The 72,089-nt window shown below is 37.3% G+C and overlaps 1 long non-coding RNA gene across 1 annotated transcript; it reads right to left on the bottom strand.

Moving 5' to 3' along the window:
* Window positions 1-62,935: 62,935 nt before the first annotated feature.
* On the bottom strand, window positions 62,936-68,703 carry LOC115423510 (uncharacterized). Its single transcript, XR_003935974.1, has 3 exons — window positions 68,690-68,703; window positions 67,674-67,681; window positions 62,936-63,137 (listed from the first exon to the last, which is right to left on the bottom strand). It is a non-coding gene; the product is annotated as an uncharacterized LOC115423510 (long non-coding RNA).
* Between the last annotated feature and the right edge of the window lie 3,386 nt (window positions 68,704-72,089).

The following is a 72,089-nucleotide window of genomic DNA, read 5'->3' as shown; positions in this document are numbered from 1 at the left end:
CAGGGGGTCACATCTACCTCTCTGTTCGCCGTGTCTAGCCCTGGGCTGAGTGTTTTTGAGCTGACGAGGAAGTATTGGCAGGCGAGGTGATAATGGTTGATAACACTTTTGTTATTGTGTGTAGTTTTTACACTCAGTCCTTTAGGCTGTTTTTAAGCTCTGAAGGTGGCCTATTTTGCATACAACAAGGTGGAAGGTTCATGCCTAGATTGTATAATGAGCTGTAATATAGCTGAAGTGGAGAATTCTAGTAAATGTGATTTTGGCTCTTTTTTTTTTTTCGACACTAAAAGGCTAATGCATTATATTGTTCCCACTATCTTATATTTAGCTATGAATGGCTCTATTGCAAAACCACTGTTGCAGAAATATATGATGAAGGATGCTTAACCAGCATAACCTGGAATTTATTGACTCTGAAACCTGATATTTCTCCAGAAAGAAAGAAAGAAAGAAAAAAAAAAAAAAAAAAGGACTGCAAGTCCCAAAGGACTCTGGGAAAAATAAGAAAAAATTCTCAGAGTTACAAAGCCTGGCACTAAAATAGCAAAAAGAGATAAAGTTCACAAAATGGGTTTCAAACTTGCTTTTTATCCACCAGTGACCCACACCCTTCCTCTCATTTCCATTCTTGCTCCATTCCATCTCCCTTTGTGTTTCACACCACTGTATCCATCGCACCTAGCAGGAATCGCCCAACTATGTCCGAAACAATAAGAATCTCTTCTTCTTTTGCTAAAAACGAGTGCAATTAGGAGTGCTGGATTTTGCTCTTTGGCAGAGCTGTGTCTGCTACAGCCTGAGGGCTTTCTTGATATGGATGGGATTATTATAGCGTTGATGTGCAGCCACTCTACTCCTGCAGACACATGAAGGAGCCCAGATGCACACTGACTATATATATATATTTTTTAAAGCAAATAAATTGATTATTGCCAAGCTACTGGTGCTACCTAATTTTGGCAAAGTGGTTCAAATGTATTTGGTGGGTTCTGTGGGGCTCAAGTAGGCCAGGGGAGAAAATGTACGTTTTATGTGCATGTATGTGTGCATGCATGTGACATCACACACAGGCTTCCGTGAATGTACCATCAAAGCAGGTTGAAGGCCCAAGGCCATGTTTAGCCATCCTATTTAATAAAATTTTCACCAAGCTCACTGCCTGATATCTGACCTGAAACAATGTAACACTGGCAGAAAGAACAAGAGAGTGAATGGAGACAATGGGAAACAGAAGAAATGAAAAATGAACCAGGTTTGCTTTTGAGCTACTGAAAAAAAAAAAAAGTTGATTTCAGAGACAAATGCCTCATAGCATGCACAAATATGGTAATTTACAGGTCAAAAGGTTGTCTACATTGTGTAAAACCTAGCTTTTTTTTTTTTAATTGTGCTTAGTTTAACAGTACATTCACATAAAGCACTAGGGAAGAAAAAAAAAATTCTGGACAAGAACCCCGATGAAAAACGTCTGGAATGTGATCAAGACAAAGATGGATGGTCACAAGCCATCAAACAAAACCCAAGCTATACTTGCTTAGTTTTAGGCCAGAAGTGGCATAAAGCATAGAACAAGCAATGTGAAAAACGGAAAAGCATGCCAAGACGCATGAAAGCTGCAACTGAAAACCAGGGTTATTCCACCAAATATTGATTTCTGGACTTTTCCTAAGTTAAACCCTCAGCGTTGTGTTGCTCACTTGAACTTGTTTTCTTGCATAGTGCTTTTTAACCAGCGTTTCTTTTCTCTGAATACATGGAAAAAATATTTTTATATAAAATTTTTAATCAAGGTTGTCTATGGTTTCAGCAATGAACAAGAACGCTGATTTAATTAAAAACACATTGTAAGTCGTAAAATCTATTGTCTCTGAGTAACTGCATCGACCGACATCTATACTATTACACATCCTCTGACACACAAACTCGGCCATTATTTGCTGAGTGTTAAATCTTTTCCATTTTTAACTATCATGTCTATGTGTCCATACGTATCAAAGTGAGAGCAGATAACAACTTTGCGGAAATCTTCAGTAATGATCAGAATAATAACTAGGTTTAGTTGGGGGTGAAATGGCAGGCCATGAAAGAAGAGGAAGTAACAAGGGGGAAAAAAAAGAACATAGCTGCCTCAAATTGTAATTCTCAGGTCCTCTCGCTTTCCCTCTTTTTCCCTCTCATGTGTCAGTCTCTTTTAAGGCGCTATCGCCACACGTCCGCTTCATCCCTCATCACTTTTATCTGCCTGTTTTACCCGCTCATCTTCACCTCTGCCTCATTTACAATTGCTCCTCTCCTCCGGGGAGCGTTAACCTCGGTCGTCCGTTCGCCAAGCCCTAAGGCCATGATTAGAGAAAGGAGAGGGAGCGGGCGAGTGAGGGAGGGAGAAAGAGAGAGAGTAGAGATGGTGGAATGGAAACGGTGCATGAGTGCTCTGTATGTCTGCCATACGCGCAAGCAAGACAGAGTCATTGACCTACCAATCAACCCCAAAACTGTGGGGATGACATGCACTCAGAGCTCTTCGCTTCTCTCCACTACACCCACAGGGCTTGCTATTTTTCAGCCGAGAAACAGTCAAATCCAAAAAGTGAATCAAAAACACCTTTTCAGCATTCCCTCTGCAGTTAACACATCTTTAAATAGCTGTGAAAGAACAATTATTGTAAAACATCTTGGGTTGTAATAGTCAATTTGGTGGTTTTCTCGCAATTTTTCTGCTTCTGCCTGACTGTTCTCTCCTTTTTTTTTTTTGTTTTCCAGCTGGACTTGAGTCAAAAAGCAAGAACCACAGACCTACTCAAATTTCAGATCATGCATAATCAGGAAATCGAATGTAGGCTGGCCCCCGTTGTATTGTGGGTGCATTGTGGTGTCAAAAATGCTCAATGTTGTGTTCGGGACTAACTGTCAAAGCTTATCCTGGTGCAAGTTCCAGAGGTGAATAAATATATATGAAAATAGAGCAAAAATAACCCAATGTAAACTGATATAAACTTTCACAGTCTCATCTCCATCTGTAGTTGCTTTTCCATTGGACATCTGCGTAAAACTTTACCAACATTTACTAAATGTCGAAAAAACTGAAGTGTATAATGTCGGTTTTTCCATTAAATCACAAATGTGATGATTTGTTTATTTATTGTCGCGAGATGACACGAGAAGTCATTCCATAAACATGGCGACGAAAGTAAATATGGTGTTGATTGACAGATATATTCATTATTATTATTATATATTACCCCTCTACCTCGAACTAAATCAAGGGTGTCAAACTCATTGTAGTTCAGGAGCCACATTCAGCTCAATTTGATGTCAAGTGGGCCACACCAGTAAAATTATGACAGCGAAAAATGTAAAATTATATTATGATCTGGTTTACATCTACAAAGTTTCCTTAAAAATCTGTATAACATGAGCAACTTGAATTGTCTTAAGAAAAACGAGTGCAATTTTAACAATATTATGCCTCCGTTTATCAGTTTATCATTTACACATGTGCATTACAATCGCACAAAACATTTAGTAACGGGCAGAATATTAGTAAAATTGCATGTACTTTTCTTAACACATTTCCGTTTGTTCATATTTGTTCAGGTTATTCACATTTTTTGTGAAAGTATTGTTTGGTAATGTAAATATTTTCATGTAATTTTACTTTTTTACACCAAAAAAACAAAGAGAACATTTGGGGTTGTCATTATTTATAGGTTATTATGATAATATTTTACTGGTCTGACCCAATTGAAATCTAATTGGACTGTATGTGTCTGTATGTGGAACCTGAATTAAAATAATTTTTACACCATTCATTGTTAATATCTTCAGTGTAATTTTTGCATTTCACAAATTCACCCCGTGGGCCAGATTGGACTCTTTGGCGGGCCGGATTTAGCCCCCGAGCCGCATGTTTGACACCTGTGTACTAAATTTAAAAAATGATTGGGTTTCCTGGTGTGTCCACACATACCGCGACATGTTTCTTCTTCTTCTTCGCTTGTTGTAACATCCGTCAACATCCGTTTTTTTTTTTAAATTCACCTGACTAGTTGTGAAAACAGGTCTTTCCATTGCAGTCCATTGCTATGCCTGAAAAACCACCTCTTGTTTATTTATTATATTTATAGCGCAAAAACTTCTAATTGAAAAATTAGACTTTTGGTGAAATTGCCATTTTTCCATTAAATAATTTTTTATGTGCAAGTTATATTTGTGCAATTTCCGGGTCAATGGAAAAGCCACTTGTGCTTTATTCGTCTTTTCCCATCATCTGCCCATTCTGAACCCTTTTGTCATTCGGGTAACTCATTTTATCTATACCTTTAAGCGTATACACATGTCAATCCTTCCTCACCATGTCTTAGTGTTGACCTTTGCCCTCTGTCCAATCTGTCTGTCCCTCTGGCCACCATACCTCTTTCTTCACCTCTGTCTTTTTTTCTTGTCTATTACATTTTCCTCCCATTCCTTCCAGAATCCTTGCAATTAGACCTCTATTTCTGTCTTTTTTTTCTATTCTTTTTGGTCTTTATCTCCTCTTTTATCACCCCTCTTGTCTGCCTGTGGACCTCTCGCCCTCCCATGTGATCATCCTTTTTTTTTTCTTCTTCTTCTTTCCAAATATCAATCCTCATTTCAAACCTCCTTGCATCTCCGTTCCTGCCGTCAGGCCCTGCTCTGATCATTCCTTCCAGATTTCGTTCACCCTCCTCCCCCTCTCTTTTCACCCTCCTCCTCCTCCTACTCTGCCGCCTCCCCTCCCTCGCTCCCTCCCTTGCTGGTTCCTGACCTCCATCCTCCCTGTGATCATCCCTCCAGAGTTGAGGCCATCTGTTCCTGCAGGAGAACCAAGTGCATCCTAGCCCCCAACGCCAGCCAGGATGTGTGTATTTATGCATGCATGTGCCAATTTATTTGTGTGTTAAAAGTGTGACCACATATTCCTCAGTGAGTGCCTATTTAAAAAAAAAAAAAAAAAAGTAACATTGCATATTCATGACACTTAAGGTGGAGTACCATTTCTACCTTTTATGGAATTATCTTTCAGGCTTACCCCATCAGTGATAGATTGCTGCATAAACAAAATCCATTTGATGTCTAATGTATGATGGATGCATATGGATTATATGGAGATGATTATAGCTAATAAAGCTGATACCTGTGCACAGCCATATCCTATGTGAGGGTCTCAGAATGCATGCATGTGTGTATGTGATCGTGCATGCGTCTGTGCATGTGATAACAGTGAGAGATCAGGCCCTCAGTGGTCTCCCTGCTCGATTAGGAAGTAAACAATGTTTATTCAGGAGCAGCTGTCTTAGGGAAATGTCTGTGTGTACATGCCCGAACACACATACACATGCAGGATGATGAAGATGAAGGCTTGGAAAAAAAGAGAGAGACTGATTAGTGGTTCTGAGGCCGAGCAGAAGAGGCCCCAGTGGAGTACACACATACACATAACATTCACATGCACATGCACACAACAAAACACACAAAGGAAGAAATGAATATAGTTACTCCACACGCAGCAACTACAACAAAGACACACTGACATTTAGTATGACCGCTGTGAATAAATTTCCGTTGTGGAGTATTGAGAATCATGTGTGCCATTGAAAAAGAGATGTGCATGACTGCGCTGACTCTTTGGTCCTTAACTGAAACAAAATGCGGAACTCAAAGTGAACTCTACCCCAAATCATAAAGAAAGACCTCACTGTTGGTTTGTGCTTCATAGCAAAACATGTGATGCTGCGGGAGTACCTTTCTTTTCTTTTTTTTTTTTTTTTTTTTTTTTTTCCAAAAAATCACATCATTGATTACGTCTGTTTGAATGGCCTTTTGTTTCTTGCTGGTTTTAACCTTTTAACATCCTCCCTTTTCCTCCAAAATGCATGTACTGAAGTTCATTTCAAAAGGAGCATCTTGTAGTTTGTGTGTTTAACCCTTTATAGTTCACTCATAGAAACACTTTGAAAGTCCAAATATCAACCATGGTGTGTTATTGGAGGACAGACCAACACTGTATTACTTTGGTGAAATTTGACAAAAGTTTATATTGTCATGTAGAAAATCAAGGTTGATGAAGTTACCATATTTGGTTCCTTACCCATAATTGGCAAAAAAACAAAAACAAAACAAGTATATATAAAAAATACAAGAAAAATGCATGTAATGCAAAAGGAACTTGAATTTGATCCCATTAGAACCTGCCCTTTGACCCATTAGACCAGTGGTTCCCTACCTTTGTTGCCTCATGGCCCTATTTTAACAGCACAAATTTCTGGCAACCCCAGACATTCAAAACGAAGAGATTTTTTTGCTAAAATTAATTTGTTTTTGATCATGTAATAGTTTGCTCTACTATGTTGCAAATAAACATTAATTTTAGACGCCATTTAGTCTATATAATGTATATTATTATGGACGGAGGCAGAAAAGCCAGGTGTAGATTACTGCACAAAGTGAGAATTTTATTTTCCTTAGTCAGGATATGTACAGTCAGTCCAGCTTGTATTTACAAGGCTGACAATTAATACTGAACAAACAAGAACTCAAACTATGAATTATGAAAGAGCTGCAGCATCTGAAACCAACCACAATGAACATTTGACAGATAAACAGAACCACAGTGCTTCAGTTTCAGCTTCAGAGTTTGTTGTGTCTTTTATGTATTATGATTGTCTCTCTCAACTCACCATATATTTTTTTATTAATAAGTTATTATTTTTATCAATTACTAGAAATTTCAGGCGACCCCATTTCATTTCTAGGTGACTCCACGTGGGGTACCGACCCCAAGGTTGAAAAACACTGCATTAGACCCCCATGCGTGCTGAGCCAGACCCCTGTCCACATCCACATTATCCCTTTGAAACATCATTCCTTACATTAGTACCATTACTTCATGGTACCTAACAAAGCAGGTACACTCACTGTTCATGCAGAGGTGGACCTTACAGACCCTGGAGACCACATTGGACCTGAGATTATTGAGTCACTCTCCTACCTTGAACTCTTGATGTCAGTGTCTTGTAATGCATTTGAAAATGACCAAAAATAGCCACTTGCCAGATAAAGGGTTAAAGGTGGTTAAAACATAGCCCAAACTATATCAGTTTCTAATGTGTAACCCTGACCCTAACATGGGTTGCCAGTTGAAAGTTTAATAAACATGTTAAAAGTTGTTGAAACTATAAAACACATCAGATTAGAAACGAGGCTATTTCCTACATCTCAAACATATTGGCGAGTGGGAATGTAAAAATACATCTGGCAATGACAACAAAATCTTTTTAAAGATAAACACATTTAACAATAAAAAAAGAAAGAAAAAGGAAAATAAAATAAATCATAAATCTGATTTTACATCCAAAATTACCACAGTTTGCCGTCCGGTCCACCCACCTCTTTCTTAGTGTTCCCGATTCTTCCCTTTCTCTCAGAAGCAGCTGTGCGTATTCCTCCTCAGGGTGAATCCTCCTCTAGCAAGAAGGCTTGCTTTACAGGAATGACCCAATTTATCAGACACAGCACCCACACTGTTGATGGATCTAATTAAAATCTGTGTACAAATCTTATAAAGGCCAGTGGTAATCATATTTACGGTGCAAGCTTTCAGTCATTCTTTCACCGCCGTAAACCAGGATAATCCTTCGCATTTACTGTAAAAGGGCCTTTTTTTCAGCAAGTTTGATCCTGTCACTTTGTCTTTGTGTTTTTATCTTTTACTTAGAAATATTCATTGCATGGTGATCACTTTCCATTTACTTAACTGCCGTGTATAAGGACAGTCTAAATGCAACACTGTAAACACAGTTCTTTGTAATACATGCTCATAAAATGCAATCATTATATATTCTTCATTAGCAGCTCTGGGAGTAATCCAGCAAAAAGGCTAATTGCACTGTGCACAAAGCAAACAATTGATTTGATTCAAAAGCCTCTATGCGGGTCTCCCTGTGAGCCTCATATTGGAAAAACAGTAGGGCAGCCACAACCAATTCCGCTCCCTGGCCTAAATGTATTTGAAAGACGTGCATTTGTTTAAACAGTGCCCACCGTGCTCACTGCACCCCACACATTTTATTGTGTTACAGAATTATTCTAATGGAGTGAGGTTCTTTCATGATAGCAAATGCTGTTACTAACTCCTACATGCACACAGGGAATGTGTGTATGTATAGTTGTGAACTCAGCCTGTTGCCTCATTTAAATGACATCTAATCTGCAGGAGAAAAAGCTGCCTATGTGCTTGACATTAAAACATCAGTGCTTTTTTATTGTTAGATTGACAATTTAGGGAATTTTTTTGGAAGATCCACAGAAAAGGAATATAATAGTCATCATTATGACTGCAGTAGTGTATAACTGTGCATAAAATGGGTAAATGAATTGTTATGTTTTTGTTAATTGTTGTCTACAAAAGGATAATTAAGTCCACCATGTTACCATGTCATGTTTCTACAGTAGGTGAGAACAGATGTCCACTTGTTTTGTTTTCATTTTATAGTTGGTGGCATCTAATATTAAGGCATATTTTTATTATCTACTATGTTTAAGTGCAGACCAAATTTAATATCCCCTTACCTCTGTAAAGCCTGAACTATTAAATAATTAACAGAAAATTCCAGTGTTTTGAAACTGGAGCCTGTATTGGTCCTTCTGAACAACCCAAACATTTTTTTTTTTTTTTTCAAATACCAATTTCCATGTATGAGTTTCAATTTTGTATCATATTTGATACATCAGGCCTCAACACTCAAATGTTATTATTTTTTTTAACAAGCAAAAACATAACATAACACAAACATGTCTAACAAATTGGTAATTCCTTTTCAAAATTGGCAAAGTTCTTCCTCCTTCCTCATTAATGACAGTCTTGTAGTGTCACTGGAAAGGCCTCTGGTGAATGAATTCCTTGCCCCTGGTGGATTATCTGTGTATTGCATGTATCTCATTGTATACATCAGGTTTTTCAAGAAAAAAAATATCACACTGATCATGTAGAGGGCTTCAAAACTCATGTATCAAATAAGATACATTTGGTGTTATAGGGTTAACCTAGTAGATCAGCATGGACAAAACAAAGTCTAGCTCTTGCGAAGGAGTTTTAGGTTGTGTGGTGGCCACTGTACTGGAGGGTTGGAGTTTTTGTTTGGTTGCAGTTACATTCATCACCAAATACCACTAAATGTCATAGAGTGGACCTTGAACACTTCCAGTTTCTAGACCAGTGATTCTCAACTGGTGGGTCACGACCCAAACGTGGGTTGCAAACCCGTTTTCAGTGGGTCATGGGCCTTTGTCTGGGCAAAAAATAATGTTAAGAAATCAATCCTGTGCTTTATTTTTCATGTAGCTGAGCACTGACCATTCACACTCCCCAATAGTAGGTGGCGGTAATGCACTGTAATGCTAATTAACACTAGACATTTCACAGCATAATAGAAGAACCAAAAGTTTCTATTCATATCATGGTGAAACTCAGGTATGATAATAACTCTATCAGATATGGTTTTACCTCCAATAAGGACAAAAAAAAACTCAGTTAAAAATTAAAAATGCGTTCAGTAAGTGCACATTTTTGGTTTTGGTTAAAATTTTCTAATTTAATGTTAAAGGGAATAATTCCATATTTAGCATTACCACCTGCTGGTCAGTTTGGTTTATTATGAAACTTGTCTTCTGTGTTTTCATACTGTGATATTCTGCATTATCTCAGGTTGTGATTTTTTTGTGATTTTGTGATTTATTCCGAACATGCAATGAAATTTTACATATATGCACTTGCAAAACATACATAATAATACAAATATCAAGAATCATAACAGTCTTAGTCAGAAGAAAAGCACAATAATTCCATTTACATGCCCGAAAAGGGGTGGGAAGAAGTATAACACACCATCGTTTTATTAAATAAATTTTTGAGAAGTTTAACTTATCAATTTGGGTCACAGCTTGTCATTGAGGGGTGATAGTGGGTCTTGAAGCCAGACCAGTTGAGAACCACTGCTCTAGACAAGGCAAGCTGTAAAGCCAGTGTGAACATGTTATCTATTATCTACCATTAAGTGTAATATTACTGAGGGCCATGAGATGCTGGCTCCTTAACGACCTGACTCCCATAGACAATGACCTTTTCTGGATAAGGCCAGTACAAAATTTTCTGTCCAGGAGTCAGTTTTATTTGGATCCTCTTAAAAGTGTGATGGCGGTATTACCTTTAGGACTAATAGAAGGGTTTGATGTCTGCCATATCTGGCTTGGATTGACAGATGTGATTGACAGTTCACTCACATGTCCTGTCAGACTGTCTCTAACATGCTGTACTTGGGGTCGACATCCCAGTGCTCTGTCTCTGCCAAATAGGTAATGAAAAATCTGATTACAATTCTAGGGTGTCATGTGGCCACTGGAAATCCCACACAATCCCTAAACTAATAGAATGGATGGATGCAATGATGTAAGGACTGTATTGAAGGGAAAAAAACAAACAAACAAAACACTTAAAAAAATAAATGGGTAGTAGGAAGAGACTAAACAGGCTTGTTATTATTCCAAATTGTTTCAGATTTGGAACAAGTTTTTGCCTTAAAGTTGAACTTTAGTGGGTTTTTGTAGCATTTTTCTGTGTGAAGCTCCCCCTACAGTTTCAGAGTACACATTCACCGTTTTAAAACCCACCATTAACCTTCCACCTCTGACCATGTGCATTCATTTTCAATGAAGCCAGTGACGAGAAGGAAAAAATAGTGATCGAATACACTACTGAATACTGAAGTTTCGGACATTTGTTTTCACTTCACGGAGGAGGTTGCAGAAATGGAGCTGCTCTTAAGCTGATGTTAGGATTTCGATGCTACCAGCTGCAGATGGAGCCTCAGACGGCCGGTTCCTGTACCCACAACTGGTGTGTAGATGTAACAATTTGAGAATCTGCAAAATCTTTTCTGAATCAGCCACTGATAAAGACACAATAAGTAATTAATTTACTTACTGTGTACTTATTTTATTTTCATCATATTATTTTTTTCTGACCTCCATCAGTTGGAGAACCACAGACAATTATAATCTTTGTTCTCAGGATCTTTTCTTTTTGTCTGTTCCTAAAGTTAGAACTGAACAGGGGGAAAAGGCCTTCAGATTTGCGGCTCCATTCACTTGGAACGAACTACAAAAAGACCTCAAACTTAAAGATCTAGTTTCACTGGACATTTTCAAGAGGATGTTGTCTGACTTAGAGACGGAGACATCTGGCTGCAGATGTTTTGTCTGACACACTTTATCTTCATCTCGTGGGCACTTTGACTTTGGAAGGTTTGACTTGATTTTGTGCTTTTATGTATTGAATGCTTGTTTTTGTTTTCATGTATGGTAGTTTGTGTCTGTAACTATTTAATATACTGTTGCCTGTCTTGGAAAGGACACTCTTGGAAAAGAGATTTTAAATCTCAATGAGGTTTTCCTGGTCAAATAAAGGTAAATAAAATAATAAAATAATTTTCTTATTAACTATGTGCTGTAGTCAATAACATTGTGAAACATGCTGTTGTTGACTACTCGCTGCTAAAAGTTCCTATGGTTGTCCAGAATCCAGCAAACCAGGAAGGAGGACTATAGAGAATACAGGCGGAAAGCAGATAAATACACCATCACACACTGGCAGGGTAACAATGACCTTACACACCTGCATATAGTCAGAAGATTGAATAAGGCCCGGTCGGTCCTGAATGACCTCAGCCACCCCCTATGGTCAGAGTTCACACTACCTCAGTCTGGTTGTAGAGATGCCCTACCACATAGCAGGACCAATAGGCATAAGAATGCTATTATTCGTGCTGCGATCAGGCACCTGAATAGTGAATAGTGTGTGATTTGTGTTTTTGTATTGCATGTCATTTGTCATTTATGTGTGTGCCGCTGGCTGTACAAAAATTATGGGATAATGTAATGTAGCAAGTCCATGACTGAATAACAGACATGCACATTATGTTTTAAAGTGTTTATTTTTTGTTGTGTTGCTCTTGGTGGTCATGTGGTCTGAAAATAGAGGAAAAAGAATAGGTAATATTGAAGATAGATGGGGTGATTGCATGAAATTAACTTGCCTGTGTCCTTGTGTCTGGTCCCAGGTGTTCCGGCAAAAAGAGTCCCCGGGGTGCCGGAGCACCTTTAAGAAGGTTCCGGGAGGGACCGTTGGGGCAGGAATAGCAGGGGTGTTTTAACTGAATGACCTATTAAAATGACCTTATGGGTATTTTAAAACTGTTTAATGATAATTTAATAAAGTATATATTTTTATATGTTGTTAATGAAGTAAAAAGTGGAACTGTTGGGAAATTTTTATCTTTAAATAGTTAATTGGGGGGATGGTAAACCTACTTGTGTATTCAGCATAGGATAGGCTAGGGGATAGGACAGCCTATAAAAGGCTGCTCTTTTTCATTGCGTGGTGTGCGTGCTGCCTGTACTGGACTTCGGTGATGCTTTGCACAGACAGTATATTTTAACTTCTTACCTGTCTCTTTTTGTAACTATTTTTCCATGCATTTTGGTGAGAACGAATAAAGGAAACTATAGTCTGCATCTGGACATGTTGCCTCAGCTCTGCTCTGTTCCTCTATACCGCTAACCAATAGGCCTACCGAGGACAGATAATAAAGTACTTTGAACCTTGAGAAGTGACGACTGGGGTGGATTATTATTGTCTACATTGTGCTTCTTGAGGACAATGTTACATGACTTCTTCCCTGGAGTCTCTGTGCTTTATGTTCTCACAGGTTTTCCCTGGATCATCTCTGGACCTGCTGCTGTGGTCCTGCTTCTCTCCTGCCTTCATCATCATTATTCATTAATCCATATGGTCATGAATGTTTATTATATAGTTCCCTAGATAGTAGAGGTTTCTATTATTGGTACAAACAGTTACAGTAGTAGTATATCCACTGTTAGTACTTGTATTTAGAATAGTAGTATTAACAGTTATGGATATTTGTTCTGGTTATTAGTAGTTCTACTAATAACAGCAGTTTTTGTTTTTAACAGTTATAGTCCAGTTTACCGTGCATCCATGTGTCTCCCCCTATTTTTTCCCTTCTCCCCCCTCCACCAATCTCTGTCTCTCTCTCTTCCTTTAACCCTCTCTCTTTAACCCCAACTGGCCAAGGCAGACAACCATCCTCCAAGAGCCTGTTAAAAGGACGTTTTTCCGTTCACTGTCTACAAGTGTTTGCTCCTGGAGAATTCTGGAAATTGGTGTCTGTAAATTGGCTTAAGAAAAGAATCTGGTCTTGACTAGGGATGCACCAATACCACTTTTTTCAGACCGAGTACAAGGACAAGTACTTACATTTGATTACTTGCCGATACCGAGTACCGATGTGAGTACTTAATTATGCCATTACAGTTCTTAGGTACTTTTGAAAATGTGATTTATTGTCGTTGTCATTAGTCTGACTGGAACAAAGTGCTGCTACTGACATTTAACGCATTGGAAAGAGCGTTTCTCAATCAATCCACCAGAGGGCGCCGCTCTTAATTAACCATACTGGCCAAATACCACGAAGAAAAGTAAAGTTTTTTGAAAAGTCAGTGGAAGAGAAGAGCTGTACAAATATTTTTCAGTTTAAGAGGTTGTATAAGGAAAGGATAGAGAAACTTTATAAAAGCATGTAATGAAGTAATTTAACTTATGGATGTTGGATTTCTTTTATTTGCATTGACTATCATGTAAACTGTTTACTGGAATAACTGTTCGTCCTGCTCCTTTCCAATCATTTAGATCGGAATGAATGAATAAAATGAAAATGAAATAAATGAAAAGAAGAAGAAAGTCAGTAATAACAAACATGGCGATGACAGAGGAGGTCATACTAAAGTGGATACTAATGTTGATATTGATGAGGGTAGTTGTCATAAATATATCAGTAGTTTTTCACTAACTCACACAGTTGCTCTTTGAAAAGATCCTCTACCTCCACAGTTTGCGGTGGTACTGCTTCTCCGTCTGGGTACGCACAGAGTCTTATCAGATAATATGATGATCTTTATATGGCTCTTGGTATGCATCCGCTACCTCCCAGAAAACAGACAGAATTATGTGTGGAATGTAGAAAGAGGACGGACAATACACTCCATCCGTATCCATCTGTGTCGTTAACGTAACTTGCAGTCACTGTTACTCTTGTCACCATTGTTTATTTTTAAAAATCTCCACACTGCTGCTGACATTACTCCTCTGCCTTGTACCTGCTACACTATGAGGTGAACGTCATGCTGCCGTCAAGTGGTATCGATGTGTTTGTATCACAGCACTTTTACGAGTACGAGTATTACTACACACACTCAGTATCAGACCGATACCTGATACTGGTATCGGTGCATCCCTAGTCCTGACCAACTTTAAATGTAAAGTGTCATGAGATAACATTTGCTATGACGTGGCTCTATATAAATAAAATTTGACTGATTGATGGTTAATTAATTTTTCATTCACCTCATGGATGTATTGAATGGCCGTGCTATACATTCCTTTTTTACTGAGAGAATAAAAATTACAATGACAAGGAAAAAGTTTTGCAAACAAGACTATCAGTTGACTTGATTGTGCAGGTGTTGAAGATGATGCTCAACACTTCATAGTCAGTAAGTTTGTGTTTATCATTAGCTTACCCATGGTCCACTGTAGTCCCTAACTAAAGCCCTTTTGTCATAACTATGTCCCAATATGGCGATGGCCATCCATCCACTTCAGTCCACGGATGGTCCACAAGAAAAACAGACTCCTCGAGCCCAACACACCCACGCATGCACTTTCTTTAAACATAGGAACTACCTCCCAAACTGCCAATCTTCAGGTAGACACTTGGTTCATAGTTTCCCACTGCTGATAATAGCGTGGGAAGACAACGAAATTATGTCAGTCCGCAAAAGTTTATTACCATTTCGGCCTTTCGTCCACATGACACTGAAACAGTATTTTTGGAGTGGAAAAATCTCACAACTCCACCCTCATGTTGCCGTATGGATAGACAAAATACCACTTTTTGGAAACGATGACGCCATAGCACCACGTGGCCAGAAGAAGAAAACCCTGGATGTAACCTCGTGCGCATGCTCACTGCATTCTTCTGTGATTTTAGTGTATCCTGTGGCTCTGTCGTGTTTGTGTACAGCACCACATTTAGGTGTGGCATACGTATTACACCGTTTTAACCCAGTTTTCCCATTTCCACTTGGACGCAGATATTTCGAGAAACGATACGTGTATGGAGGCAAAACTTTTAGAATGTGCAAAAGAAAAATACCACAAGCGTTATTGTCTGGACGTAGCCGTAGAGTTTCCCATACACACACACACACACACACACACACACACACACACACACACATATATATAGTTTCTGTCCTCTCTATATACTGACAAATCAGTTTATCTTATTCCAGCCACATTTCACATTGACTAGTAACCCCATTAAACATAATTTACCTCAGTTGCTCAATTCTTCCTCTCTCTCTTGCCCCTCTCACACTTTGCATGCTCCTCTGTAAGAGATAACTAATAAAGTCACAAAGCAAGAGTGATTTTCTTGTTTGCTCTCTCCTTTACCTCAATATTTCTTTAGCTTTTTCTCCCCCTGTCTTTTCTCTCTGTCTCTTTTCTCACACATACACAAGCACACACACACACACACACACACACACACACACACACACACACACAGTTAAGATATACAACAAAATTGTTGATCCTTGTCTCTTCCTTCCCAGAGAAGATTCTCCTGGGTATTGGAGTATGTACTCGCTGGCATGGTGTCTGGAACAACAGATGGGAAAAATCCTCCCAGGTGAAGGAAATATCAGAGGTCCTCTCTGAGAGAACATGGAGAAAAAAATGAAGTGAGGACTGGAAAAACAGACACAGACGTTGTATTTTTGAAAATCCTATTTTAAAACGACATTCGAGGATGCTCACTGCTTTTTTAATGTTATTAATCCTACATTATTTTCTTCTCATTGTGAGCTAATTAAAAATACAATCTACCTCACCTTCTGAGTTCAAAGACTTATTTGTGAAACCTTACTATGACGGCACAGTTCTGCTACTTTCATTAAAAATAGTATTACAGTCAATGGTGAGAGAAACTTCATTTTTAGATCCCTTTTGAATCATGCCATCATTCACACATATTGTGTTTATCAATTTGAAAGTTAATTTTAGAAGGAAAGAAAGTCAGGTTGTTGTAAAATTGTTGAACTATCCAACTGTGATAATAAATAGAAAGACTACACACTCAAACAAAGATGACGTCATTGTAAGTGTCTCTTTATATGATCTGTCCATTGCGGATGTCTCTGAAGCTTCAACAGGGCCAAACCTGTAGTTATTTTCATCTCTTTTAGCACTTTTTCTTAAAGAAGGAGGTGAAATATGTCAAAGTAATAGCCATTTTTGTATTGGTATATGATGAGAAATGCAGTCCATTAAAGTAGTGATATTTTGCTTTTTTTTTAAATGGAATCATGTATTTTAAAACATTTCCCTGTGGCCTACATAAACTGTAAATGCTCTGCTTGGGTCTGAATTCTGCATTAACTCAACTCCACAGGTCCATCTTCAACCCTATTTCTGAGTAAGGACACGAGAAAGGTCGTTTTGAGCATCTGCCCTTTAAATGTACATGAGTCACTTCATGCCCCGCCCCCTCCAGGTTTTTGGCTGTGCTGCTCTGTCCCATTCAACCAACAACTGAACATTTTAGGTTATCGGCTCGAAGTTTGGACATATTTTCAGTATGGACTACGACCGCTGTTGCTGATAAACAGTTATGTCGTACTCAGAGAAGTGTTTGTTGGAAGTCCTGACCTTATATGTGCAAATCTCGTGATGTAACTAGTTATAGACAAAACAACTTAAGAATTAAAATGTATTGTAGAAATCCACTCGATTTTTGCCAAAAGGAATATAAATATAGCTTTGCAGCAACTGCAGGGTTAAAATTCTAACTTTTTGAACTATTAAGGTCCAAATACACAAATAAATGAACCAAAGACTAATAAAAGTGGGTTTAGCAAAATATGACCCTTGAAGCCATGTTGTGCTAAACTACAAGTTATTCTAATATCTTTGCCAACTGTGACTGTATTGACCTGTATAAAACCAGATGTCTAAAACACAGGAGATGATTAAATACTTTTTTTTTTTTTTTAATCAGTTTTTTATTTATTTTCAATGTGCATCTCCAGAATTACAATCCAAAAAAAAAAAAAACAAAAGAAAGAAATTCACATTTTATGATGTAAGATTTTGTGAGACACAAAGTAAAATCCTACCCCCCCAAAACCAATGGCGACCCCCCCATACAAACCCAACCTGGATCTCAAAATACGAAAACCACTAATTAAAACAAATGGATGTATATAGATGAAAGAGAATATAATTTACAGATATAAACAGATAGTGATCAGGATTTTCATAGACAATTATGTTGCACTCTTTCTTTATGATTAAATACTATTGGCAGTATTAGTGCAGAGCAAACCTCGGTGTTTCAAGTGTTAGATTGTGGGGAAATATAAAACATATATTGGTAACCATGCATAACATATTTACATACGTGTGTAGAACGTATAATCTATACACTCTAGAGGGAAGTTACAGAATCAGGTTAGTAGGTCGTTACCTTTGCTAGACATTCAACTGCGGAATACTGCAGATAAAGCATATGCAAACAAATAAGGAGGATTTCAAAGGATAACATTATCTGTCCAATGGCAGCTTCCTCAGCTGGTATTCCCCAAGCGTAAAAACACACAGCAGGATCCACCAGTTTTTTTCCACAACACTCACAATAACTTATTCCCTAAGCTTCTAGGATTCAAGAATATTAATCCTCTGTAGAGTAAGCTCAAAGCTACAGTCCCTTAGCCCTTAACTGCAGCACTTTCGGAAATCTAAATCCGGTAATAAAATCAGCTGTTACATGTCTCTGCCATGTTGACATTTAGGGATGCACATTTGGCTTTAAATCAACTTCATTTCCTATAGCACTGAATGTCAGAATGCGTCCCACACTGAGTGTTTTTATGTCTTAATAACCATGACCTTTTCCTTATACCAATTGAATGAGATGTAAGAATCAATTTGCTTGTTCCGGTAAAGCTACTGATGTATAGATTTTGAAGGAAACTAATGACCAGCAGGTCTCTACGGTCATTGCAGAGGCGATAAGAGTGCAGCTGAGATGGCAGCTGTTTGCCAGGCTTGTACATCTCAGCTCAACCTCAGATTATTAGCAATAAAGAAGGTTTTTGTATTGACTCACCGCGATCAGCGAGACTCATCCATGTGCACACGTTCACAGGTTCTGGCCACAAAACAAAGATGAACACAAAGCCTTCACAGCACTCCCAGGTTTTTTTTTTTTTACTCAGTGTTAGTGAGTCGACTGTGTGTTTGATGCACACAGGATCAGCCAGTTACAGGACTTGAAATGGAGGGTTTTTGTGGATTGTTGTGGATAATTGTTGCAGCTCAGAATTCACCACATTTCGTCAAAGCCTACTTCTGTTTATTCCTACAGTTCTGTATACATTATGTTTTTTCATCACTGCATCCACTTTACATGCATTGTTTCTTCGCTTAACTCCTTATCGGGCAAGAGACTATTTTTGAATTATTACTATTTTGAAAGAATATTTTCATGTATTAAAAAAATCAAATTACCTATAAATAAATATACAAATAATTTTCAATGATACTAAGTTGTACCATCTACTGATAAAAACTGTATTTTGACAGTTTATCAGTGCTTACATATGTTATACATTCACAAAAATACATTTATTCAACTTTTTTGTTGTGAAACCTCTCATAATTACACAAGATATTTGTCAGTTAACAAACAAGTCTTGTTAAACTTACAGAACAAATACTTCTTTAACGGTTAATTGTCAGTAATTTTATCTCGTTCTATTTATTTTATTTTTTTTTTTTACAGTATTAAACTTTAAATTAACAGTTTAATCTCATATATAGAAAAGAAATATTTGTGAAATTATGATACATTTCCAAATGTATTTTAACTATTTTTCTGTGAAAAAAGAAAAAAACATTTCTTTAAAAAAATTAAATTTTATGGTTATTCACAGTTATAAGTTTTTCGTGATATTTTCCATTTGACATGTAAAATCACAGTCTGTTTTTGTAATTTCAATGATATTTTCCTGTATCTTAAAAATACAGGAAAATCTGTAAAATAAACAGAGAAAATTCTGTTAAATTACAGATTTTTTATTTTTTTTTTACAGTGTAGGTACCATGAAGTAATGGTACTAATGTAAGGAATGATGTTCAAAGGCATAATGCGGATGTGGGCAGGGGCCTAGATCAGCACTTATGGTCTAATGTTCTATAATACATGTTCCTTTCATCTTACATGTGTTTTGCTTGTATTTTTTTTACATGTACTTCTTCATTGACCTTCATTTTCTACATAACAATACAAAATTTTGAAAAATTTCACATAAGTAATGAAGTCTTGTTATGTCCTCCAATAACACTCTAAGGTTGAAATGTTGAATTTCAGAGTATTTCTATGAATGACCTATAAAGGGCTACTGTAGAAAACATTACAGTCCTACACAAACACACAATTATTGGTTAAAAGCGTTTCCATTTCACTCATTTGCATCGGCCTTTGATTGAGGCACCAACTTTTCCACTTCACTTTTGTAGATTTCACAAGGGTTCTCTTCTCCACATAACAATAATATGACTCGCTGGAAATGGACCCAGATATTTGTATTTGCAGTGTTTTAACAGCTATGGTTTGTTAGTTCTATGTCATAAGGACAGGGCTGAACAATTCTCTTATCATATTTTAATTATTAGAATCTCTGAATAATACTTTATATTAGTTGTGTTTAACTGTAATCAAGAATTCCAAATAACATAAAATTTCACATTTGAGAATATTGTTTGAATAAATAATCTTTATTCTATGTAGTTGCAGATTCAATTCTTTACAATCAACCAATTCACAAATAAACTAATAAAATAATATAATATACTAGCGCTTTGACCCATGGTAGCTTTTCTGCTGGGTAGAGCTGACTTTTGGGAAAATATGTTCATCTCTATTTTACAAGTACTGACATAAAAATTGTTTAGTAAATCATTCTTTAAAATTTAAACGACAATTAATATATTAAGCCTTTCATGCATACTGGTCACTACAGTGGACAGTTATTCTCCAGCTCTTCTCTTATATATTCATGGGTTTTGTTGTTTTAGTCTCATATCAGCCGACACAGCGGACGCTTATGCATCATCCCATAATACATTATAATTCATACCATTACTGTAACTTTGCAGATCAGGTTTATCAACCTGATCTGCAGTAACGAGTTAAATCAATTGCTAATTGTTATTAGACTGTAATCAACAGTTTTCTTAATCAAAAGGTTTTTTTTTTTTGCATACTGTCTGCATGAAGTTAGAAATAACTAGTATTAGAGTATGTTAAAATGTGAGAAAACATCAGATTAGCTGCATGAAAAATGTTTTTATGTCATAGTTTTCATGCAGTTTATCACTTTCTGATGATGGGTTTTAAATACATGTTTTTTTGCTTCAAAAATTGGTGTCCAGCTGAGTGGACATTTTTGTAACTCCATGAAAAATAGGTTCATAAAAAAATTTCAATCGCAGTGTTTTTTTCATGCCTAAAGAGGAATAAAAACACTCAGGAAAAAAAAAACTCAACTAAGGTTCTCATAATTCATGCATGAAAGGGTTAATACTGCTATCTAGGAACTGAAGTTAGTAAATGCGTCGTTCCGGTTTTTAGCTTTGTTTCCCATCATGCACTGCACTTCCAGTCTACGCACATCTTCCAGTCCCTCCCCCTGGCAACTGCTTAGCAACATGAATTAAATTCATTGACTTACTGATTTATTTTGCACATACATAACATTGATCAAAGACATAATAAAACCGTAAAGGTGCAGGAAGAGGCAGAAAGCCTAAAATGGGTTGTTTTAAAGCCTCCACCTTATAAATATATAAACATTATAAAAGTTACGAGACTTCCATAGTCAATACTACGTTCACCCAGAGGTGCAACAGCCCAAAAAATTATCCACTATAAGAAAACAAGGAGAACAGCCCAAAAAATTATCCACTATAAGAAAAAAAAAGAGAACAGCCCAAAAATTATCCACTGTAAGAAAAAAAAGAGAACAGTCCAAAAAATTATCCACTGTAAGAAAAAAAAGAGAACAGACCAAAAAATTATCCACTATATATTTTTAAAATAACTTTATTTTTAGCGTACTGACCTCCACTTCTGGTGGGTTGCTTCAATAGCATTAGCCACATTACCTGAAGGCCTTAAAAATGTTCAGCCTATGCTTTTATTTTTTGTGGTGGCCTTAATTTTAAAGCAAGAGATCTTTCAGGTAAACAGCGCCTCTTTAATTGAAAAGGTGAATGATGTTTTGTTTTTTGTTTTTTTTTCTTATTGTGGATAATTTTTTGGGCTGTTCTTTTTTTCTTAGAGTGGATAATTATTTATTCTGTTCTTTTTTTTCTTATAGTGGATAATTTTTTGGGCTGCTCTCTTCTTTTTCTTAGAGTGGAGAATTTTTTGGGCTGTTCTCTTTTTTTTCTTATAGTGTAGAATTTGTTGGGCTGTTGCACCTCTGGGCCACCACACGATACACATTCAGAATACATTAAAAAAAGAAGGACAATATAAAAATATATACATATGTATCAATGCAATATCATAATTGATTTCCTTAAATATTTCTTAAAGGATATCTCTGATGTGCTATTTCCCAGAACATGTGAAAATTGGCTCCTCAGTGTACACCCTCTATTCCTTATACAAAACTGAGCTCTTGATGTGACACATTAAGGCAAATGAAAATATTGATTTTGTCGAGTATTGTATCTATGTCTCTCCTGACTTTAAAAAATGGAATTTTAAAGAAAAAAGATATTTAATGTGGAGATGGGACTATTACTCAACTGTAGGTACTAAATTGGTACAGGCAGACCTTCCAGTATTATAATATAGATAATATAATGTCTAATAACATAGTCCAAATGTATTCATATCAGCCCAGGATGTAACCTTTTGAAGGAACATCATTTTTTGAAAACATGTATAAACCTCGGGCAAATCCATCATCATTTCTGGTTCATTCTTCAACTCTCTACCAAATCACTGCCCTTTATATTTACTGCCGTGAAACATTTTCCATTTCCCTAATCTTTACCAAATTGTCTGTTTCTGTTGTCCTAGAAAATGATGGCAGAGGCCACTGCCTTCTGCTGTACTTCTATTATAATTTATTTTTTCTGCACTAACTCAAACTCAAAGTAGTCTTGCTTTAAAAAGGGAAAAAAAATCTTTTATCTTTTAGATTAATGGAAAGGTCAAGATGTTTGTCACTGACATTCTTAGTAGAGTCTATTTTAGTCCATTTTAGCATAAAAAATTAATATTAACCACATGGGGGCAAATGGTAAATCAAATTGTGGCATCAGACATATTTAGAAAATGAGGGGTGGAGAGTTGATTCTTCATTAAGACATTGAGACAAAATAAATAAATATGAAGATAAATCTAAATATAATAATAATAAAACAAAGGCGCTAATATAAAAGATGTTGTTCAGTTTCATTTTGACAGCGAGTCAAACAGTTTAAAAACCAAAACACAACCACCCAGTGTCACGCTAAGAGCTCAGATGTTGACATCATGAAAAATGCAAACTCCAGTTTATTTCATTTTCATGTTTCTGCCTTTGTTTCCTGCAGAATGTTGTTGTGATTTTTCCTTCACCTCGCCGAACCTCGCTCAAATGTTTGTCTTTGCCGTCTTAAGTAGACTGACTCGCGGGTCACGGTGAAGTGGATGTTTTTTGCTATCTCCCCGAGAAAGATTATTTAGTCTTTGCATATTTAGGCACTTTGTTCAAACAGGGAATTGACTTTACTGGGAAAATAGGGCAACTACAAACAAAACAAAGCTCTGGGTGCCATTTCTGTTTACTATGGGACTAACAGGACTGTACAGTGAGGGGAGCGATCCGCAATGGAGCATTTTGGAAGCCCAGAATAATTAGAGAATAATCTGGTCAGCGAGTGTTATGAGTGCTGCAAGCTTATTCGAATTTGTCCAAGTAAAATAATTGTGTGAAAAGAACAAAGCAGGTGATTTATGGAAAATGTGTGTACTGCAAAATAAATACTCTGGAAGCTGTAGTTTCCATTTTCGTAGACAGTGTCAAAGATAGAATCTGTTGAGCTATGGCTGATGATTGTTTATCATGAAATATTTTTTAAAAATTATCAAAAGCTTTCAGCTATTGAGGAACAAATTCTTCAAAATAATTTGGGAGATGTATGACTGGGGAATAAAAGTATAATCATAATAATAAATTAATATATCATAATAATTACTATTATACATTCAATACATTCATCTTTGTGTTTAGGGTTTATTTTGTTAAGAGTCTCTGCAATGTTTTGTTGTTTGACTTACTTTTGTACAATTTAAAAAAAAAAAAGTTTGAACAAATATTTACCTCTGCCAAGTGTAACGGCGGAGGTAAATATGTTTTCATTGGGGTCTGTCTGCCTGTCTGTGTGTTTGCTTGTTTGTCTGTTAGAAAGATAAATCAAAAAGTTACGGGTGGATTTTCATGAAATTTCCAGGAAATGTTGATACTGGCACAAGGAACAAATGATTAAATTTTGATGCTGATCCGGGGGGTGTTGTTGAAATTTTCAGGAAATGTTGATTCTGGCACAAGGAAGAAAAAGATGAAATTTTGGTGGTGATGGGGGGGGCTGATCTGCCTTGGCAGAGGTCTGCGCTCTCCAAGTGCTTTTCTAGTTTCTCATTCATACTTTCTAAAGAGTATACCGAAGATACCAATAAACCATTGTTACTCTCACATGCACTCAAATTAAAGGATTTGTGGATATTAAAACAGCCCAAATATTATACAAAGCAACAAAGTCGATGAAACCTGATGACATTTTAGTCTTGTTTTAGTCAGTGAAAATTGTATTTTAGTCTCTTTTTACCTCTGCCAAGGAATGGCAAAGGTTATGTTTTCATCGGGGTTTGTCTGTTTGTTTGTCTGTTAGACAAGATAACTCAAAAAGTTCTGAATAGATTCGGACAAAATTTTCAGGAAATGTTGATACTGGCACAAGGAACAAATGATTACATTTTGGCGGTGATCGGGGGGGGCATACATGACTGATCTGCCTTGGTGGGGTCTGTGCTCTGAGTGTTTTTCTATTTAGACATTCAGTTCTATTTAATCTGGTCAATATAGTCTTGACAAAACCAACATTTTCTTTTAGTTCAGCCCATTTTAGTTTAAACAAGGTTATCTTATCATTCTTATGGACTCAGAAATATATTATATGCTGTCAATTAGGGCAATAAGGGCAAGTCTAGTGAGTCTTTGGTCAGTCACTGTACTGCACAAATAGCCTATGTCTTGAAAGCCTTAATGGGCGGGGGCACTCCTACCTGCACACCTGCAGTAATGCAACTAACAATTATAATGTCAATTTGTCTCATTAACTAAAATGAAGAGACATTCTATCACAGTTTTTGGTTTGTAAACTACATTTAGTCTCATTTTTATTAGTCAACAATATTGCATTACATACTTAATTATAGTTATCATCCCATGACCACCTTTTTCGGTATGTCTCGTCTTGTTTTCAAACGTCTATAAAAGTTTGTTGACAAAGATATTTCGCCATAATTTTCATTGACGAAAGCAACAGTAGTTATGACTACAGAGAGAAGGCGAGTATGAAACAATATTTCACCAGAACAAATGTTAAAAAGATGTGCATTTCATGTTGTAGAGTGGTTTTGTGGAATACAATACAACTAAATATCAAACAGTGTGAAAACATCCTAAATTTAAGAAGGTGTACAAAAACCTAATTTTCCAGAGATATAGAAACAATGAATGGGAGTACAAGTTGTTTTTTTTTTTTTTTTTGTCATGTTATGACTGACCTATTCTTTATATGGACTGTATACATTAGCTGATTAGCCAAGTCAAGTAAAATTGGGGTCGGACAATATAAGCTTCTTCCTACTCCTTTTCAGACATAAAGTATTGTTAAAGTGCCACAATGAAACAGTTATATATTGTGTAATATTTGTTTTCTTTTTTGGTTGACTTACTTCCTTCAGTACATTGGAGTGTCCATTTCAAATAGCTCTTTTGCCTACTTATGTTTGAAATAAAGTCTAAAAGTTGAAAGTATAGTGTAGCATAGTTTTTGCGGGGTTTTAATGAACATATGTATTCACTTCTCAGCAAACACAGGGAGTATGTGGACATATCTTAAAAACTCGGACAAAAAGATCAGAACTATGGCTTCTCCAGGCAAAACTCAGTATCTAGTGTGACCTATGTTTGCTCTTAGTCCATGCTGAACTCCTTTGGGTCGACTCTGGAAGTTTGCTTAAGTCAGTGTGGTATATCATACTATACTTCCTCTAGGGCACCTTTCTGTAGACATAGATGGTCTTAATTTTTCTCTGTCCTGATGATACTGTACAGTGTCTAAAATATTCATAGTAGATTCATTTTCTGTTAGCAGAGATTCACAAATGCATATATATATAGTTATTAGAATGGTGTTATACATCTAAATCTCTGGAATGTTTTGATTTCTAAATTACAAAGTCAGAAAGACTATAGGTGTGTTTTAGTATTTGTCTTGTAATGTTTTCTACAATGTTTTCATCTTGACACTTGTCATTTTGGTTTTGCTGTGTCTTTATATTGTTATACCCTTTGAAAATGATTTACAAAAGCAAAGTGTGTTGATATTTCATCTTGTTTTTTGTATTTAATATTTTAATATTAAATACAATTTATTTTATCTTGTATTATGTATTTAAGTTGCACCTCAGCCCAGAACTACCTGCCTAAATGTTGTTATCTGTAAACATAATGACAATAAAAATTCTTGAATCTGGTTTCTTCAACTTTAACTAATTGTAGCTTATTTTGGCATCAATCCAGCTGATGTCATCATATCTATGCATGTGGTGATGCCATCATATCAATTGCCTCTATATATATATGTACCAAGTTTGAAGTAATTTGTAACAAAATCGATGTTTTTATAGATGTAAAATTTTGCCCGTTATAAATAAATGAGAGAAGAAAAAAGATGTAAAACATTTATAACAAGTTTGAACTTTGACCTACTTTTCCCAAAATGTAAAGACATCTGTAGCAGCAAAGCTATTGGTTGAATTCATACTCAATTTACTTCATAGACTGCCAGAGACCCAGAACAGATATGTGAAATTTTGCCCATTTTAAGTAAATGGGAGAAGAAAAAGAATTTAAAAATTCATTTTTTTTTTTTTTAATTTGACCTATTGTTCCCAAAATGTAATGAGATCTATTCTGGGTCACTGGTAATCTATAAACCCAGTTTGGTATAAATTCAACTAATTGTTTTGCTGCTAAAGTGTGAAGAAACAAACCGAACCAAAAACAATACCTCTGGCCTCCCCTTCAGGGGGGGGCGGGGTCAAAACTGCCAAATTCAAGGAAAGGAAGAAAAAAAAAGAAACTTTCTCCTCTTGGTCCAAATGAAAAGAGTAAAGACAGCCCAGACCAAAAAACCCAAACAAAAACAAGTGGTGCCAGGCACAACAAACCCCACCCCTTGTATGTATTTCACCCATTATATATAAATGGGAAGATTTGAAAAAAATCATGAAAAATTGGAACTTTGACCTGCTTTTCCCAAAATGTAATGAGATCTATTCTGGGTCACTGGCAATATATAAACCCAATTTGGTATGAGTTGAACCAATAGTTTTGCTGTTTAAGTGTTAACAAACAAACAAACAAACAAACAAACAAACAAACTGAACCAAAAACAATACCCCTTGCCTCCCCTTCAGTGGTAAAAATAAATTTATAATATACTTCAGATGCTTCCATTGGATAAATACTGGAGTGATTATTATGTTTCAGCTGCAACAAGTCCTTTAACCCTAAGATGACCAGCGGAATATACTGAAAAGATAAGACAGTAAAAAGGTATAGAGAAGATTTGTAAGTGTGGTGTAATGACTATAAGTGTATGTATACATATATGTAAATTGCATTCTTTCTCATTTTGTATTTCCTTTTCTTGGTAAATTTTTCGTTCCTCATGAGAACCTACTATTGTTTATGCTTTACTTGATTATTAATTTAAAAAGGATTACTTAATGTAATAAATGTTGATAATAATTCAGAGGGTAGGCCAAATAAGCTTTTAGCTTCAGCCTGTTCCTTTTTTTGGTCGTAACACCAAGATCAATATTTTTTTCTGGGGTATTTTTACTTTTGATTTGCTATCACATTGGTGTTACATCGATGAACTGTACTGACTGTTGTTTCATGACCAAAAATACACATACAAACAAACAAACAAAAACCAGGTCTGAACATCATTATTCTTCCCTATTGGCACGGATATATTCCAAGATGACAATGACAGGATTTTTTTTTTCTTTTTTTTTTTTTTTAGTTTAGATTATTTCGAATATGCAACAAGACAAAGTATTCTTACTTAGTCCTTAGAAATAAAACAGGTAGTAAGAAGTCATGGAAGAAAACAAAAAAACAAAAATAAAACTTATACATATACATGACTTCATTTGCACATTCCAGTTCAAGATCAAATTGTGAAAGAGTGGTTCAAGGAACATGACACATCATTTTCAGACATGGACTGGCCACCACAGAGTCCAGACCTGAACCACAGAGTCCAGACCTGAACCACGCTGAAAATCTTTGTAACGTGATGCAGAAGACTTTACATAGTGATGTGACGTTCCCATTATCAAATACAAATTCTTAATGCAACTTTGGATGGAAATAAATGCTGGGACATTTTTTGTGACATTGCATAAGCGCTGTGTGTCATAAACACTGTCTCTGTTGATCAAAGATGTCCAGTTGCCATTTCTCACTTTAGTGGAAAAGACAAGACACTTCCCCAAGTGTCTGTGCTGAGCCACAGAATGAAGCAGTAGAGTGATGTCTGAAGGAATCTGAGCTGTGATGGTTAATTAAAGCTGTCAATCATGTGTCAAACCCGCCCACCTGTCTGACAAATACCTTTGATTAGTGAGTTCACACAACGGAATAGAACTCATGTCTCCTCTCATACCTCTTAAATGTGATCAAAGGCAACTAGGATTTTTTTTTTTTGCCCAATGACCCAAAACACCATAAAGCACTGCAGCATTAATTAAAGAAATAAAATAAAATCAATAAAATAAAATATTGATATGATGTTTACGTGACAATTATCGATAGGATATTTTTTATGAGTGCATATTTGGCCTGCAGCAATAATATTAATAATGATTTTTCCAGCTTGTAACATTGTGCAATTCACTTTTGGAAAAAAAACACACCTGCACCTCTGTGTAAAGCTGCTCTCATCACCTTGAAGCCGACTCCAAGATGTGTGGAGCGTATAGGCTCTCAGAGGGAAACGGGGTCTGTGGCTGACAACTGAAGCATTTTGTATGTAACAAGCTGAGTAATACACACACACACGCACACACACACACACACAAAGACACACAAATGTGTTCTAACAGACACACTCCGTGACACCTGCACTGATTTGCAAACAAACAAATGCAAAGACAGACAGTGACAGGTGAGGTCATGTGTATGCACGCTCACACACACTCACACACACATTAAACACACACACTTCCCCCAGCTCCTGAGTTGATCAGAGACTGTTACAGTGTCACCTCGCTCCCCAGCTCAAACCCCCCAGGAGATCGCTCTCTGTCACTGACGCCACTCTGTAGACAGCCTCACACAGCCCTGTCTGCTACCTCTGACTGAGTGTGTGTGTGTGTGTGTGTGTGTGTGCGTGCACAGAGAAGTGAAACGTTTCTTCACTATGGAAAATTTATAGTACTCCTGCAAACCTCTACTAACCCTAATCTAAAATTGTTTTCACTATAAATCCGTAAAGCAACAAAGCGTTAATCACATCAATATCAGTTTAACCGCCTGTGAAATAAAAAAAAAAAAAAAAAAGTAAACAGTTCAGATATAGTTAGTGGTTGTGCTTACTTTTCAAAAGGCTGACAAAATCAACTTTTAATAGAGTGAAAACGAAAGAGAACACATCCCTCCCAGAGCAGCAGTTCAAAGTGTCTAATTTTACATCTTGTTTTACAGTTTTGGGTACATAAACTGAAAAAGAAAAAAGAAAAAAAAAAGAAAAAAGAATGGGTTGCAGTTAATATTACATTGTTTCCCAGTTGAAAAAGGACATAATTCTTTTCATCTCTCTCAAGGCCCAGGGAAATGTGGATTCTACACGCCGAGCAACAAAGAAGTAGCACAGACTCTTGTAGTCCCTCTGTTTTGACATCTCCAGGCAGAATGCCACAGCTGAGCTAATGGTGTGGTAAGCAATAAAATGTAGGTTTATGAGGGATTAGTCGGCTGTGTGTGTGTGTGTGTGTGTGTGTGTGTGTGTGTGTGTATGCGCGATAGACACACACAGCACGCAAAGAAAAAAAAAAAAAAACACGCGGCGAAGCACACGAGATTCCCCAAGTTTAGCGATGCATTAGTGGTGTTTACGACAGCTTTGAGTGGAGCTTAGCCTTGCTTTGGCTTTGCACCCCCTCCCTTCCCCTCCACCCCACTCACCCACCCCCACCGCCACCACAAGCTCCACATAACACTAGCCGCAGAGACCAGTATGACGGGGGTTTTGTTAAAGACTGGAATTCTCAGTCACAGATGGTCAGGTCACTGAGATTGCAAGAGGTGGTGGCGGTGGGGAGTGTGTTGCCATTCATCCATGTTTTCTGTAGTAATTCAAAGAGAGGGTAAAGGCAGAGGAAGTGTGTGTGTGTGTGTGTGGGGGGGGGGGGGGGTAGCTTTTTTTTTGTCTTTTTTTTTTTTTTTTGCAAAGATGGATTGAGATGCGATTTGGGAGAGACAAAGTGGGCCACAGACTGGAGAGTGAGACAGGAGGATATAGGAGATGAGGAGGGAGGTGAAGGAAAAGAGAAATTAGAAGAAGAAGAAGAAGAAGAAGAAGAAGAAGAAGAAGAAGAAGAAGAAAAAGAAAAGTCAAGGCAGCAGGAGGATTACCAGCAAACAACAACAAAGCAAATAATGTCGGGGATGCACATGGGGGGAAGAAAAAAAAAAAATTAAGTACAATTTAATTGGCTTTTCCAGTTTGCGCTACAGTAATCTTTACTACATACATTATTGATCTATTATTAAATTCCCAAATAGCCTGCATTTACTGAGGAGGAGAAGGGGGGAGGGTGGGGGTGTGGGGGTGTGGGGGGGATGTAGCTCATGTGGTCTGACAGTCCACGGCTGGGATCTCAGGGTGCTTATAGCCCGGAGCAGTTCTTCTAAGCAGTCCATGCTCGATACCACAAAGTGTCTCATTAGCTGTAACAGATTTCCTTTCTGTCCACCAAGTGTCTGCCAAAATGTTCATTTTCTTTTTCTTTATCTCAAAGCACAGAGAGGATAACACAGCCGGTCTACAAAATACATCTAAATGTAATTTCTTGCTAAGACCCGGCAAAGTATTTTAGCGAATCAAGTCTGTGTGCTCGGATGAGGTTGGTTGGGCTGCGGACACCTATTTGTGCTCATTCAATTCAGAGTTGAATCGTAATGGGAGGAAAGTTGAGTATCATCAGTGTGTACTTTAACCTCTCCAGCACAAAAATACAGTTTCCTCTTCCATCCTATCAGAAGTGATAGATTAAACATGGTGTCTTTATAATGGATTTTTTTTTTTTTTTTTTATCTAAAAGACAGGTTGTGTTTGATATGGGGCACACACATGCACACACACACACACACACACACACACACACACTTACTGTAGCAAAGAGCTTAACAAACACTGGAATCTTCTTAAATCTATACTAATCCATTATCCTCTGGGTGTGCTGTTTCTGTCTCCTATCAGTGGGAGGGACCTGTGTGGAAGTGTGTGTGTGTGTGTGTGTGTTGTGCTGATGTTGTTTGTGGTAATGTGAGGGATAGTTTACATGCAATTCTTGTCTATATAATCACATATCCACTCATTGTAATAGGATTCTCTACGTGCATGTTTCAGGTTCGTTCATATCCATATACCTTTATCCCCCTTTTGATGTAACTCCAAAAGTCCCGCCAAGATACATCATTCAATATCTGAAGTGAAAAGTAGCGACAAATTACCCCTCACGCCCTCTTCCTGTGCATTCGCTTGCATGTGTCTGTGAATTCAGACAAGACTGTATGGGTAATGAGACCGCATCTGTTGTGTTCTCGACTGCGACCAAACACCAATCAAAGATGATTATGATGTTGACAAAGTTACCCAGCAGATAGCACTTATTCAGCCTCGGCAGGAGCCGGCTGTTTTAAAAAGAGGAGCTGTAGAAAGCATTTATATTTGGTGGATTTCAGTGTAACAAAAATAACTGATTTGTAGCTGGTGGAGTTAGGAAAAAAAAAAAGTCCAAAACACACTGAGTGCAAATGCTTAGGAGGATGATGGGTATACGCAGCTTCACAGATCAAAATGATTCCATCTCCTTCTATGAAAGGAAAATGTATGTGACTGAATGAAATAACATCTATGATGGATAAAGTGAGCTGATTTTCAGACATTTTCTAAACAAAAATATAGGAAATGAGAAAGTAAATGATCACAAAATATGACCTACACTTTGGATGTATTTTAAACAGTCATCACTTCCAATCCCATAATCCTTAGTTACCTTCATGCTACTGTTTAGTCTTAGTTTGTTTCATATGTATTGAATTAATATACTGAATACTGTATACTTTACTACAGTGCAGTTATAGTACTGTGGGTGGTACAATACTGTGTGGGTTGTTCACCAATAATGTTTCACACATTACTTCAGTGTTCAGTGTCATAGCAGGGACTTTGAATTTCAGATGAAAATCTTATTGTTACTGTAGTTGCAAAAAGGGTTACATCCATGTGACTTCATTACTGTTTAATGTACAACTGTCCAAAATCCCCAACTACGCACTACATAGATACTGATGTTCAGTATACTTTTGTCTAAATCAACAGTAAAATGTATTGTTTTTAATGCATTTATCAGGGTGTGGACTTCATATTACTACATATTTCTTCACATTACTTCATATTCATCTTATTATCCTATTCATATTACTTCATATTATTACATATTCATATTCATATTACTACATATTACTGCATATTTCTTTATATTACTTCATATTCATATTACTACATATTACTTCATATTGCTTCATATTTCTACATATTACTTCATATGACTGCATATTACTGTATATTACTACAAATTACGACATATTACTTCATATTTATTTGTTTAGTTTATTTCGGATATGCATCAAGACAAAGTAATCTTACTTAGTCCTTACAAATAAAACAGGTAGTAAGAAGTCATAGAAAAAAAAGAAGAAAAAAAACTTATACATATACATGACTTCATTTGCACATTCAAAAAGGAGTGGGAGGAATAATAACTTATTTGATCCCACCCCTTCTCAAATATTACTTCATATTACTGTATATTACTACATATTACTTCATATTACTATATATTACTACACATTACTTCATATTATCATATATTACTGCATATTACTACATATTACTTCATATTACTACATATTACTACATATTACTTCATATTACTACATATTACTACATATTACTTCATATTACTACATATTACTACATATTACTTCATATTACTACATATTAATACACATTACTACATATTACTTCATATTACTACATTTTACTTCATATTACAACATATTACTACATATTACTACATATTACTTCATATTACTACATATTACTACATATTACTTCATATTACTACATATTACTACATATTACTTCATATTACTACATATTACTAGATATTACTTCATATTACTACATATCAATACATACTACTACATATTACTTCATATTACTACATTTTACTTCATATTACAACATATTACTACATATTGCTTCATATTACTTCATATTACAACATATTACTTCATATTACTACATATTACTACATATTAATATATATTACTACATATTACTTCATATTACTACATTTTACTTCATATTACAACATATTACTACATATTGCTTCATATTACTTCATATTACAACATATTACTTCATATTACTACATATTACTTCATATTACAACATATTACTTCATATTACTACATATTACTACATATTAATACATATTACTACATATTACGTCATATTACTACATTTTACTTCATATTACAACATATTACTACATATTGCTTCATATTACTTCATATTTCAACATATTGCTTCATATTACTACATATTACTACATATTACTTCATATTACTACATATTACTTCCTCAAAGCATCCTTACCAGCTGGGTGCATGTAACCTTGGTGACTATGGGGCTGTCTACATGTGTGTGGTACTGCAGGGTGGGTGTAATATTATGGACTGTTGGCTAATGGGCTCAGTTTGCTGTCTGACATTGTCTGTTACTACAACTGCATTGCACTGAGAGATATTGGTTTCATACCGTGGCAGGTCAGACACCTATGAAGTTTTAATTAAAAAAAACAAAACAAAAAAAAAAAAACTACCGTTGTTGGATCAAAGAAAGTAATTTTAAGATTTTGTCAGGTGAGAATGTAATTGTTTGGACATCAAAAGTGCAAGAATGAAACTAGGTTTGTTGTGATCCCCGAGATGTCCAGTCGCTGTTCCAGGGTCAGAAATGTAATGGATCCTGACAGACGAGGCACTTGTAATGTTTGTAACTTAACAGAAACAGTCTTTACCACACTCATCCCATACTTCCATGTAACATGGAGTAGCTCGATCATGTGAGTGAAATGTGTGTTGTGTGTCTGTAAATGTGTTCTGTTCTCCCAGTAAAGACTCCAAAAACTCATAGATTTTGCATTCACTGACAACCAAGATGGCGACGCGGACACATGGCGGCTCTATACTCTGACACTGGACTCACTTTGTGTGTGTGTGTGTGTGTGTGTGTGTGTGTGTCTCTAGGTGTGTGTGTGTTATTTTTTACTTGACTGTTTATAATTGATGTTTGTAATTTACTTGAGCACCTTTCAGAACATAAAACAAAATTTCGTTGCACTGTACAATGGTATTTCACAATGTCTATAAAGCCTATTCTATTCTATTCTATTCTATTCTATTCTATTCTATTCTATTCTATTCTATTCTATTCTATTCTATTCTATTCTATTCTACTGTTCCATAAGCTCATGTTAATCATACAGTTTGATCAGAAATAACCAGGGGATTTTCTTTCCTCTTTTTGATTGGTTGGTACTAATAACCATACACACACACACCTACACACACACACACACACACACACACACACACACACACACACACACACACACACACACACACACTTAAACCCACACTGAGGATTTTTTATTTACTGGAATTCTTATTGAAAACGCAGTCCTTTCATTTATGATTTAATGCAGTATCTGTATAATATATTAGATTTATCATTGTGCCTTTTAAATCCTATGAGCAAAAATACTTAAAAGAAAACCTTTGTCTTTGAAATCGTTATATTCACATAAGCTTGTCTCCCTCTGTATGTGTGTGTGTATGTGCGGGCATGCGTGCATGTGTGTGTGTGTGTGTGTGTGTTATCTCAAATCCAATATGCCCTGTGTCTTTCAGGGTAAATCTCACTAACACCCGTATTGTGGTTCAGTGTTCAAAAGACGACAACAACAACAAAAAAGAAAAGAAATGTGTTATTGTAAGGCTTGCCAAACAGATGTATGACAAAAGGCTGCATAGCTTGAGGACTAATGGTCTGATTCCATGAGCTTTAGGCAGATATATAGTAGGCCTAATTCCAGGAACACATGTTGTTGAAGGATTGTTGCTTTATAATACCCAAGAGTCATCTAGGGATAGCCCCTGAGCCCATTATATTTATGACAAAGCTCTTAGACGGTGGAACTACTACCCTGACCTTTAGACTGGAGGTAGTTTGGAAAAAAGAATATTCAGGAAATGATTTCAATATGTTTAATCCAATTCAACATTTGTTAAAACCACTTTTGGGCCATTTTATTAAGTACATGGTGTGTTTATTTATTAACTGAGGCTTAATCTACCCCAGACTCAGGTTTTACAATAAAGCACTTCTGCACAGTCACTAAATATGACACAATCAACCTCTAAACCAGTGGTTCCCAACCTTTTTTGCCTCGTGACCCCATTTTAACATCACAAATTTCTGGCAACCCCAGACATTCAAAACTGAGACTTTTTTTTTTTGGCTAAAATTAATTTGTTTTTGATCATGTCATAGTTTGCTACACTACGTTGCAAATAAATGTTAATTTTACATGACATTTAGTCTATATAATGTATATTATTATGGATGGAAGCAGAAAACCAGGTGTAGATTACTGCACAAAGGAAGAATTTTATTTTCCTTGGTCAGGATATGTACAGTCAGTCCAGCTTGGATTTACAAGGCTGACAATTAATAGTGAAAAAAACAATAACTTAAACTATGAATTATGAAAGAGCTGCAGCATCTGAAACTGACCATAATGAACATTTGACAGATAAACAGTACCACAGTGCTTCAGTTTCAGCTTCAGAGTTTGTCATGTCTTTCATGTATTGTGATTGTGTCTCTCAACTCACCATATATTTTTTATTTGTAAGTTTTTTTTGTTTGTTTGTTTTTTTTTAAACACTTTTTATTTATAAGTATTTTAATTTTACAAAACAAGAAGACGAAAGTGAGGTTGAGGGATGACAATTATAACATAACATAAACACGCATACAACTTGTTTTTTTTTTTCTTTTTATCAATTGCTAGAAATTTCAAGTGACCCCATTTGAATTCCGGGCGACCCCACATAGGGTCCCAAACCCCAAGGTTGAAAATGAATGCAGACTGCAAGACTAAAAGACCCTGTTGGTTCTGCTAACATAAAAACAACAACAACAAAAAATCTCATATAAAATGACTAAAATGGCTGCTGTCAGAGTTAAAAGTGTGATAGCTGAAGAAATAAAAAAAAAAAAAAATCATTTCTACTGTGTTTTTCTCCACTTGAGCTGTAAACATATACCTGTTACTTCCCCATACATCTATTTACCCATCTTTCCATTTGTTTATCATAATGTGAATCCTCTTTTTCCCCTACTCCATTATAGACTCAGATAGGATGATTGCTCTTCGCATTTACACTGCACTCATATCCCACCTGTGCTCCTATGCTGCTGCTTAGGCCATTACCTGTTTACTCACACTTGTCATTACGTTTGATATTAAAGAATAATCAACTGATCAATAGCAAATCAGGCTTTATGATGGCACCAACAAGCTCCTCTCTCCCGTTACAGCTACACAGATACATTTGGGATATGATATGAAAGCAGATAAACAGAATCGTAAAATGCTTATATTTAAAAACATCTTTTTTTTTTTTTTTTTACAGTGCACTGTAACTTAATATGACACAGCCCTCAATTTGAACCCACAGCATAAGTCTTTTCTTTTATCATCTGACATCCAAAACTCTCCATGTACAATCTGATTCAATAGACTAACTGGAAATGACTTCTTAGAATGGACTTCATGTGCATATTTTGGTGACTAAACCAGGGGTCAGTTGTTGTTTTCCATCTAACACAGGTGTAACTTTTCATTTTTATTTTTTTTCTCATGCAAGAGGGGATGAAATAACTCAGTCTCCTCATCAATCCACATCAGCTCTTGCCCAACCAGTTTTGTTTAAGTGCTTTATTGGAAAATCTGGACAGTCAGCTGATCGATCACAAGTAAAATGACTGTTATGTCAGAACTGGTTAAAAAATACATTTTACAGTTTACATTTCCTCTTAATGCATGTTTTATGTTCTTCAAAAAATGTAAAATCATGTCAAGGGAGTCACAGAAAAAACCTTTTTGCAAATTTATGATTAAAAAAAAAACAAACAAACTTAGAAATGTGAATTTAATATGCTTAAGGAACAGCAATTTCTCTGGTGAATGGACTTTCAAGGAAAAAAAAACTAATTTCTCTCTATGAAAACTGATATCCAGCTTGTCTAGATTTTTGATAACATTTTTAGTGTTTTCTGTGTATTAGATTTTATATTAATTATTACCCCACCCCACAAAGGGGAGGCAAGGGGTAGTGTATTTGGTTCAGTTTGTTTGTTAGTTTGTTTGTTAACACTCTAGCAGGAAAAAAAACAAAACAAAAAAAAAACTTGGTTTATAGATGGCCAGTGACCCAAAATAGATCTCATTACATTTTGGAAGCAGTAGGTCAAAATTGTAATACTTTAATGAATTTTTTAAATCTTTTGTTTTCCCCATTTACTTATAATAGCCAAAGTTTCTTCAAATACCTATAAAAACATCTATTTTTTTTCAATTTACTTCAAACTTGGCACATATATAGAGGCAATTGATATGATGACAACACCACATGCATATGGGTGCTTCTGTGAAACTGGGTTCATTTTGGTACCTGGTACTTTGCCAGCTTTTTAGACCCAACAATAAAAGAGATATTTAGTCATATTTCCCCCCAGGATGTAGCTGATGATGACCTCAGATAAATGCAAAAAAAATTATACTGTTGGTCTGGGCCATCCCACAATTTATGAATTTTTAATAAAATATTGGGGCCAAAAATAGGAGCAAAATTTGGACATGAAAAGCTACGTAGGTGTCAGTGCATTTGATCTGAAAATATGGCTCTAAATGGTCTTATATAGCGCTGTAAATAAAGACACTGTGTTAAATTTGATGATCCTAGTGGTTTTTCTAATCCAGACATATGGGTTTTTCATGAATCTCAGTCTTCTTCCAGGTTTTGTGTGTAACCCATCGTGCCCACTTGCGTAACATGCACCTGTCCATTTAAATGCATATAAATCGTGAGTGATTTTGCAACAGTGGCCATTTTTGTGAAACACTCTGCCTTGCATAATTAGTTTGATTCCCAAAATGTACCTGTGAGAGAATAAAGAGATATTAAAAAAAAAAAAAAATTTAAAAAATAGTAGCACGTAATTTTCGTGTCCTTTTGATTGTGTTAGATGCAGATTTTTGTATTAAATATAATGTAAAGTAATATAAAATATGTTTTATCTGAAAAATATTTTGTGTTTTAAATACTTATTTTCAAATAGACCCAAAGTGCTTCCAAACTTGCTTCATAACATTAGTCTACATCTGGTTTGAATTTTTAGCCCCCATGTCCTTCTTCTGGGTGCCAGTTTCATAGAAGAACCCATAGACACGAGGACATCACCTGGATTGATGCTAAAATAAGCTACAATCCCTATGAGGGGTGGGGTTTATTGTGCCTGGCACCCCTTGTTTTAGGTTTTCTTGTAGATGTAGGGCAATGTATTAAAACAAGAGAATAACAAACTTCTCTGTTTATCTTTGCAACCATTTTAGTTTAGTAGAATATATATTAGTATAGTATATATTCACTGGAATGCACATCCTTTTCTGTACAAATTAAGGCTGATTACAGAATATACAAGACACTCTTGAATGCGCCACACAAGGTTTTTGTCAGAAATTCCAACACAGACAAGAGATAATGCAGCTCAAGAAGCTGTTGACTGTGACGAGTTGGCTGGAATGTGTAATCTCATGAATATAATTGTGTAAAGGTGCAGTCTGAGTGATGTTTCTTACAGGTTTTTACACTCTACAGCCCTGAATAGAAGATAGATTTATAGTCAAGTTGAGCGTATGATATATAAAAGGGAAGCACTGATAGCAGTATCAGGTATCGGTCCGATACTGGGTGTGTGTAGTAATACTCATACTCGTAAAAGTGCTCCGATACAAACACACATTGTTCGTCCTCTGTCTACATTCTACACGTAATTCTGTCTGTTGTCCAGGAGCTAGCAGAGGTGTACCCAGAGCCATATAAAGATTATCAAATTATCTTATGAAGCTCTGTGCGAACCCAAACGGAGAAGCAGTACCATGGAGGTAGCGGATATTTTCAAAGATCGACTGTGTGAGTTAGTGAAAAATTGACATATTTATGACAACTACCCTCATCAATACCAATATTACCATCCACATTAGTATGACCTCCTCTGTCGTCACCATGTTTGTTATTACTGACTTTCTTCTTCTCAAAAAACTTTACTCCTCTTCGTGGTATTTGTCCAGTATGGTTGGCTGGTGGATTGATTGAGAAACGCTCATTCCAACACATTAAATGTCAGTAGCAGCATTTTGTTACAGTCAGACTAATGACAATGACAATAAAGCACATTTTCAAAACTAACTAAGAACTGTAATGGGATTATTAAGTGCTCATATTGGTACTCGGTATCGGCAAGTAATCAAATGTAAGCACTTGTACTTGTACTTGTCTGGAAAAAAGTGGTATCGGTGCATCCCTAGTACATATCTAAGGTTGGTAAATGAACTCAAATGATCTCCATCTCACTTGTTTTTTAATTAATTCATTTAATATAGAAATAATACTACGTGAATACAAGAACAAATTTTTCTTGTCATATTTCTTGAATTTCTAAATATTCTCCTGGCCACATAGAAGCTGCGATCACGTTTGCTTTTTGTCTGCCACTTGACGTTTGCTGCCTTAAACTTTATAATTCCCAGGTAATTATTTGCAAAAATCTGAGCCCAGTAAGTCATTTTGGCTGCTCTCATCTACTGCACAGTCATATTTCATATTTTTTATCCTCTCTTCAAAGTTTGGAAAGAATATACTTTTGGCAATCCTCACTTTACCTCTTTGCCTGAGTGAGTCAAAAGTGATAACAGTGCACGTTAATCTGGGCACGCTGATGCTCTGAAGACAATAAAGAAGAAGCGGTGCTTCAGAAACACAGCATCCTGGAGTCTTCCAGTGTTTTGATGTTTGCCTCTTTGATCTTGCTGGCTGCTCCACTAAACTAGATGGCACACAGTTGAGAGCACCTGTGCCAGTGCTATGCAACTGTTAAACTATGCCAGCTCTACAAGTCGGAAGTTAACCATGTTTTTTGTTATTTCCTTTCTTTTCTTCAGGCCTCATCATCATCTTTTGTATGTGTTCGCAGGGCAATAATTCATTATCACTGAATCTAATTGCCACCATTCAAACACTCTTGCCTGCACCTTTTTTGAGAAGCTGCAAAAACACTTGGGTAATGCGGCAATAATAGTGGGATAAAAAAGAAAATTAAAAAGAAAATAGAAAGTCAAATGCTTAACAGGAGGATGATGGGTACGTGAGTCATCTGAAATCATTTAATCTCCTTCCACAAAAAGAAAATGTATTTAATTGTATGAAATAGTATCTAGGGTGGATAAAATTGATTTTCAGATATTTTTTTAACAAAAGCATAATTGTTAGTTACCTTCATCCTTCTGTTGAGTGAAAGTCTTGAATACTGAGATGTGGCAACTGTGCAGACTTCTTGTACTTTATTTGTTGAGGTGAGCTTGTTTAGTAACATCTACCATCAAAGTTGACCTCTAGACTTTCAGCATACTTCGGTCAACTGCTTGTTACTGTTAGTGTGGGTACAAACAGGGTATTTCTATGTGACTTCATTACTCATTACTGTCTTACCCAAACTAAGTACTACATACACAAAATCTACACTAATGTTACTTTTGGAGTAAATCCACTGTAGAATGTGTCTTTTTAGACGCACTGATCATGGTGTGAATACATGTCACCTCCTGAAAGCATCCTTACCATTTGGGGGCACGTAACCTTGGAAACCAGCTTATGTCGCCTCTTCTGATATGTATATAACCCTCGAGGGCTGCTCACATCTGTGTAATACTTTGGAAATGTTAGAAATACAGGGACATGTAGCATACCTACAGTAGATGATGACAGCAGAGCGTATTATGAACTAGACCAAATGTCTATGGGAACAGACTATATACACCTATGTACAGTTCTATGTCATCATCTACAAATGTGTCTGATGTTGGCTTTTTGTTCATTTTCATCACAGACTTGCATAACTTCCTGGAACTAGTCAGAATTCAAAAGCATCTATATATCTGTCTTACTTATTTTCTATTTTTATTCTCTGTATTTATTGTACCCTGCCTGTAGCACTTTGAAATTTTTAAATAAAAATGTAAAGTGCATTACGAATAAAATTTCTTCTTCTTACTATTAGCATTTCCACTCTGTAAATCAAAGATGTCAAACATAGGGCCCACAGGCCATAGCCGGCCTGCCAAAGGGTCCAATCTGGCCCGTGGGATGAATTTGTAAAATGCAGAAATTACACCGAACATATTAACAATCGAGGATTTTAAAATCATTATAGTTCAGGGGCTACATAAATACCAATATGATCTCAAGTGGGTCAGACCAGCAAAATACTGTCATAATAACCTATAAATAATGACAACTCCAAATGTTTTTTTTTTTTTTTTTAATACAAGAAAAGTGAAAATACATGAAAATGTTTACATTTCAAAACTATAGTTTAACAAAAAAATTCATAACTTGAACAAATATGAACAACCTGAAATGTCTTATAAGAAGTAAGTGCAATTTTACCAATGTTCTGCCCATTATTAAATCAGTCAATCAATCAAATTTCATTTGCATAGCACCAAATCATAACAAAAGTTACTTCATTACACTTTAAATATAGAGCCAGTTGAAACCAGACTCTCAAGCCAATTTACAGAAACCAACAGAATCCTCCAGGAGCAAACACTTGTGACTGGTGACAGTGGAAGGAAAAACTTCCTTTTAACAGCAGAAACCTGGAGTAGACCCTAACTCCTGGGGGATGGTCATCTGCCTTGACCAGGTGGGGTTAAAGAGAGAGGGTAAAGGAGGAGAAAAAGAGAGGGGGATGGGGGGGGGGGGGGTAGACAGACACATGGATGCAACTGATGGACAGCAAACTGAACTTGAACTGTCAAAATGTAGATCAAATGTTTTGTGTATTTGTAGATCCACTGTGATCTGTAATTTGTAATGCACATGTGTAAATGATAAGCTGAAGCATAATATTGTAAAAATTGTAATTAGCCTATTTTATTGCAAATATTTTCAGGATGTTCATGCTACTCACATTTTTTAAGGAAACTTTGTAGGTGTAAACAATTTCCTAATGTCATTTTACTTTTTTCCACTGTTCTGATTTTACTGGTTCAGCCCATTTCACATCATACTGGGCTGAATGTCGCCCCTGAACTAAAATGAGTTTGACATCCCTACTTGTAAATGAACCAAAAAATGGTTCCATTTGATCCTAACTGGCCGTGGGGTTTGCATTGTGGTCCAGGGGAAGTTTCACAATAGCAACATAGCAAACAAAGCAAACAAAGATGGCTGCGTTGAACAACTGGTGTAACGACAATAAAGCCTATTCTATTCTATTCTGTTCTATTCTATTCTATTCTATTCTATTCTATTCTATTCTATTCTATTCTATTCTATTCTATTCTATTCTATTCTGTCTTCAGTTATCTGTAAGTAGTACGCCATTAATAGTGGTCAGGTCCAAGGAACAATTCAGCTAAAGTACAGACTTGACTTGTGAATGGTCCAAAGTGAATAAGGCTTTAATTTCAGCGTGTAGTTCTCATTATCCTTGGTCCTGTTAAAAACTGCGCTCTACTGACTGAACCAGTGGTGTAGTCCAGGGTATACTCTGGTATACAGTGTATACATACTTATTTTTCCATCAGCATTGCGTATACCCACTTCTAAATCCCTCTGATGTGCACCATTCACTAATATCTGAGCCAAATTAATAATAATAATAATAATAATAATAATAATAATAATAATAATAATAATAATAATAATAAACTTTATTTGTATAGCACCTTTCATACAGAAATTGTAGCCCAAAGTGCTTCACATTGATTGAAAAAAATACAATATTAAAATACATTTAGATTTGATTAGAAATACAATAAAATAAAAATAAATATAAAAACAGCGCACATTAAAATATTTGATTATACATAGAATTTTTGAAGTGCAAGAAATAAGATGAAATTTGAAATACAATAAAATAAAAAATAAAAACAGAAATACAATAAATAAAATAAAAATGAAAAACCGCACATTCCTGGTTCCTGAATTGTGACCCCATTTTTATCTCCTTTCAAAGGCTAATGAGAATAAAAATGTTTTTAATTTGGTTTTAAATATATTCAGTGAACTGGCTTCTCTAATGTCTTTTGGAATTGTATTCCATAACTTTGGTGCATAGTTAGTAAAGGCTGCGTCCCCCATTTTCTTTGTAATATTTCTGGGAGTCGCTAGTAAACCTGCGTTTGATGACCTCAGTGTTCTAGTTTGTACATAATCGATCAGTGAGTTTGCAATGTAACTTGGTCCGGTTCCATTTAGAGCTTTATACGTGAGGAGTAGTATCTTAAAATCAATTCTGTAGGTTACCGGTAGCCAGTGCAGGGAAACCAACACTGGAGTAATGTGCTCTCTCTTCTTGGTTTTGGTTAATAACCTAGCTGCAGAGTTCTGAATCAGCTGAAGTCTGTCTGTGCTGCTTTTTGGGAGACCTGTAAGGAGTGCATTACAGTAGTCCAGTCTGCTGGAGATAAAAGCATGGACCAGTTTTTCAGCATCCTTTCAATTTATAACCGGCATTACTTTGGCTATGTTTCTGAGGTGGAAGAATGATGTTTTAGTGACTTTCTTTATGTGGGACTTAAAGTTTAAGTCTGAGTCTATAATGACTCCCAGACTTGTCACTTCTGGTTTGATCCAGGAAGTGAGTTTGCCCATCCTACTCATCAGCATTTCCCTTTTTGCTTTTGGGCCAACAAGCAGGATTTCAGTTTTTTCCTCATTCAGTTCCAGAAAGTTCCTGCACATCCATTGATTCATTGCTGTGAGGCAGTTTGTAATGGAATGGATGGCTGTCACGTCATTGGGTTCTGCGGAGATGTATATTTGTGTGTCGTCCGCGTAGCTATGGAAGCTAACATTATGTTTTCTGATGATATCTCCAAGTGGCAGCATATATAAGGAGAATAGTAGTGGACCCAGGCAGCTCCCTTGTGGAACCCCATAGCATGTATCATGTGTGTTTGACACGTGATCTCCAAGCCTGACGTAGTACTGTCTTCCCTTAATATACGTTTTGAACCACTGTAGTACACTGTCAGAGAGACCTACGAGCTTTTCTAGCCGATTAATCAGGATGTCATGATCAATTGTATCAAATGCAGCACTTAGGTCAAGGAGGACCAGGATTGAGACCTTGTTGGCATCAGAGTTGAGCCTGAGGTCACTGATTATTTTGGTGAGGGTGGTCTCAGTGCTATGACCAGCCCTGAAGCCTGATTGGAATTCCTCTAAGATGTTATTCTCTTTGAGATAGTGATGTATTTGAGCAGAGACTATCTTTTCCAGTACTTTGCCTATGAACGGGAGATTAGATATTAGATATATAGAAATTGTTCATTTTTCCCCCTAGGATGGTGAAGCCATGACCCACCCTACTCTGCTTCTAATTGGCTAGTACTCGCTGCTGTCACTGATTAGACTGGTTAACTTTAGGCATGAGGACTAAAGATCCAATCAGAGGCAAAGTAGGGCGGGTCATGTCGAGGAAAATATTGCTAACTAGCTCTGGCCACCTCTGAAACCTGATTGGACACCTCTGGAACCAGTACCACCCCAGTTGATTGACAGGTCACCGCACATCTCGTTGAAAGGTGCCCGATTATTGGAAATGCGAACGAGAAAGGCAGAATAAATGAGTCTCAAGTGAGTGACACATATAGAGAGAACCTACTTTCATGGAATACATGATTCTGAGGTAAGTTTTAAGGTGGTTTCAGAATGAGTCACTGTTAGAGGAGAAGAGATGGCGTCGCCAATAGTTAAACTGTGTGAGTAGGCTAACGTTATGAAAGGCTAACGTTATGAAAGGCTAATGTTATCCTATGTTTGCCTCATGTTGAATACATTTGACATTCATGCGGCTGCTTGTGTGACCAGTAAAACCTACAAACTGCTCCTGATCAAGTCATGATAATTTTATAATAGTGAGCAAAAACTACTGATGGATTTATGGGTGAACTAAATAGAGTAGTCTGACATGTCACTGCTTCTAAAACATGGTGTTTTTCAGGACTACTTAAAAAAAAAAAAAAAAAGCAAAATTTGAGACTATACCCACTTCTCCAGGGACCACAACGCTACTGGACTGAACCATATTCAAATGTTTAACACTCCACATCCATGATGTCAGTCGGTCACCAGTTGGCCAAATCTCCACCGAGAGCAATGCAGCAGCTGTTATGATTCAGCGTGGATTATGGAAAACAAATGTGATGCTGTGGGTGACATCTTCTCCCCATCTCCTTGACAGAGAATGACAAATACAATAATACCTCCACACCTTTGTATGGGTGAATAAAAGGATACGTCTCATCGTGGATACAGAATGAGCAGTTGAAGCAGTGCAAAATCAGCAGCTCATTATTATTGAACCGCTGTTTTTTATTACTTTTATTGGTTTCAGGACATTTAATTGAAGATTTACAATGGCTACTCATGAGGAGCAATGTGGAACATCACAAACAGGAAATTAAAGCCAGTGTTCAGACTTTATACTTTTGATACATGACATATTTAACATTAATATGACCATTTATGGACAAATACTGCATTTTTTTTCTAAATCCCTTTGAAATTGAGTTAGATATGAACTAATACATATTTTCAGTGTGCGAAAGAAAGATAATAATTCGTTTGGTTCTGTTTAAGACTACGGGAGTCTCTATAACAGGGGTGGGCTATTCATTTTCTTATGATGCCACAAGGAACTTTGACGGTTGTTAAGGGCCGGTTAAATACACTTGTAGTTCTGCTCAATATATATCTCTATAAAAACAGTAAATGAAACAATACAATGAAAATGTGGAGCACAGACTACACAAACTTAATGAATATTCACAAAAACATTTTTGAAAATGTGCAAAACCAGCTCCACATTAACTTTACATGAAAAATAATAAATCCATCCACCTTTGTTTGCATATGTCAGCTCCTTTTCTTTTTCTTTACCTCTGACATCAGTGAAGAAATACTAACAGTCCATGCCTTATTAAAAACTCTGCCTTCTGAATCAATCTTTCTTTATTTTGGCATTAGCTGACCAACAAACCAATCAGTGCATAAGCCTTATGCTAAGTGCATGCGAAAAAATGTTAACCCGATAAAGCTTGAACCATTAAATCATTGACAGAAAATTACAGTTCTTTGAAACTGGAGCCTTTATTGGTCCTTCTGAACAACCCCAAAATTTTTTTTTTAAATATCAGTTTCCATGTATGAGTTTCAATTTTGTATCATATTTGATATATCAGGTCTCAATGCTCAAATATTATTATTTTTAATCAAACAAAAACATAATATAACACAAACATGTCTAACAAATTGGTAATTCCTTTTCAAAATTGGCAAAGTTCTGCCTCCTTCCTCATTAATGGCAATCTTGTAGTGTCACTGGAAAGGCCTCCGGTGAATGAATTTCTCCCCTCTGGTGGATTATCCATGTATTACATGTATCTAATTGTATACATCAGGTTTTTCAAGAGAAAAAATATCACACTGATTATGTCACAGGCGTCAAAACTCATTCATTCATTCATTTTCTGAACCTGCTTTATCCTCACTAGGGTCATGGGGGTCACTTTGAGCCCATCCCAGCTACTTAAGGGCGAAGGCGGGGTACACCCTGGACACTTCGCCAGTTCATCACAGGGCTGACATACAGGGGTTGGACAAAATAATGGAAACACCTTCACCTCAAGATGATAATGCCCCAATCCATACAGCTAGAATTGTTAAAGAATGGCATGAGGAACATTCTAATGAAGTTGAGCATCTCGTATGGTCGGCACAGTCCCCAGACCTCAACATTATTGAGCATTTATGGTCAGTTTTAGAGATTCAAGTAAGACGTCGATTTCCACCGCCATCGTCTCTAAAAGACTTGGAGGGTATTCTAACTGAAGAATGGCTTAAAATTCCTTTGGAAACAATTCACAAGTTGTATGAATCAATACCTCGGAGAATTGAGGCTGTAATTGCCGCAAAAGGCGGACCTACACCATATTAAATTATATTTTGTTGATTTTTTAAGGTGTTTCCATTATTTTGTCCAACCTCTGTATAGAGACAAACAGTCACTGTTACATTCACACCTATGGACAATTTAGATTAACCAATTAACCTATCAGTGCATGTATTTGGATAGTGGGAGGAAGCTGGAGTACCCGGAGAGAACCCACGCAGACACAGAGAAAACATGCAAACTCCACCCCACCCACCCCCATCGACTGGTGTTGGAATCGAACCCAGGACCTTCTTGCTGTGAGGCAGGAGTGCTAACCACTGCACCACCGAGTCCCCCTAACCTTCAAAACTCATGTATCAAATGTGATATGTTTGGCATTATAGGGTTAATTTAGCAGATCCTTCAAAATAAAAGCAGTGTCCTTGTATTGGTTGCATGTATTACAATGATATATATTTGTATTGACTTTTAATTGGCCAATGACCTCATGCGGGCCAGTCAGGGTCAGTTAATGGGCCGTATGTGGCCCGCGGGCCGAAAATACCCAGGCCTGCTCTATAGAAAGTAATTTCCCAGTAAATAAAAAGAAAAACAAGAGACTGTATTTGTGAGAGTGAGAGAGAGAGAGAGAGAGAGAGAGAAAGAGAGAGCAATTTAAAGGTCATTGTCACAATAAGGCCTACTAAGGAGTGTGTATCGGACACAGCCTGACCCAGCATAAAACCAAGGCAATTAAAGCCCAGCCACGGACAGGGGAATCGACACAGCACAGCGGCGGTGCAATCCAACATGGCCCCGGCTGCTCAGAGTAAACAGAGACTAAGGGGAAAGGCTGAGGCAACTGGCTGCGAGAGAGGGGAATAGGTTATGCAAATGACCCTGGCCTCCGATAGAAGAGAGTCAATGGAGTTCCTCCACGCTGACGGGAGCAGAAAGTTAACTACACAAACAAGTCACTGGAGCTCTGAACCCATTCTCCCCTTCAGTCCGCCTGTCTCTTTCTCCAGCCTGTCTCGTTTAACTAAGCTCCCTCTCTGATTCTCTGTGCAGATTAGGTTTTGACCCAGTTAAAAAAGATGTTAAGCAGTCTTTTAATTGTGCATTTGATTTTTAATCTAAACTAGAATACAAGTCACCTTCATGCAGTAGGAAGATTTTGTTTAACATGTGTCTGGTCCCTGGATACCCATTTTAGGGTTAGGGTCAGGGTCACATTTGAGCCACATTGAACCTAATGTTGTCTCGGTTGTGTTTCATGTTAACCCTTTATTGGGCAAGTGACTATTTTCGGTAATTTCTGCATACATTATAAAACCGTGACAGCAACACTTCCCGTGAGGACAGTGAGGCAACAATCTCAGGTCCAATGTGGTCTAGCGGGTCTGTAAGGTCCACCTCTGTATGAACAGTGAGTGTACCTGCTTTGTTAGGTACCATGAAGTAATGGTACTAATGTAAGGAATGATGTTCAAAGGGATCATGTGGATGTGGACAGGTGTCTGGATCAGCACTTATGTTGGTCTAATGTTCTAAAAGTGATGTTCTAATGTTCTAAAATGCATGTTCCTTTCATCTTAGATGTATTTTCTTGTATTTTTTATGTACGTAACACCATTAAAAACACACGGTCCAAACATGTGGTGTAATTTCCAGAAAATGATTTGCTCAGGTGCCTACTTTGAATATGTTGCTCACGAGATGAATAAAACAGTTAACAGTTGTATTTTTTTCATTCCCAACGTGTGATTTCAGCATTTGGACTAATCCTTTAATGTCGGACATTGAGTGGAATCTCTTGAACAGAGTCACGCTTGACCAGTAACTTTAGGTGTGGTCAATAGCCGATATAAAGGCAGCAAAGAAAATGGCGAAATGTTTTTGCCAGCTCAAAATGCCACGACTTACGATACAACAGAGAGAACGTGCCATTGGCATGTTTCGAGCAGGTCTGAACTATGGTGAAGTCACTCGCCGTCTGTGTTGTCATCGTCAGATTGGTGCCAGATCGGACAGGATCATGAGACTTGTCAGTTCCATGCGTTGTCGCTACCACTGCTTGTTTGGAAGCCAGAGGTGGACACACCTGATATTGAATGATGGCACTTTGCATTTCTGAGTACAGTCTACTCTCGTTATACCGCCAACTTCCATTCACGGCCAAATTGGCGGTATAGCGAAAATGGTGTTACAACGGGTTGCGTCCATAATGTGCATGTCTTTACTATATGATGTCTATGCTGCCTCCGTTAACCCGTTCTAATTACGTTTCTAAATAAATCTTGATTCTGTTATGTTGTAAGGGATTATTTAAAGTGGGGAAACATTTTAAGCATTATTATACTGTGTCGGGAAATGACACCCCTTCATCTTGAGGCTTTGGCTTAATCCCACGTCCTCTTCCTCGACATCCTGACCTACTGAGTGTTCTGCGATAAATGAACGGTGGCCGTTCCGTAGACCTACTCGTAGCTTGTCGCGATCAGCGTCTGGCGCGTTTGTTTCAGTGCATTGTTAAAATTTATGTGTACTCGATGGCAATCACGCTGGCAGTATAACGGTCGGGAAATCAATGGTATAAGTGTTGTTTGTGCATGGAACTGGGCTAGCGGATGGCGATAGGCGGAAATGGCGGTAGCTAATGGAATAATGCATTGGGGATTTTTGTGCAATGATTTTGGTCGGCGGTGAACGAAAATGGCGGTATAACGGTGGGCAGTTTAACGAGAGTAGACTGTATCTGTATTCAGTGACTTAATAAACGTTTTAAGTTAATCACAATTTGTGCAGAATGCCTTCTCTAATGACCAGTGCTTCCCTCTTTAATATGAAGGTAACCCCAAACCAATTAGTTATCTTCAAATATACATATTATTTTGACCCATGTCTTTTTAATGGCACTAAGTATATTTAGACGGCTTAAAATAAGCATAAAATACTGGTTTTAAAAGGAGGTTACTTAAAATAACTTTTGTGAAATATAGTAAATATAAGCAATCGCATAGTTTGTTTTCTTAGTTTTAGCAAATTAAGCTGAAGATTAGTAAAAAAAAAAAATTTTTAAAATGTGAGAGAAAATACTCAGTATTAGTGAAGGACTAAGCTCTGTCTTAATCCACATTGGTTTATCTTGAAACAAGGCTTATTTCATCTTAAAACTAAACCTTAAAACCTAAAGCCTGTCCTTATTTCTTGTTTCTACAGAAATCACAACCAGAATGGCTCATAAGAGCAGTTTATTTAACACTCAACATCATCAGCAGTGAGTCAGGGTTGCTATGTATTCTTATAATCAATCAGTCTGTATCGGGTGGTGTACAAGATGGAGGACCCGATGGAGTACCTGTATTCAGTGCACTGAATAAAGGTGTTAAGCTGATCACAATTTGTCTACAATTCATTCTCTAATGCCCAAAGGTAACCCCAAACCAATTAATTTGAAACATCTCCAAATATACATATTATTCTGACCTGTACATTTTTAATGGTGCTAATTATATACAGAAGGCTTAAAATAAGCATAAAATACTGGTTTTAAAAAGAGGTTACTAAAAATAACTTTTGGGAAATACACTAAATATAAGCAATTGCATATTTTGTTTTCTTAGTTTTAGCAAATTAAGGTGAAGATTAGTAAAAAAAAAAAAAAAAAAAAGAAAAGGAAAAAAATTGAGAAAAAAATATTCTGTTATATTAGTGAAGGACTAAGCTCTGTCTTAATCCAAGTTGGTTTATCTTGAAATAAGGCTTACTTCATCTGTTTTGAATGGCACAAAGTATATATAGTTCTTGGGTTTTTTATTTATTTATTTACTTGCTTATTTATTTATTTATTTATTTATTTATTTATTTATTTATTTATTTATTTATGCCACTTACAGGTAAGGAATCAAACTTTACTGACCTGGATTTTCTATAATACAACAACAACAACAATAATAATAATAATAATAATAATAATAATAATAATAATAATAATAATAATAATAATAAAAAAAGAAAAAAAATCACCAAAGTAATAACCTCTTGTTATGCCCTGCAATAACACACTAAGTCTTTCTATGAGTGCCCTATAAAGGCTTAAACAGAAAAACCAGAAGATGTTCACTGCTATACACTTATAACACTTTCCCCAGCCCATGGATAAGGTTCCATGACAGAAATTAGATGTTTTACAGGTTAAAAGAAATGACAATAATAGATGTATCAGTTGAAGCTAGATCTTCAGCTGAAATCATCCCGTGCTGGGTTTTATAGATTATCCATTGCATAGTCTGGTACCACTGCACATGTACGGACAATATCCACCCAGTATATCCACCAGAATCCACAAAGCCTGAAGACTACAGAGTACGCACTGTGCTAACTCTAGCCTTAGGGTTAGGGTACCAGGAAAAGAGGGGATCTTAAAAGGTTAAATTTCACCCTCAAAAACCACAAGTTGACTGACCTATCAAATTCCTCTTCGTACCATTAAAATCAGAAGCCCTGTTATCTTTCATGTAGTCTGCAGCTGACTTGAGAGAGAGCGACAGGACGTCTGCGTATACGCGGGTATATTTTCATGCCATTCTGGTGGGAGAGACTTGGCCTGGTTTTCAAAGCCTGGTGCCAGATGGTGGGAGCAACTTGCGAGGCAAAGGAGGAGGAAAAAAGAAAACAAGCTTGACTCCATAATGCCAAGACCAGATGAGAAGACGTAACCTAAATCACACACACTGTTACACACACGCACAGGCATTCAATCTTGCATCCTGATCACAACATCAAACGACCACTTTAAGGAATGTTCAGTTGCCGGAACATAAGACACACAGAGCCATGCTATTGTTGGAATATACAGTAAACAGAGCCGTCTGTTCATCCCCCTGAGAGGATCACACACTTCCAATATAATTAAATTAGTATGTACATCTCAAATGTGTGTGTTGTTAAAATGAACAGTGTACGTAATCTACCGCTAGTACATTATATACTGTTTTTTTTTTTTTGAAGGATCAAGGGGTTTTAACGTACAGGATCTGTACCTGCAGGTGTTTCATGTAAACACATTTCTGGGAGCAAAAATGTAGAACAAGCTGTACTTTAGTTTCCAGTTCTTCTTCCTCAAATTTCAGTAACTGACTTGATAAATTCAGTCATATCACTGTAATATATGGTATTTTTGACTGCACATGTCTAAAGCTTCAGCCCATTGTTAAAGGTCAGCATAATGGAAGTCAAGTGGTCTGAAACTAAGACTACAGCTCTTACTCTATGGCTCAGATTTCAGGTTGTTTTTGGAGGCTTTGATGCTTCCACAGACCTACGGGGTTCTATACAGGACTGACAGTTGTAATTACTGATGGCTGATAAGATTCCATTGGATGTGACTCCAACCGAAGCAACATGGCAGCCCCCATAGCCATTTTTTGCTCCACTTTTCTACACATAATCTATTTTAGTCTAAGACCCTGACCGCGTCTCCTTGTCTCTACCCCGGTAAACCGAACTGCCTACGACTACAAGATCTGCCACGAGACCCGCCTGTGAATCCTGCTTCTCGTCTGCCTGTGACAGCGTGGTATTTTACAGACCCGGCTTCCCTTAGCTCTGCTGGTCTTGTTGACATCTGAGTCCTTGTCCGAGCCAGAGTCCGGTTCTGGTTCATGGAAGAGATTGGTTCCAGATCTAGCCAGAGTCCGGTTCAAGCCAGAGTCTGGATCTGGCCCAAACCAGAGTCTGGTTCCAGATCTAGCCAGTTTCCGGTTCGCATTCAAACCAGAGTCTGGGGTCCAGATCTAGCCAGAGTCCAGTTCAAGCCAGAGTCCAGTTCCCATTCAAAGCAGAGTCTGGTTCCAGATCTAGCCAGAGTCTGGTTCAAGCCAAAGTCTAGTTCCCTATCAAACCAGAGTCCCGTTCCAGATCTAGCCAGAGTGTGGTTCAAGCTAGAGTCTGGTTCTGGCTCAAAGCAGAATCTGGTTCCAGATCTAGCCAGATTCTGGTTCGCATTCAAACCAGAGTCTGGTTCCAGATCTAGCCAGATTCTGGTTCGCATTCAAACCAGAGTCTGGGTCCAGATCTAGCCAGAGTCCAGTTCAAGCCAGAGTCCAGTTCCCGTTCAAACCAGAGTCCGGTACCAGATCAAGCCAGAGTCCAATTCCCATTCAAGCCAGCGTGCGGTTCCAGTTACCTGCCTTTTGTTGTTGCTCTGCTTCCTTCTTCCACCGTCTTTCTAAACCTGAGCTATTGTTCTTGCCTGCAATGTCAGAGACCTGGGTTCAAATCCAGTTCACACACCTGTTTATCTGAGTTCTCCCTCTACTCAGTTTGCTTCTGCTCAAATCTAAATAAAGGCCTTTTTTGATTGTGAGTGTGTTACATCTGGGTCCTCTCTCCACTACTCATTACAGTCTCACCTTGTTAACCCTGAATGCAACTTGCTTGAAGCAACTTACCTACATCAAAAAAAAAGTCTCAGAGAACAATTTATGAAGAAACAAGGGTCACACCAAAGATTTAATGGACAACAGCGGTCATTAGTTCATCAGAAAACAAAGTATTGAATAAACTGAAGCATTAGTTTGGTTAAAGTGCTACATGGAGAGTTAAGCGGGGTACACACTTAAAGATAATCGAGCTGTTTTTGTCTCGATTTTCCCCCTCCTGACCAAGGATGGCAAACGCCAGATTATGTTATGTCTTATAAGAGGTGTGTTAAGAATGAATTTGTCCCGATCATCAGCTCTGAAACAGGTCGGGGCCGACAATTGTAAATATTAAACTTGTTCAATATTTACGACAAAAAAATCTTCATGTGTGGGGAAAGCCAACTGCTCCTGAGCAGAGTCCTGCATGGGTCTACTTTTCCAAACCCGCACCCGACCGTACCCAGGTACAATAGACCCGCAACCCGAACCGACCTGTGATTAAACACATTGTCTACACATAACTCACTTTTAAGAGCTTCATTTTTTGCCTAAAATGTACGCCATCAATAAATCTGTAATATGTGCTGCTTAATGATAACTGTGGCCGGATGTAAACAGTCGTGAAGCTCACTTCAAAATAAAACCGGATGTGGATCAACCACGGTAAAATTAGATGATCATCATCATTAAATGTCCTGTAAATTATTTTAATCCACAAATTTTATTTTTTTTTCATTTCCTTGCCCGTTATCCACCTGCAAGTCATTTAATTTTACCTGTAACCATGAAAATTCTTATTCTTTTTCTATTTTTTTTAATCCGTCCCCGAATGTTTTTGAGAATTACCGGACCTTTTTGCTCCTGAGTGTTTCTTCTTTTTAATTTTTGTTAAATCACGTTTGATCACGTGAGATTTCTGGCTTGAAGGACTAGATTCTGGATCGGTGGTGGGACAGAGTCGTTATGTGTGCGGTGTGCTGTGTTGAAATAATCGGAGCACACCACACAGTACGATCAAAACTGTTCAATGACTGATTTTTTGTCTTCATATGTGGAGTCTGTACCAGATAAAAAATCTTCTCAGATTTAGAAATTCCTTAGGTGTATACCCCACTTTAGATGTTGATACAAGTTCCTGGAATTGATCATGACTCAAACATGAATATCTATACAAAAAACATCCCTGGATTTAACTCATTAAATAATTCAGATCCTTCCAGTGGATAATTACTGCTGCAATTAATATGTTTCAGCTGCTAAAAGTCCTTTAACCCTTTAACTGATGCAGTGAGGAGCGTTTATTCCTTAAACAATCATCAGTTTGATGTAGAGCATTAAGATTCAGTGGACTCATCTATCTTGTGACAGAGTGGTTCAAGGAGCATGAGACATGATTTTCACACATGGATTGTCCACCACAGAGTCTAGACCAGAACCCCACTGAGAACCTTTGGGAAGCGATGGACTGTGTTAGGATTTTGAGTATAAATGTCCAAATTCTTTTTCACCTTATATGGGGAGACTTCCATGAAGAAACAGAGGGTTTAGAAAATATTTCACTAAAACACACTGAATGGCATTCACATGTATTTAATTTAATAATAAGCTGAAATGTATACTTGAAAAAACAATCATGTACTTAACATGGGCGCTAAATGGAATAAAAATACTCTTTACTCAGTCTTTATCACATACTATCAAACATTTGGAGGAGCTTGTGTGAAGAGCTGGGTATTGGTCAACAACTTCCAATACTAGTACACATACTGATATGTTGGCTTAGAATAAATAAACTTTTTTTTTTTTTCAGCTTACCTGTGTTAAATAATCATATGGTAGCTTCACTTGTCTGATTCAACTCTTTAGCTTTATGTTTCGGCCTCCTTGCATTTATTAAATCAAATGAGTTAGATCACACTTGAAGGTATAAAAGTATAAAAGCTATCCTTTCTTTCTGCCTGTACTGACTCTGTTAAGATTTCCTCCCTCAGTACTGAAATCCAGTAACAGACATTTTTTCCACACAGTTTTCTAAGCAGTTTGGTCTGTTCTGTAAGAGTGCCAAAGTTTGGTACCCAGCCATACTTCAGTGCTTATGTGCTGGAAGCCGTTTGCTTATTAACGTTCGCGGGCTTCATTTCTAAGTTAATGGTAGTTAGTGTTGCTTCTGTAGAAGAGCGCTGAGGCACCCACGTCCTCTACATAAAAAATCAGTGCACAGGCTGTTATCTTGAATGTAGCCAATAATGACAGTTGGGTAAAGTGCACATTTTTAAACTGTGAAAATAAATGACTGATTAATACATACATACATTTCTCCACAAGTGTACCACATTGAACCTTGAACATACTTTTGGCGACTTTCAGCTAATTTTATAATGTTCAGAAACACTTGAGATGTTGCATAAGTATCTCCACTTACCATAAAAAAATAAAAAAAAAAGACATACCAAAGATATTTTTGCTTTGATGCACGTTTCCTCAGTAGTTCACGCCTGCGAAATGAAATGCTTACTGTCGGTGGCATGTAGCAATGGTGTAAAGGGAATTTCAAAGTCAGAACTATTTTGAGTGCAGGTCTGTATGGTGGGTGAAGGGTGAACGGGTCCTTGGTGGCAGAGGTGATGTGTTAGCCAACATATGGTGAGGCCAGACAGCTTAGGCCCTATTTGGACCAGCGAAGGGGTACAAGTCAGGTCAGGCAGCCCAAGCACAAAGATTGTGCTGACATGACCTCAAGAACAGATGATCCTGACTTGCATGCACTCCATGCAACACCCCCCCTGCACACATACACACCAGTGCATGAGGTTAACTGCCGCATTCAAGATGCAGCAATGGCTGTTGTTGAAATCAGCACTGAAACAGGTGTAGGATTTTGAGGCCTGATATGAACTGTTGTTGCCTCAGATCAGTGGGATCAGACAAATCGGATAAGTTGTGCATTTTGGGTTAATTTGTCTTAATGCTGGTTTTTAGTGAGACACTGCTGACATGCAAGCAAGGTCTGTAAGTGTCTAGATTTAAGGAGTAGTAGTAGTCTGTGGCAAATCTTAAGTCAAGGATTTTGTATGAATTAAATATATTATAAATTTTTTGTGACTGTCTTACAAATGAAGCAGTCAAGGAATGTAACCTGAAGCTATTCTCAAAAATGAGGCTATTAGGAGTAATGTATCATGCTACCCGGTTTTCCACATATACTTGTAATGTCTACATTGTCCATGTGTACCAGGCACTGAATACAACCCACTAACAACCCACTTAAAATCAAGTAATGGACAGCAGAGTGAGCTGTCGATCATCTCAAGGATGCATCTGGCAAGTGAAGACTGAGGACCTTTCGAGTGGAGCTGAAGCAACGGACCAGTCTTTTCTCACTGTAAAGCAAACAGTGAGAGCGGATGACAGCGTCTCTGCAGATATGATGAGACACCAGGTGAAGGTTGAGTCCGACTGACCCACAACTGTTTTGCAGGCAATCACAGAGCAGACTGACACAAAATGTCCCATCACACTTCTGCAGAATATCTGATGTGAATATCCCAGAAGGCGTAATGGATATTCAGTTCAGACGGTGAGCATTTTCACAGTCGTTTAAGTCTTTTTGGACTTTTCAGTGATCATGCACAAAATATTCTTTTTTTTTTTCACCTTATTCTGGAACAGACTTACACTATGTGAGCCATTAATGAAGATTGAGCTAATTTTCCTCTGTACATGCAGCCATCTAGTGTTTTCGTTTTAACATTTTCCTATTGGTAATAGACGTTCCCGTGTGCCATGTTTCATCCCTTTAAATGCCTTCTTCTTTCAGTATATTCACATATCCAACAACCTGCTGTTATTTATTTTTATAATGTCTAAAAGAGGGAGTGTTTCTCATTCTGACCAAAAATATGGACTTTTCTTTGGAGAATGCATCTTTACCAGAGAGGATCTTTGATCTATTCCAACTGACTGTGCAGTAAGCCAGGACCATGTTTCAGCCTACAGTAAAACCTGCAAATGAGATACAGATACAGCTTCAAAGAATACTCATTAAACTGGTATATCAGTGTATCCCACTTCTTAATATGAAAATCTGCCCATTTGGAAAAAGGCTCATTCAGAACATCCAAATGAAATATGCTGTTCACATGTCATCTGTCAAATTCAGAAAACTGTTGTACTCAGAATCATAGTGGAGTATTAGTGTGCATATAAATGTATTCACTGTTCGGTCTGGGTGGGTGGATGGATGCTGTTTGGGTCACTTGCATTCAGACCATACCAGAGGTTTTACATTTCATTGACATTGCATCTTTCTTTTCTTTTAAAATTACCATATTCAGACCAATACAATTATTTGTCTGAAAATGGAAAACTGCTTTAGTTTTGAAAACTGCCTGAATCTATGCAGTAATGCACCAGTTAAGTACATTATGGGCTTAATTATCTGACACAACAATGTAATTTTGACAGTGTTTCCAATGGTAATGCTAATTTAACATTAAGTGTGAGAGATCATTCTGTACTCACATTACTTATTTTAGGGCATCTTAATTAAACTGTATATCACTAGTCTCGTGTGCATTAAAAGCCTTGAAGATATTGGAAATTTGATTTAAAAAATACATGTTCAGCATGTGTTTGATTATTGTTTGTGAGGGGTGGTGGAGAAAGGAGGACCCAAATGCTACACAGTTCTTTGGGTGCGGAGATCAGCATACTTTATTTGCAAAAGAGTTCATTTACAAATAGGCAGGCAACAGCAGGGTAATAATCAAAGTGTTTGATGACTTATTGGGTGCAGAGAATATTGGAGGTTGAGTGCACAGCCAGGACTCAAACCCAGGGTTGTAATGTGGCAGACACAAACGCTGCCAAACAGGCAAGCTGGAATGCCGAGTCTGTGACTCACCCTTGACAACAGCTAACATGGCTCTGGGACGATGACCCCTGAGAGAACAGGTGCTCAGGATGTGGGATGGAGGTTTGAGGAGTTGGAACCGGGGGGAAGGTGGGTGGATCTCAAACTGAGGCGATGTGGGTAACCAGGACATAGCTGGTGAACAATGACGCTGGGTCGCCAATCGCCACATCATCACAGGCAGGCAAAAAGCAGACTATCCAGAACAGGGGCGCTGCTGCCAATTGTGGGCCTGATAGAAAAATTCTGTGATACACGCTGAGACAAAAGACAGAGTCACTGGATTCTGGAATGAGAAGATTTTACTTACAGGGAGTCAAGTACATACAGCAAGATGCAGCAGTTGACTGACCGACACCAGGAAGTCTTATAAAAGAATATGAATATTACAACCATTGGTCCAAGTGTCTAAACATAATGATGTCAATCAAGTTCACCATTGGCTTAGGTATCCAAAATACGGTGATGCTTGGGCTCAGTGACTGAGTTTGCGCACCTCTGCCACCCATCCTATGGCCTGATCTTCCCCAAGGGCAACAGGCCGCTCTGGTCCCAAACTGGAAGGGAAACAAGCAGGTAGAGAAGAAATGGTAGACGTGTCCTGAGTGGATATGTCTAGACATTCTTACAGAATATGCCATCACAACCCATCCATGACTCGTGCTCTGGACACCTGTTGTTTACAGAATATAGTCTAATAGTGTAATATTATAAATTTCTAACAGGGCCCAATGAAAGCATACACGTTGTGGAACTGGAGGTGTGGTTCGTACATTAGGTCCCTTACGCTAGCGTGAAACAAAACTGAAACTTAACATGCTTTCAACATCCGACTCCCAACTTCTATGCCTCTATTATACAGCAGACCTTACACAAAATTTTCACAACTTCTAACCTGTATCCACTGGACCCTCTCCACTGCTCTACGGGCCTCCCACAAATGCTGGGGCCCATGAATTTGTCATGTTTACCACCCCCTTATCGGCGCCCCAGATCCAGAACATTTATCTCGTGGTCCCAGACAGAAAAGCAGGTCGGGTTACCAGGGCTGAGGTGAGGAGACATGGTCAAAACAGGCAGGGTCAGAAACAGGAACATAGGCACGAGAAACACACCGGAAAGTCTGCGCAAGATCCAAAGACAATCTGGCAATGGGTGGATGACTCTACCCTGCTTATCCTGACCAGCTGATTGGGGACAGCTGGGTGCAACAGGTGAAGCAGATGTGGTTGATGAGGTGAGGTACGGTGAGAGGTATGGCAGGGCAGACTGTGACAATTATTACTCAACTTGCGTACATATTTTCAGTAGAGAATAGATGTGAAAAGAGGTCTCGTGTTAAGACGTATGTAGAAATACAGTGTCTGAGACTCAGGAGTGAATGAAACGATAACAAACTCTACTATAGTTGATCTGAGCGCGGAGCTCAGTCTACCTCTTAATATTATGACTCTTGTCAAAGCATTCACATAGTATATTATCAATTTATAGCTGCGCTCTGAGAGGGCTTTGTCTTCATTTCTATTCAAAGTGTGCTTCTGTGTGCAGCAAAGCAAATACAGCAGAGCTTAGAGATTCTGCTCAGCCTCTCCTCATTTAGCTCCATATACGACAAAAGGAGATGAGTTACATATACGGATGCATTCATTATTCCTCCTCTGTCTCTCTTTCTCCCTCCCTCTTTCACATACTCTGTCCTTGCTATTAAAATCTGTGGGTATTTTTGTTCCCATTAAATGAATTATACCCATTACTCTCTCTGACAACTCTGCATTGAGTGTGTGCGCCCCGATTTAACATTGTTCTAATTCCTCTCACTATTATTGCAATAAAACATTCATCATAATAATTAACCACTTTGACATCTAATTTAAGCTAATTAATTTGAGAGAAAGAATGCTTGTGTTATATGGAGCTCTGTAAATTGCCATGAAACTTGTGCTAATCATGGGGACGGCGGTGAATCCTGAGTCCCAACAAGCGTCCAGACTGTGCAGAAACACACACGTGCTCATGGGTTACACAGGTCACCCGTCCATTAAAGACACTACAGATCCATCTTGATAATGGATGTAATGTTCAATAGCCAGAGGTGGCCATTGTTCTGTGTGCAGGTTTAATGATTGGCATTTCATTGAAAAGCTTTATTCCTGGATTGTTAGCACTGTAAACTATCTTGATAGAGGCAATCTAGCTCTTCCACATCAGGCTTATTTTTGTTCTGTCATTGATCCCTCTAGGCAGCACATTGATACACTGTCTTTTGTGTGTCTTTGTTCTCTGCATTTGGGCAAAAGGATTATTTTATTTCTTTTTTCTTTTTTTTTTTTTGGAAACAAACGCAAACAGCAGTAGGCAGATATTGTTATTGAGACAGTGTTTTATTAATGAGACACATGTAGTGTGCTCTGAATTCTACTACACTGTAAGACGCTTCAAGTTGGTTAAAGCTGCAAATGAAAGTTCACCTGCTGCCTTGAAAATGTGACTCGTAATACCATTGTTTAAACTCAGATATTAAAGCTCATAAAGTTGACTTCACTACATTGTTGTCACTGTCCCAACTTTCATTTCAAAGTTCTGAAAGCTGATTCAACTGTTAATCACTTGTTACAACTTAATACTTTGCGTTAAAACAAAGATTTATTTTACATTATCATTGCAAACAAGCTTGACTTACCTAGTTAAACAAACACACATTTCTGAATTATAAAAACTTAAATTAAGAGGTTTTAAACATCAAATTATTTTCAAGTTAAATGTATGAGTTATCTTGCCTAATAATTGCAAGTTTACTATGTTTAATAAACATCTCACTGAATTCTTGCAGTTGTTCAGAAATAACATTTATTTGAAGAAAAGCCTCAAACATACCTCAAAAACAACCTCAAAATATCATTCTATCAGCCATAAGCCATATCAAATAGGATCTCACATTTTCTGCCACGGTGCTGCAGTGATAGTGTGAATCAACTTCTCAAGTTAGACATCATACATACATAAAGTCTGCTCATAGTAACACCTTCTAAAGCAGGGATCTCAAACTCATTTTAGTTCAGGAGCCACATATTGGCTCTTAAGTGGACCAAACCAGGAGAAATAATAACAGTGGAAAAAAAGCAAAATTCCATTATGAAAATGTTTACATCTCAAAAGGTCCTTTAAAAAAACCTGAAGAACATGAACAACCACGAACAACTTGAAGTTTCTTATGAAAAATAAGTCAAATTTTTAACAATACTATGTCTCACTTCATCATTTATACATGTACATTACAATGTACAGATCAAAGTAGCTCTACAAACACACAAAACATTTAGTAACAGGCAGAATACTGTTAAAATTGCACTTATTTTTCAGGTTGTTCATATTTGTGCACATTTGTCACACTTTTTGTGAAAAGATAGTTTGTAAATGTAAACATTTTCATGTAATTTTACTTTTTTAGACTAAACCAAGAGAAAATTTTGGAGTTGTCATTACTTATAGGTTATTATGCTAGTATTTTACTGGTCCGACCCTGAGATTGGAATGGTCTGTATGTGGCTCCTGAAGTAAAGTGAGTTTGTCACCCTTGACTGTTAATATCTTTAGTGTAATTTTTTGCATTCACAAATTCAGACCACGGACCAGATTTGACCCTTTGGCTTGGCTGAACAATGAGGCAAATATGAGCCAACAGGTAAAAAAAAAAAAAAAAACTTCAGAAGAACAAGAACAATGGAGCATATTGATAATAAACATGTCCTCACAGTAAAATATTTTTCAACATTTCATTCTCACAGTTTTGACCTTCCACTCCTGGTTGAGAGACAGATGGGTAGAGGTTATGTCACAGGTATAATATGAGGTAGCAATGCCAGTTTCATATAAACTTAGCCCCAAAAAGCAAATGTGTAAACAAATCTGCTGGTTCCCACAGATGTCTAAAACTAGAGATGAGAATTCCTGATGGAGAAAATGAAGACACAGTGGGGCTGCACTGAGACAAAATAAGGGATGCTGAAAGCTCTGTAGAATTAAACTGTATATGTCCTTGTCTAGAAAAATGACACATTTAAAACAACTGTAAAGTAAAAAGTTTTTTGGAAAGCTGGGGCCTCAAAAAAATTCTTCCAATTCTTGACTTGCTTTGTCTATACCTGACTTTCTGAAAACAAAATGCTTGTTAAGAACAATGCAAGAGTCCAAAGAAGTTTCCTCTAAGGGCTTGAGAAGCACATTCATTTCTTTAAAGGTGTTATCTCAGCAGCCTTGTCCATACCTAACCTGCAGTGTACAAACTACACAGCTGAAAACATGAACAATGTATGAAGAACAATTCAACAGTAGCGAAAACATCTTCCTCCTTGCAGGAGCTAGAAATGTGTATAGTTTTGCTTAGAGGCGGTATCTGAGCAGTTTATTTCTGAAACCATGGATTCTTGCTGAGCACTGGTCTGGTTTAACATTCATGCTGACTCTCTGAAGGAATTCAAAGGCGTACTTCAAGTTTTGGGGGTACTCGAGGTTAAGGCAGTAGATTGCGCCCATTCACATAGCAAAACCTGTGTGCACATCTCTTAAGTCATATAGGACTGTGACTATTGTAATACTGTAAATAAGTGAAAGAAATGTAACTTAAGTGTGATGTGAAATGTGTTAATATAGTGACTTACTTCACACATCCTGACTGTGTCCAAAGAATCTTCTGACAGAAATATTGGAAGACCAAGAAGGGCAGCTGTTCTTCTGTTTTGGTTTGTGTCCTCAAAAAACAAACAAACCAGGAAACAGCAAAAAGAACAAGAGTGGGTGACTTCAATATCTAAGCTAGAATTCCAACTAGTTACAAGAGTAAAAGAGTTTCTCTAGACAAAACATACCTCTTTTTGAAGACACTTGAGAACACCACTTAAGGTCACCCTTCTGCTTGATGCAACAGCAGCTTTGTACAACTGCAAAAGACTTGGCACCATGGCATCTAGTCCCTGTTGGACTGACTCCAGTAAGTGACAATTCTTAGTGACAATTCTTCTGAACTCCATGCTTAGGTGAAACAGACAAATCTGGACCTCAATATGTAATTCTACAAATGTGCCTAGTGATTATAAGGATAGGGTTAGGGTTGCACGATGATGTCACGATGATGACACACCCCCCCTGCCCCCTGGTGTGTGCGTCTCCCCATTGAGGACCACTGGAGTAAACTAATCTCAAGTGCTTGAGTGGTAGTATTTTCTGACGACAAAACAAAATATAACACTTCTGACACATTACTCAGTCAGCCAATACCTACCCGTCTCTCACAAAACAGTGCAGGCCATCTGTCCATGACTGCAGAGATGAGTGGCTCATCACCAATGATCTCCTTTCTTCTCTGTGAGAATGTTGCAACCATCAGTTCATCCAGGAGCTGTAAGTCTGGATCTCTCTTCTACACTTCCAGAACCATGGTCTCACAATCCCTCTCTGATTTGATAACGGCCTTTCCTTGGGTGGCTCTGAAAGGTAGTGGATCACTCCCTTTTTTGACCTCTTGACTGGATTGGAACTTCTCTTTCCCTTTTTCCTTTTATTTACGAGAACTTCCAGGCATCCAGCTGCCATCAATACTTGACGGTAATTTCCCATCTTGAATCTCAAGGTGAATATCCAGCAATACCATCCTTCACCTGACCCTGACTCTCTGAGACAAGAGTGCTTTGCAACAAGAGCTTTGGCTACACTTTCATAATGGTCTTTGCTAGGATAGGCTGTGATTTTGGACATGATATTAGCAAGTCTGTCCAGTATTTCACTCTTTCACAACTAGTCAGGGAACTAATGCCTGCAGTATCTAATGTGGAGACAGAAAGTGCTTCAGAGGATGTGAACAAAATTTTCAGCGTGGCCCGCTCTATTGGTTGGTCCTTGATGTTGGTCAAATTGCAGAGCTCATGACCAAAGTCTGAGTCTTCAAACTGTAAAATGAAGTGCCCTGCCCAGAATGTTCTGCAGTACTACACACAGCTCATCAACTGATGAGGGAACATCCTGTAGGGTGACGTGCCTTATTTCCTGAGGGGAGACGATAACTCGTAGAATCATCGATGAGGTATGGCAAGACGCAGAAACACAGTGGACAAATAAGATAACACATTACATTAACGGGATGATCTTTTGAAGACAGATGCATATCTGAACGATGAAACAGGGGCATGTGCAGCAATAAAGTATATGTGGCTGTGCTGAGCAAGCAGTAACTATCCTGTATTAATCATTACCTTCATGTAACAAGAATGTCCTTGGAGTGATAAGCAGCTTTCCTCTGACGGAGTAGGTAGCAGGGGGGGTGTAGTCATTCAGAATGTCAAGATCAACAACCACAGTTGCGGCAGGGTCTCTTTTGGCAAGCTGGTAACACCTGAGATGCTCAAGGAAGGCAGTTTTGAATAGCTCAGTAATGAATGACGTGCAACCATCCACTACACAGATCTCCAGTACTGTCCCAAAATCTGACAGTCCACTTGTCTGTCCAACTGAGAGCACCATTCCTTTAGAATATGTTGTCCCAAATAAGCAGTGAAGGTGAGTGAAACAGCATCCAAACCTTGAAATTTATTCTATAATGTTCTCCTACTAGCAGCATCTAAGACACTCGCAGAGACAATTGATACATGCCCAGGCTCAACGCTTCGTTTGAAAATCAGTGGCATCTCCAAATAATATATCAATATGCATAATGTTTTCAAAGTTGCTAGCATTGTGGACCACTTTTTTCATGAAAGAATGTTTTGCCTCAAATCATATTGTCCAGAATTCAATAAGAGGACCAAATTTTTGGATCAGCTCAGAATAATGTTCAAGATAATGATGTTTAGGCCGTAGTTTGGTGGCAGGGAATGTATTTAACAGCAACTGTCTATGGTCAAAGATTTTTGTGACATAGGGATTCTGTTGTGAATGAGGGGCTGGATAACAACTCTACAATGCCTTTCAATTCAAGGATAACAGACCAAGTTTTTTTGTCTTTCTGGAATTTTGTGGCCAATCAGCAGTGGAAGAAATCTCAGAAGCACCCAGTTCTCATGCCCTTTGCCACCAACAGTTCCAGTTCCATTTTTTGAAAAGTTTGTTTGTATTGTTTGAGGTCTGTTAGTTTTGTCATAAAACTGAAAGGGAAATGATGCTACTCTTTCATTAAGCTCGTTCAGAGTGAAATACTTATGAGAAATCAGATCTGAAAGACATATACACAGTTCCACTGGGACAATTCCTTCTAGCAAATTGTGGGGAAAATCAGGCGGAAACCCTTTGATGAAAATGGGCAAGTCTTCTTAAAGGACAGTCTTTTTTTAAACCATCAATACATGAGACATCAGATGTCTGAAGCAAACTGACAGCTTCATTAAACAGTTCTGGTGTTCTCAAAGGAAAAGTCCCACCTCTGACTTTGTACTTCTGAATGTCTAACCGATGAGCTAAACAAAATCTGCGAAATTTATCTACATTGAACGACTCTTGGTATCCAGCAAGTGAGTGTGCACTAAGTTATCTGCGGTCACATACGAAACAGTACCTTTGAAATAAGACCCAAGCCTTTGGAAAAATACACCTATGGTCTCTAAATGCTAGAGATCTCTTCGGTGGTTCTAAAACCTTGCTGTAACCATACTGTTTAATGTGCACAGTTCTGCACAAAACAGCTAAATATATTGATGATAATGTTGATGTAAGTCTTATGGGTAAGTTGGCAATCACCCAATACATACCACACACTTTGTGTTTCTTTTCTGAAGATTGTGGGTCTCCCAGTGTGATGACTGTCATTAGGTTGTGATGTCAGCTTGGAGGTGTGTCTCCAACTGGTGGTATCAGAGCCCTATAAAGAAAGTTATGACACACTTTGATGTCGCCGCTCTGGTGATCAAGTTGTTCATGTAAGCCTGAATAGGTCCAAACAAACTAAGCGCTCCCATGTTATTTAACGGGAGAAACAACAGTGAGCATGGTAAATCTCAAAATAAACCACACACAACCGTTGTCACTACTGTATGTACTGTTGTGTGCTTTATACTTTTGAGTAGTTGTTGACCACTGAAAGGACTGACTTTATTACTTTGAAAATTTAAATTTTGTGGGGAAAGGTTGGTGTTGGCTTGGATAGGCTACTTACGTGAGAGGTGCTACCTTTACAAGTTCATCCATTCTGCAGTTGTACTGTACTGGTAAGGAGACAGACAATTTACCATTTGTAGGTTTTACTATTATAGGACTGAGGTACAAGCAGAAAACAGTGGTTAGCTGTGAACACTATGTGTCTGCCAAGCTCTGCTCTGATAACACACACAAGACCACATTAACCAGCAGACAGCATAGAGGCAAACTTAGCATATTAGCATTAGCATGGATGCTAAACTCATTAAAAACTCAACATTAGCAAACTCAACAGAATTCTAATGGGATGAGTTGGCTCTTACAAACGCCAAGTGACAGAAGTTTTGCTTCCTTTAACTAATGAATAATAACTTTAATGAACTTTTGTTGGCAGAGCTCAGCTCTACATCAACTCTCCTCCTAATTAGCAAATGACCTCAGCCAACAAACTTAACCAAACACCACCAGGTTCAGCAAAAACAACTAAAATAAAACCCACTGATAACAACAATTGTACTAACATTACCTTATCTTAAAAACTCCATAATTTGTGGTTTTAGTGGTTAAATCTAAACAGCTGGCCAAATCACGCTAGCTAACTATAGGGCTACAGGTGACAATTGAACGTAACAGTTGTTTAAGATGTAAATTTATACAAACCCTAACCAAAGACAATTGAATTTACAACATGTATGTCCGCTAATACAGGAAATACAATCAATAATTTGAAAGATGACGATATCTTATTAACTTGGAGTTGCTAGATCAGTTGCAATAGAAATGAAAGTGTTCTGACAGTGTTACACTCAATATTTGGAACTATTGGCCCCTCCATGACCCAAAAGAAGGTGCGTATTTCTTTGACGACGGGAGTCTATGGAAGTGTCGCTACTCTGATATATATTAAGGACTGTGGTGGCTGTGAGTTGCAGCTCGTTAGAGTGACGCTGCACACCTGAGCCCGGTGTGCAGAGATTACTTAAGCTCCTCCGGTGATTCTTACTCTCTCTCTGACTCTCTCCCTGACCTGATCTTCTCTCCTCAGGTATCCACGGTAGTTGTTTGGTTAGGTTAATTCATTTTTGCTTGCAACTTACAACACTTTCACACACCATTTCTACTCATGCATATCCTACACCACTGACTTAATTAACTTCCACATCTCATATAATTAAATCTTTAATTTGGTCCAATTTGACTTATTTAAGATTTGTTTGCTTATTTAATTTGCTTAAATATGTTCAAAAGAGATGGAAAGTTTAACATGGTGTTGTCTCCCTTTTTTGTTGGGACCTTTTGAGCCAGGTCATGACACCTAGTCTCTCTCCAGTTCTACTGTAATACATTTTTGGAATCCTCTCTCCTGATTGGATGAGTGTGGTAGCGGGATACCAGAAATGTTCTCTTCTGTATTCTACAGAGCAGAGGACCGTGTTACTGATAAAACACTCTACAGAAGTGATGCCTTCCTGAACAGAGCTATTTTTAACACTTACCTTACCTAACACTTTTACCACATTTTGGCACATATTGGACAAAATACCAATAGTGATCTATCTATCTGTGATAGGCTAATATTGGCTAACAGATATATCATAGAGACTTTAAAACTGGTCTCACATTTACTTTAAACAATTAAGTGGTTAAGCAGACTGAGCTTTAAGCTACACATAAACAACAGAAAATCTTCATCAAAACTTAAGCATGATAATGCAACTGCTCTGCACAAATTATAGTCTTACAAAGGTTAAAATACTACATTTTGGTTGTGCTTTATTTTAAATGGTGTTGCTCTAATTCTTGAAACAACAGACTTTAATAGTGAGTTGTACTGTCAGAAAGTGTGGACAAAATACAAGGATCACATTTAAATATACTTCAATACGAAAGTGTTAAAAAATCTACTAAAAAATGAGCCACTCAGACTCTTCAGGGACATGTTCCATCTTAAAAATACTGCCCTTTTCTTCACTGAGAGAATAAATCATTAATTACATGAACAATGATGGAGAAATTATTAAAAATGTTAAAAATATAATAGTGAGATTTGGCTCTATTACCCGGTAATTTGATGGTATATAATGTAAACGTGAGTCAAAAGGGTAGTCAGCGTTAATTCATTTGCTTTTCTTCCATCTATCCTGTGTTAAAAAATAGATCTTCACTGAGACACCTTAATAAAAAAAACGTAAATTTTTTTATGAGCGTTGGCAGTTGCCGTTTATCAAACGTATTTAAAACTGTATTTCACTCTAACTTTTGCGAGAAATATGCTCAAAGAACAAACCTTGAAGCGGCTGCAAGTTGCTCATGAATTTAACGTTACTATGCTTCCCAAAACCAAACCTGGAGAGACCTTAAGTTTACCTTATCAGCCTCGTTTTTCTCATCTCGGAGACCTGCTTTGATAGAGAGATTCTGCACGTGTGTCTGCTTGTTTATCCTTTATCCGTTTAACCTACTGGGGACCGTTTTTTTTCGTGTTGGGAGAAATACTCAAATATTAAAATATCCTCAGATCATGACACTATAGTCGGCCGCAACAGACTGTCATTGATGGGAAACACTGTTTATAGATATTTATCCCACTTACTATACAACAATGCGAGGCACGAGAGAGGATCGTCCAATTGCAAATCTTTGAGCCACAGTAACACCTGTTTAGCTCTGAACAGTAAGCTAACTCGCTAATATTAGTAATGTTACTGTGCACTAGCAAAGGTAGTGCACTAAGGTAGGCTGGTTAACAGGCTTAACTCCTGGTTAATTGAGGAGTGGGGTGTTATGGGCAAAAAACTTCAGTATTTCATGAACTGGAAAAAAAATAGATTTCGGCTGTATTTCAAACTAATGTAACTCGCAGTGATAACGTCTATCCCATCTGAGCCGAACCAGGTCATGTGCAAAAAAGTTGGTGAGCACGACAAACACAAATAACTCTTTTAACATAACATTACATGTGAACACCTACAGTTATTAAAGAAAATGCCAAACATTTTGATAAAATGTTAACTCACCTCTTGGCAATGTCCTCCACTAGGGAAAAATCTGCAAAAATGCATACTATAGGGCTGGGCGTATCGATCTAGATATCAATAGTATCAATACCAAGGTGAGTGTCAGATCGGATTGATAGTAGCGTGATGAGATCAATACTTGTGTTGCAGTTTCACTTCTATACGTCCAGCAAATTACTCAAATTTCCTCAGAGTTCATGCGAGCACAACTTCTTTCTAAGTCTGTCTGTGCAACTCTCTGTTGTTGACATTGTTATATTTATATTTTTTTTTTACATTGTTGCTTTTTTGTTATTTTGCATTAGTGAATTTTGTGTTGTAAAAAGGGAATTATGCTATTTTTTATACTGTTAAATTGTTTTATATTGTAGTTAGTTAATAAAACAAGTTTATTTGCCTAAAATCTTTATCCCTTGTTTTATCATAATCATAATCAACTAACTAAAGGCAAAATCACAAAATTACTAGCGGTATTGTACCCGTGGTGCCATTATACGATAGCGCCCTCCCGTAGTGCAACAGCGGCATTGTACCCATATGCCCTCCTGTGCCGCAACATCGATCACACATTGATCGGACACAGAGCATGCATTATAGTAGGATTCAACGATCATGACATTTCAAATAAAAAGTGTCAGTATTAGTATTGGAATCTGTGATACTAGACCTGTATTTACTTGGTATCAGATCGATACCAAAATTCCCACTATCGTCCACCCTTAGCACACAACGACGTTAGTCTGCTTCATTTTGCACGTGGTACTTTAATCATATATTACTCCGCCTCAAGTGATAGGCAGTTGTCTGGCGCATAGACTCCTTCCATCACTGACAGTAGTCCTTCATCACTGACCTCTAAGTGTCCCTAAATCAGTCTAAATTCAAATACATGATTTGTCTGCAGTGTGTATATAGCTGATTATGTCCATGCATCAACATTGCCATCAGTTTATAGTTCACCACTCAAATGTGGTGGTAACTATTTGCTCTGTATCGCACAGACCCCCTTCCCCATCCTGCCACTTTTTGTCTTTCTTTTTCAACTTGCACCTAGATGAAAAAGCTTTCAAACAGTCAAGACAATGAATTTATGAATGTTAAACTTTTGAAAATTAGAAGAGCTGAGTTAAAATTACAAAACTAGTCAAAGCTCTTTGAGTTCAAGAACAAAAATATGTGGACATAACTAAATGGGGCTGTAATGTTTGCAGTATATTGATTGTGTCTTTGAAACTCCAGCCCTGAAAATGTGTGTTGTATTTTTTTTTGCCTGCTTGTTCATTTGTTGTTTTTTTCTTTCGGTTTTCTTTGCTCTCTGTATAGAAGCAGATGCCTTGTATAGTTTTACAAACACATCCCATGAAGACTTCTGCCTGTCTTCCTGCACTACATAAACCAAGATCCTTAATAAAGGAAATCAACATTTTCTCATTTGATAGAGTAAATATCTTCCGGATCATTGGTAACACATTTCAGGGTTAGGGTTACATCTTAGCTACATGGAAAGTGATGAGTTTAAATCACTTGTTAAACATTATAAGACCCTACCTCTCAAATGAAGTCTAATCCTTGTATATTAACCTTTATTTCCCACTGTTTAAAGTCACCCATTGATTTTTTTTCATATTTTCAGTGCACTACAGTTGATCAACTTAGTTGCTTTGATTAATAATAATAAATAAATTTTAAAAAGCTGTTTTGTTAAAAATTCATCCTTGAAAACTTCGCAAAATGAAGGACAGTTATAATGTAATTCATTGTACTAGAATAATAATCATAATAATAATAATTTTTATTTATATTGCATCTTTAAAAACTGAGTTTACAAAGTGCTTTGACAGACAAACCAGAAGGGCACCACCGCAGGATACAATTGAAAAAAACAAGACCCAAGCAAAGACGCTAAAACATAGAAAACAACACAACACAATAAAAGAGATATGGACAGAAAACTCATAAAACACAACACTCCATATAAATTTGAATGTATAGAAGTAGAGAGGGCAGAGATTACATAACATGATGCTGTCAAATCATTATAAAAATAAAGCAATTGTACTAGAGCCTTAATACATTCCACACAACACTGGCTTAATAAAATAACAACAGAAATAAAACATCTTTATACACACTATAACAGTTGATAGTTTTTTAGGACTTTGGACACCATGAATGCTTAGGTAAAATTGGACACAACTGCTTGCGGAAGCTTTAGTGCAGTGTTTTTCAGCCTTGGGGTCGGGACCCCACATGGGGTCACCTGGAAATTTCTAGTAATTGCCAAAAAAAAAAAAAGAACCTTACTAATAAAAAATATATGGTGAGTTGAGAGAGACAATCACAATACATAAGACATGACAAACTCTGAAGCTGAAACT

Source organism: Sphaeramia orbicularis, chromosome 1 (genome assembly GCF_902148855.1).
Source record: "Sphaeramia orbicularis chromosome 1, fSphaOr1.1, whole genome shotgun sequence".
Lineage (NCBI taxonomy): Eukaryota > Metazoa > Chordata > Actinopteri > Kurtiformes > Apogonidae > Sphaeramia > Sphaeramia orbicularis.
Note: the sequence above shows the minus strand (reverse complement) of the source record. Positions and strands in the feature narration are given on the sequence as shown.